This window comes from Centropristis striata, chromosome 1 (assembly GCF_030273125.1).
Source record: "Centropristis striata isolate RG_2023a ecotype Rhode Island chromosome 1, C.striata_1.0, whole genome shotgun sequence".
Lineage (NCBI taxonomy): Eukaryota > Metazoa > Chordata > Actinopteri > Perciformes > Serranidae > Centropristis > Centropristis striata.
Window position 1 is genome coordinate 17,395,787 of NC_081517.1, and position 67,145 is coordinate 17,462,931.

Below are 67,145 nucleotides of genomic sequence, written 5' to 3' on the forward strand. Positions count from 1 at the left end.
CGCTCAGTCAATGGACAGCGCCTGGACATCTTAGGCAAGTTAACGATTGGGATCAGACTTGGAAAGCAGGTATGGCAACAGGACTTTGAAGTTCTCAGAGGTGCGTACCAGCCAGTCATTCTTGGTTTTGATTTCCTGCTCAAACACCATTCCCTTCTTGACATCAAAAACAAAGTACTACAACTTTGGGACATGAAGATTCCTCTCCTGCCCAAAGGACATGAAGTGGCTGCCTGCTGTAATGTGTCTGTGTTAGCGCCCACTAAGATTCCAGCTATGAGTGAAACCCTCATTACAGCCTGTGTGTCAGCAGCTACACCTGCTTCCCCCATGCCAACTGACTACTGTGGTGTTCTCATGCCCAACCCATCCTGTGACGTTATAGTGGCACACTCTCTCAGTGAGGTTCAAAATGGCACAACTGTTATTCGAGTCTTAAATTCCTCCAGAGATGACATTGAGCTGCATTCTGGACAACACCTTGGTGAGTTTCATTCTGCTTCATCTGTTGACATCATGTCAGCTGAAGAGACGTGCTGTGCAACCTCACCTGTTCATGATATAGCTCCACCTGTACAGATAAATGAAAGCAAACTGTCACCTTCCCAAGTTCAGTTTCTGAAATCACTGCTTCAGAAATACTCAGCAGTATTCAGTAAACACTCAGAGGACAGAGGTCGCACAAGCATCATCAAGCATCGGATCCGCACTGGTGATGCCACTCCGAGTAAACAGAGAGCTTACAGAGTGACACCAGATCAGAGAGCTGAAATACAGACTCTATACAGAGTCTGAAATACAGACTTGAAGGCAGATGTCATTGAAGAAAGCTACAGTCCCTGGGCTGCGCCAGTTGTTTTGGTGCGCAAGAAAAATGGCACATGGCGTTTCTGCCTTGACTACAGAAAAATCAATGTGGTGACAATCAAAGATTCCCACCCTCTCCCAAGAGTCGACGACGCACTGGATGCTTTATCAGGCTCTGCCTGGTTCTCCACAATGGACCTGCAACATGGTTATTGGCAAGTTGAGCTGGATGAGAAAGATCGTGAAAAAACAGCATTCACAACAGGCAGTGGACTTTATCACTTCAAAGTTATGCCAATGGGTCTTACCAACGCTCCAGCCACATGCCAACGCTTGATGGAAATGGTACTTCGTGGCCTCCCATGGAAAACCTGCCTGGTGTATTTGGATGATGTCCTCATATACAGCCGCTCATTCAGTGAACATCTCCAGCACCTGGAAGAAATCCTCTCCAGATTCCAGTCAAGTGGCCTGAAGCTGAATCCATCAAAATGCTGTTTTGCCAGAGATCAGGTACAGTTTTTGGGCCATGTTGTATCCAAAGACGGCATTCAGCCAGACCCACGAAATGTGAAAAGTGTTCAAGACTGGCCCATTCCACGGTCAGCTACAGAAGTAAGAGCATTTCTTGGACTTTGTTCTTACTACCGCAAGTTCATCAGAAACTTTGCACATCACAGTGTCCCCCTGCATGCACTCACAGAGAAGAATGCACCTTTCCAATGGACTTTTCAATGTCAGGATGCATTCACTTACCTGAAACATGCACTCACAAACCCTCCAGTGGTTGCATTCCCTGACTTTACCTTGCCATTCTTCCTCTACACAGATGCTTCATGTTCGGCTATTGGTGCTGTGCTTGCACAGAGACAGGAACATCAGGAGAAAGTGATTGCTTATGCAAGCCATGTTCTCACGAAAGCAGAAAGGAAATGGTCAACATACGACAGAGAACCCTGGGCCATTGTCTGGGCCGTACGACATTTCCGCCACTACCTCTACAAACAGCCCTTTGTTATTGTCACCGACCACAAATCTCTCTTGGGTCTCAGAAAAATACCCATTGACAATGACAGAACTGGTCGTCGTGCTCGCTGGGCTCTTGAACTTGACCCATTTGAATGGACTGTGGTTCACAAAGATGGCCACCGCCACCTCAATGCAGATGCAATGTCACGTCGCCCGGCTGACATCAGACCAACAGAGCAGAGCGCCTCCTCCAGTGTTCCTGCTAATCTGCATTCAGGTGAGAGACATTCTAGTCCAAGTCCTGTCAGTCTATCTTGTCCTGTCAGTTCTGTACATCACAGCCCCTGCAGTACTGATCCAAAGCCAGCGTCCAGTAACCTGACGGGACAACAGCCCACTCCAGCCTCCTCACAGGGTGCTACACAGTCTGTCTCCTCCACATTTGTGCTTCAGCTCCCTGATGATGATTTCAAAAAGGAACAACAACAAGATGCCATACTGTCAGAAGTCAGTAGTTGGAAAGCTAAAGGTCAGAAGCCACCATATTGGCGCATGAAAAAACGCACACCTGCTGAGAAAGCACTATGGCACGAGTATCACAGACTCACCTTTCACAATGGAGTACTCTGTCGTAAAGTTTTTAACCCATCCACAAAATCAGTGTTCCATCAAGTGATTGTTCCTCACACTCTTAAAGACACTGTTCTGCAGATGTTGCATGGAAATCCAGTAACTGGTCATCTTTCTGCTGATAAAGTCCTGAAACGTGCTCAGCAAGTGTGCTACTGGCCCTTTATGTCACGTGATATCAAGATGTGGTGTAAGCAATGTATTCCATGTGATGCAAGACGAAGTCCCACACCTCATCACAGAGCTCCAATGAAAACAATTGTTGCTACTGATCCATTCCAAAAGGTTGCAGCTGACATCCTTGAGCTCCCCATCACGAGTCGTGGAAACAGGTATGTGCTTGTTGTCCAAGATTATTTTTCCAAGTATGTCAACCTTTATGCCATTCCAGACCAGCGCTCCACAACAGTTGCAAAATGCCTGTTTGACAACTTCATCTGTGAACATGGTATTCCAGAAATGCTTCACACTGATCAAGGAAGGCAGTTTGAGTCTGACCTGCTGAAACATCTGTGTGAGCTGCTGGGCATTCAGAAAACACGAACCAGCCCATATCATCCTCAGTGTGATGGCATGATTGAGAGATTCAACAGAACGCTGATTGATCAGTTAGCCAAGACACTTATTCAACACCCTGGTGAATGGGATGACTGCCTCAACCAAGTTGCTTTGGCTTACAATACCAGTCCTCACTCTACGACAGGTTTCACACCATTCTTCCTCACACATGGTCATGAAGCCAGGATGCCTGCCAACATGCTGTTACCTAACAACACACCATCTTCATCTACTCCAGGTTCTCCTGCTGACTATGTTGCACAGTTGACTCAGAAACTTCAGTCAGCCTTCGGTGCTGCTGCATGGAACAAGGAATGTGCCCACAATCAGCAGAAACGGCAGTACGACAAAAGTGTTACGCACACTCCCTATGCTCCTGGAGACCTTGTATGGTTAAATGACCCCACCACAGCAAGACAAAAACTCGCTCCTCACTGGAAAGGTCCCTTTGAAATATTAGAATGCCTTGGATCTGATGCAGAGTCTCCCGGAGTGACGTACAAGATTCACTACCTCCTGGATCAATCTGACAAGTCCCAGATTGTCCATTACAACCGTCTCAGACCCTACCATGCACCTGTGTCAGATCGTGGACATAAGACACCTGTGTGTGACTCGTTGCAGCTTCAACTCCCTCGTTTGACTGCATTGTCAGGTGCTTTGCCCTTTAAACCTTCAACGTCGACAGCTACGAAGAACTACGGCTTATCTAGCCACAGCAGTGCTCCCTCGCCGGCACCTCCTACTGGCCATTCACAACCCCGACCACAGCCCCAATCCCCCACTCCCCTGGCTGAGTCTTGGACTGCTCTCCCCACTGGCCAAATACCTCCAGACCTCCAGGCCTGTTCGACAGCCATTTCTGGCCAAGTGGAGGCCATTTACCATCAACAAAATGTCAGACTTTGTTCAACAGTTGTCCCTTTTCTGTTTTTAACCATTTTTTGTACTTTCATCTCAAATGTCCAGTAGAATTTATGGATCTTATTTTCTCTAGTTTTTCTTTTGCTTATTCTTCTTTTTCATTCTGCACCCTTTAGAAAAGTCACTGGAAAAAAAAGGCTGGTACTTTCATTTGATAAGAAGATGACTGTTTGACCACAGAAGCATTCAAATTCCTTTCTTTTCTGTCTTATTTCTGCTTTCTTCATCATTATATTTAATTTCTTCCATTAGAAACTAGAGATCACACGATGACAAGAATTCAACTTTCACATACTTTGGGAATTCATTTCTTGAACTGGATCGCTCAGAAACATCAGACTGGACTGCCTAAAGACTTACAGACTTATAAGCCAATGCATTCAAGTTAATCCTGAGACTTAAATCCTAAAGGAAAGGGCTGGTGATATTTGAGTTTGGCGTTTGGACGAGTACATCGCCAGTTTTGACTTTGAAAAACTGCCACAATCAGCCATGAAAACATAACTTTTTTTTCCAAGGCAAAAGAGTTCCCAAACCTTAGTGGAAAAACCTAATAATTCAAGCCAAACCACAATGTTTCCCTAAACCTAATCAAGCCTTAACCAAATCATTAGCATTAAATGGTTTTTGGTGAGAAAATTCTCCTCTGGCACGGACAACATATTCAGTTTTTAAATTTGGAAAACTTGTTGGAGGAGTTGGAGGATTCACAGGGAATGGGATCAAGATGAAATACCAGGACATAAAACTTGAGTCAAGAATCCCCTTTAAAGATTAGAAATGCATTCTGGAAAATACCATAGATCTGTGTTATGAATTAGTGCCAAAAGGTTTAGTGCATTCGTAAATGATCTTAAACACTATGAAGTATGCGGTTCCCTTTTATCGGAGACATCCAAACTCTCTGAGCCAGAATTTGCTCTTCAAAATGCATCAACGTCCAGAAAACATAAAGCATGCTTTTAGTGTACTCGCAGCTGTAGTAAACATTCTCTCTTTATCTCTCATTGGCCTATATATATATTACACAGGTATGTCAGCACTGATAGGAAGATATACTGCAGCACAAATGGGTTGCATGTGGAATTCATGGTTGTAATATGCTAAGTTAGGTACAGTGTATACACAGGAGTATGTATGCACACACACACTGAGCCAGGGGGGTTAAGAGGCTTGTTGGGTCCGTTTAAACCATTATCAAGTCCAACAATCTGTCTGCAGTTGGATTTCACCCCATTCACTCTTTCCTCCCCACTCTCTTCTCTGCACACTCCATCTATCCACCCCCAGCAAGCCCTGACTGCTTTCATTACAACCAGATTGTTCAAATAAATCAAGCCTCCCCAACAACTCCCCTGCTTTCTTTTTTCTCTCTCCGTCTCTTTCTTTTCTCTCAGCACCCTGCAGCAGTCCACCAAGGAGAGCCTTTAAATGAGAAGCACATTTTGGGGCTAATGAGGGTGATGGGCTGTGAAGTTGGGGTTTACTTTTAATTTAGGGACTTTTGTGGCTCCAGTGTATGCTGCATATGTAATGACTGTCTATGCTGACCAGCTTTGTTCGTAAATTCCAGTCAAAACCGTAGATTTTGACTGGAAAAGTCGTAGAGAAGTGAAAACAACTGTTGACCACACAGATGACCAGAAACACTTTGAAATTGTGAATGTGTCGCTAAGCCTTGCCCACGATACGCTGTTGCAATTTTCAGAAACTACAGTCTGGATATGAACGATTCTGGTTCTGCTTTTCAATTCTGATCCTTAACAGTTTGAGATTTTAATTATTTGAGGCAACAAAATAACTTTATTAAGGTTAGGGAAAAAAGCACATGGTGAGGTGTAACAAAAGATTGTTAAAAAATTAACATGAATATAATTATTTATGTGACATAAAGTGAGACGTACTCATGATATATAACTATGCACGGGTTATGCACCGAAGTTAAGTAAATTCAGATATCAATGTTCATTTTTGGTTTTACACAGCACGTCTTTTGGATCTAAGTCCTGTGTTTATTCGGTGGTCTTTGACATTCTTAATCCTCGGTATCCTCGATTCAGCCTTTTTCCTTTTTTCATGATTATTATGGCCACTAGAGTACATCACTGACTACAAACAAACACATGGCGTAACTGACTATATGCTGTTGCATTACCAGAAACTACAGTCTGGATATGAACAATTCCAGTTCTGCTTTTCAATTCTGATCCTAAACGGTTCCAGATTTGAGTCACACAGTCTCAGTCCTGTGTCTGACTGCCCTCGGTGGACTTTGTCATTCTTTATTCTCGGTATCCTTGCTTCAGCTTTTACTTTAACATTTAAGTACCGTTACTTCCTCCTTGACCTTCTTCATGATTATTATGGCCATTAGAGGGCGCCACTGACTACAAACAAACATACGGAGTAACCAACTATACACTGTTGCATTACCAGAAACTACGGTTTGTATACTAACGATTTCTGTTCTGCTTTTCGATTCTGATCTTTTACAGTTTTAGATTTTAATTACTTGATGCGTTTGGTCAACAGGTCACATCAATATTTCTCAGAAAAAACAAAACCTTTTGCACAATACATCTTCACAATTCACTTCCTACAATTTATGGAATGTGTACATTAACTATGTAGTTATAAAATGACACAATTTAATAATAATCTATGTTAATTTTTCTTGCTCTTACAAATAGGAATTAGGAATGGTCACCTGTCTCAACATAAATCAAACTTGTCATCTAAGTTTACCATGTTTAGCTTTAACTATTTTGTTTGGATGCTAATGGTGGAATTTTTATGAATAGGCTCTCAGTGATCCACATCCATCAAGTCTAAATGCTCACTTTGGTTCTTAAAATTTTGAATCCTCATCTTTCATGCAAGACATTGTTTTTTTCCACATTTCTGTGTCTGCAGTTCAGGGCCATAAAATAGCTAAAGCATAAACGTGACGCGGTAGCTGCTGCTTAGCTACCGACTGATCTCATTGGTTATCTCATTCCAAGATATTGCTTGTATCCATATCTTTGACGGATTAAGACAACATGGCAAGCGAGTGCTGCACTGATGAGTGTTATGTTTCTCTGGTAACACATTGTCACAGACACAGATTCCTCATTGGTAAAATATTTGTGGTCTGGACGGCTTTTCAAGCATCCCTCCATAAAATCTGAAATTTAACAGATGTAGTATTAAAATAACAGTATTACATTTCAGAAGAGATAGGCTATGTATACACATTCTTTCTTTTATTCTTTATGCCCGTAACCTCTCAATTTTAGACCATATATACCAGGAATAACTATGCTATAACCTGGGAGGCAGGTGTTTAATCTATGTTTTACCCAAGGTTTTTATTTGGGAGTAAGGAATGAATCATGGGGAAATAATTTCTCAAAAGTTTCTTTCACAAAGAAGCTGATCCAAGGAGATGACCAGGAATATTCCAGGCAGTCACAAACATGCTTTACATGACTCAGTTTCACTTCCCTCTTATACCATTCTGCACTATTTTTACATTTTATTAGGTTTAAGTTTACATTCGGTTGCACTACAAACTGTTTTGCCTAATCCTAAAAAAAGAAATCCTTTTTCCCAAGTTATACTAGAATGCCCTCCGAGGCCACACCCTTCAAAAGTGTTTCTTGTTTTAGTAAACGCACAAAACAACCAAACAAAAATGTTTACCCCCTTAGTAATTTTCTTTGGAATTTGCAATGATAATGTAAAAACCCTGCCCTCTGAGCCACAGTGGCTGCTGTCAGTCCTGCTGCTCTTTAAAAGAATCCCCTTCATTTTAATCTCCTTTTCATTAGAAACAGAAAGGGTGTAATCTGTTCTGTGAATATATAATTAGGTATTTGTGTTTTTGTATAGACTCTGCTGGTTTCCTGGGCATACTGATTCAGTCCTCAGTATAGAGTTGTGTTTAAGTCACATCCTCTGAATGCATTTATTCCCCATCTGTCTGATTGAAACCAGCTAAGACAACTTAAAATTTAAATCTAGTTATGTCAGAGAGGACTTCATAGAATAAGTTCTGCTCTTTTTAACTGTTTCCAAACCATATAGCCTACAAACACTATAGTAATGTTATTTTGGCAGTTGGTATACAATTTTTAATCTTACAATATAAAACACATGCACTCACATTTGTTCATTTACACAGTGAGCATTCTTTCTTCCCTGAAAACCATTCATTTCCATCATGCTTTGCATTGTGAGACAAAAGTGTCAATCAATATCCCTTTAAAAAAAATCAAGTGATTTTGATTTGCACGGGTGCTAAACTACATCCAATAAGAAAATTTAAGATTCTTAAAACAGTTGCATACTAGAATGGCATCCAATGGTGCATTCACATGCTCCTCAGATATTCCCATTTCACAAGTCTGACTTGTGTGTATTTGAGACTGGTTTCCCCTCAAAAACAACGAAATATAGGGCATTCGTATGGGCGGCAAAATACGACTCATATTTACCTGTTAGACTGTCCTCCATCGCTATCTTGCTGATGTAGAAGTAGTGATTGACGGCGATGAGGGGTTTAAATTAGGGACGTCACACTTGGAGTGGATGGGTCGAACAAATGGTGGACTTTCACCCAGGAGAACAGGGTTGGAACAAAAGTAATCAACTTTTACGTAACTTCCGTTTTTTTTTTACGTAACTTCCGTGGCTCATGTCGCCCCTGCCAGCTTACTGTTTAAACTGTCTTTTATAACACCTAACCAGGAAGTTTTCTGCCCTAAACCTAGGTCAGTGGTTTTGTAGCATAAATTCACAGAAACTGTAGCCTATTTTACAACCAGAACCGTACATGTATGTGTAATAATGTGTGTGCTATTTTTAGAACGATCCGCTCTGCTTTGTAACGTAAGCCGTGAAACGCTCATATGTGTGGTTATGATTGGTATTGACAAACTGTCTATTCTGTCGTTTAGGATGGAGATCTTGTTGGTGTGTTCATGAGCTTTAAGTCGTAATGTGGAAAACCCATCAGCTCTACAAAGAAGTTGTGCTGTAATTTATTGCTCAGTGTTTAGGAAACATGTTGATAGCTGTTTCCAGTATTTATGTTACAATGAAGAGCAAAGGAAACTGATTATGTGAGCTGTGAAATTAAATCTGATTTTTCATTTTTCTGACATCCCATAAATGCAACCAAGATGCAACGTGAACAAAAGTTTTATAAAAATTGTGTATCTGCTCCATCATTTGGATCTGCTTCAAAATTGAATTGGTTCTTCCACGTCTCATGGTTCAACCCTCCACAAAGTTTCATAAAAATGATAATCCTCCTGAAAACAAATTGAACTGAGATAAATACCTCTCTGGCAGAGGTAATTAGCATACATGGACTGTTTATACTTGAGAGGAAAGGTTCCACCCACTGAGATTTGTTCAACAGAAATTGCAGCAGATGTAATTAATAACCTTTCTGCATGCTGTTCAGGGTTCAGGTGTGTCATTCCAGGGCCTGGCAAGTTTAACATGCTGGCGCTGTGCCCTGGTTTACTGGGACACTTTAATTGCATGTAACCATAATTAATGTATTTAGTTAGGTTGTTCCTTTCCTGTTAAGACGAATCATAAGGCCCATTATATAAATGATCCATGGCAGTCACATCTGTCGGTCCAGTGTGGACTGCAGCTCCATCATTTTACGTCAGAGAAGACATACCTGAAAAGTGAAGTCACTATTGTATCTATTTGTGTTCAATTAGTGACATAATGCTAAACCAGGACCTTTGTGTAATAATTTCTAAATGCTGCATCAACAACTTACCAGCCAATAGCAAAATATAAAAGCAGCAGAGCTATGTAATGTCTGTTTTTTGGAAACTGTGTGTAATTTTGTAATCTTTTCCACTGGCAACTGTTCTTGGCTATTAGCAGAAAATACAGAAAATGACCTCCATCCACAAACCGGCATAACGTCACAAAGTAATCATGTTGTGGTTGAGGTTAGTGGGAATGTGTGAGTGCAAGAGTGTAATGAGGTATTGAGAGATACAGACTGTGTGTAATCAGCTTCTGTTGTTACTGGAAAACCTTTCTCTGTTTTTGTATTTAACGTTGCTCTATGACAACGTTCAGAACTGGCAAACAGCCTCAAATGGGCCCAAATTCCTCAAAGAGGAGGAAAATGCATGAACATGTTCATCACTGCACCATTAAAAAAACATGCAAAATTGTAAAAAAAAAAAAAAAAAAAAAAAAAAAACACTCACAGGCAGATTTAACATTAAATCCTTTTAATACTGTTCTCAGCATTGCTTTTCTGACAAACATCCGACATAATTGACAAACATAAAACAATACGGGGGGAAAAAAGGCAAGCCTTCCTAAATAAACAGGGAAGATTCTGTAACAAACAAGTTGAAAATATTTCAAACATTTCCTGCCCCTCTCACTGTCCAAAGCAATACAAAGAGTCTTCCAGTTGATATATTGGTTGGGGGGGTTGAGCAGATATATGAGCATCTGTGTCTGTGTTTATACTGGAATATTGACAGAATGAAGAAAGTGGAGAAGCCAGAGAATGGTAAGTTGATTTTGGACAGTGCTGGAGCGTAGTGCATGGACTCAATTATAAAACAGACAAGAAGTGGAAGCGAAAAACACACACACACCTGAACAAACTAACTGATAAAACCCAGTCATCCAAGCTTTTAGTCAGGCGGCTTACCAAAATAATGGGGACATGCTGGAAACAAAGAACCACATTTTTTCCACATGCTCTCCATGACCATAAGTTTTAATTTCTGATGGGGGCCACTTTATCACGATGGCGGATCAAATATGGCTGGCATGTGAAATCTATGAGAACCAATATATCTTCCAAGCCAATAAGAAGGTCAATCTTGGTGTCAAAATATACATTTTCTATAAATGTGAAGCTAATAAGGTTGAATTAAATGTATGCATGGTATTCATTTTTCAGTATACATGTACAGTCATGGAAAAAAATATTAGACCACCCTTGTTTTCTTCAATTTCTTGTTCATTTTAATGCCTGGCACATCTAAAGGTAAATTTCTTTGAACAAATATAATGATAACAATGAAAATTACTCAAAAACAGCTCATCTAGCCATTTTCCATGGTTTTCTTGATAATGATTTTGGTTATTATCAGGAAATGCATGGAAAATGTCTAGACATCAGCTATTAAATTAAACTCTTATGAGCTATTTTTGTCCAAACAAATGTACCTTTACTTGTACCAGGCATTAAAATAAACAAGAAATTGAAGAAGACAATGGTCTAATAACTTTTTCCATGACTGTATATGTTATACATGTATAAAATATATTAATGTATGTCCAACCACTTAGAACTGAGTTGCAAATTATATAAATACATGGCTCAAATGAACATATCTATTTGATCAAATAAACATCTTGTGATATTTTCAAAAGCTGTAAATGATTCCTTGACCCAGAAAATGTATATTTTGACACCAAGATTGACCTTCTAAGCGGCTTGGAAGATATATTGGTTCTTATAGACTTTACATGGCAGTCATCTTGGATCTGCCCTCTTGATGAAGTGGCTCCCATCAAAAATTGAAACTTATGGTGATGGTGAGCGTGTAAAAGAATTTGGTGCTTTTGTCCCAAATCTTCTCAGGACTATTTCTGCTGTTACTGTAGATAACCAAGAACCAAGGAAGGTCTTTTAAAAATTGATAACATTACATGACTTGTAATGCAATATAATGCAATGTCTTGTGAGGCAAAATAAAGGCCCTTTTGTTCTTGAGATACACATCAGCATGTAATATGACACTTTAAAATGTCAGTAAGGCTAGCACCACTGTTGTTAAGGCATGTTTCTGTAAACCTATTATACTTTGCAAGTTAAGATTCTTTCTCATGAAAGGAAAAAGACATCAAAAACACAACTAAAAAGCTTGTGACATTCCAAGCCCTAGACAGGAAAAAGAGAAGAAATACATCAGAACGGTGCACTTAGCCTGTGCATTTCACAGTCTGCTTGGCTGTAAACAAGCAAAACAGTCTTCAAACACACAAGCCGTGATGCTTAAAACACACTGGACTGTTGGGGCAGAGGCATAGAGCAAGCGAGAGGGTGTGTGAGAACAAACAGCTACAGGGGGACGCTGTCTAGACCATATCTCAGAAACGGTTCAGTCAGCAGCTCCGAGAGGAAACTAGGGCCTAAAGCTCGCTGACACTCACAGCAAATTTCCTTCGAGCTCTTTGAACTTGCTTTTCTTTTCTCTGCACGCGTGTGCTGCTTTATAGGGGTGGGTTCTGCGGCAAAACTGCCTTTGAACAAAATTTTGGGAGCTCTGGCTGTCAAAACCAGTCTGTGGCTTGTCCTGATGCAGCGCTGGCAAAGAAAATAAAGTGTCTGACACCTGATAGTTACATTCACTTGGTGAGTTTCTCAGACACATGTTGGTGAAACTCGTACAAAAGCATTCTGTGAGGTTTTAGATGCATGTAGGCTAAAATGCAAATGGAAAAATTTTGCGAATCCATGATGACTTAAGCAGGCTTTTTCAAGGAAGAAAAATAATGTTTTAATTTGCAATACTGACTGGACATTGACAGCAAAAAAAAAATGTTAAAAACATAAAAAGACACATGGCAAAATATCATGATATAACAGACAAAACAGCTTTCCCGTCACGGCACAGAACAATGCAGGCAAAGTCCATTCTCAATGGCTCTTCATTCAGTCCATTTATCTTTCACAGCAAATTCATCTCCCACTGAGCCGGAAGCTTCAGGATTTGTGGAGAGAATTATGGTAGATCTGTTGACACTGAAAAATCCAACTTCGCGTGTAATGTTTTGTTTCAGATTAGATCATTTCAACAGCAAAATATGAAGTTTAGACAGCTTCTACTGTCACCAATGCTTTGCAGCATTAAAAAAAACCCAAAATAAATGTTTTTGAATTATTGCCTTTCTTTATGTGGCCATCATAAGTCTTGTGACAATTCATGACACTGGAAAGGAAAAGAAATATAATTCTTTTCAGTGCAAGCTCTTGGAGTTGGTCAAAAAAACCATTTTGCACCAGGACGTGTGGTCCAGGCATCACTGTTTTCATTTAAACCACTGTCACTTCCTCCAGTTCTGTAGCCCAAACTGTGGGGCCAAACTGTGTCTCCCAAATCCAGCAGCAGGATTACAGCTCATTCACATATAAACAAAGATTTTTTTTTCTCCAAACGAGCCACTGGTTACAGTCGTGTCAATGCAAAAAGGCACTTCCGTTTTCAGTCTGCAACTAAGACCCTTCTAGTCGATTGCACTTAGTTTAATCACTTGGTTTCACCATCATCGAACTCTGCAAGATGATCATTGTCCCAAAGTGGTGTAGCACATTTCCAATATGCTGTAAATTTCAAATTCATCATTCAGTATCTCTAAAGTAAAGGATCCAGTCTGTAGTGTCATCATTTGCACAACAAAGGACAGTAAGTGCCACTATTTAAATTTGTGGATATCTGAAATCAGAATGGACTACACAGTGGTGTAGTGGTTAACCCTCACTGCAAGAGGGTCGCCGGTTCGCCTCCTGCCTACCGCTTTTCTGTGTGGAGTTTGCATCCGGCTCCCTCCCAGAATCCAAAAACATGCACTTAGGTTAAATTGGTGACTCTAAATTGCCCGTAGGTGTGAATGAATGAGAGTGTGATTGTCTGTCTCTATGTGATTGGCTCCAGCCCCCGCGACCCAAGTGCGGATAAGCGGTTGAGGATCATGAATGAATGAAATTGGAATGAAAATTTAATTTTTTAAGCATCCAAATCTTTCCAAATGTTCATATTCTATTGAATTTTAGAAATAAGATGGCTTTAAGGATGCTACATTGTTATTTGATGGGCAGTGGCCTTGCATCAAGGGTACTTCATAGTCCAAACCCCCGTTTTGTTGCAAGGATGGAGGCGGCTGTGGAGTGTGACAGCGGTCAATCTCAGGTTGCTTGTGGGGAAGTGTACCATTTCCCCCATTCTCCAGGCATGTCTTTATGCCCTCCAGTTCCATGGGATCAGGTTCTGCCGGGCCCAGCTCAAGCTCCATTCCCGCCTTGGCCTGCCTCCTCTTTCGAACACAGATGATTGTCCCGGCCACAACAGCCAACCCCAGCACTAGTGCCAGTGCAGCCAGGGCGGGGATGAGAGTGTACGTCAGTGGGCTCTGTGTCTCCACCCTGGACTCTGGGGATGTAAGTGGGACACCTTCAGTGCGAGCCTCTGTACACGACCCTGTTTCTGCAGAGCTGTTGGCCCTAGAGTTGATTCTTTCACCCAAGGGACTGGCACAGACGGAGTAGGTACAGTTGGGTCTCAAACCACGCAAAGTGTACTCAGGGTAGGATGCTGGTACACTCAGGAAATTGGGACGGCGGTCAGGCCCTGAGAGGTTACGGTAGGTCAACCTGATGCCACGGATGTGTGGTCGTGTCTCGATGAATCGGTGCAGGTCAAGAAGGATAGATGTGGAAGTGACCTGCCGTGAGCTGATGGCATCAAGCTCGGTAGGCGCCGGAGGGACAACTTCTGTTGCTGAAGGTGTTGTTGGCTCAGGAACCTCATCAACATTCTCACAGTAGAGGCCAGATGTTACTGACGGACACAGACAGCTGAGTTGACCCAATGAGTCAAAATTACAAGTGCCCCCATTGAGACAGATGTTTGCCGGGCAGATGTGCCCCACTAGATCGCCGCTGGTGGAGCTTGGGGAGACTGGAGGTTCTGGTGACAGAGGGCTGTCTGTTTTTGAGGAGATTGTTGTCTCACTTGGTGGTGGAGGAGGAGGAATAGCATTGGTATGGATGGTTTCTGGAGATGGGGTGGGCATTGGGGGAACAGGAGTACTTCCAATGGGGGAGCCAACCAGCACTGTTGTGGTAGGTGGACACCCAAAGTCTTTGTGCTCCAGTGCTATGAGCATCTTCCCAGCATTAACAAGAGGGAAGTGACATCTGGTTTCCTCAGGCCTCCCAAGATTCACATCCTTCTCTTTAAGCCAGACAGGGAACCAGGCCAATGGACACAAGCAGTTAAACGGGTTCTCAGCTGCTGTCAGGTGCATCAACTTTGGGAAGGTCTTGAAGAAACTCTTAGAAAATCCCTGGAGATTAAGACCACTGAGATCTAGTTCTTGAAGCCCACTTAGTCTCTGGAAGTCCTCCACCCTGAGCTCTCCCAGTGGGTTGGCAGCCAGGCTGAGCTTGATCAGCCCCTTGAGGGAGTCTTGCTTTAGGGCCTGAGGCACCTCAGTTAACTGGTTTGTAGAGATGTCCAGCTCATGAAGGTTCCTCAAAGAGGCTATGAGATCTTCATCCACAGAGGTAAGCCCCAGAGAGGCCATCTTAAGGGCCTCCAGGTGGGGAGTCTGGAGGTCTGATGGCCCCAGGGTTGGGATGTTGTTGTGGCTGAGGTCTAGAAGCAGAAGCTGGGGAAAATGAAGGGATGGCAAAGTGGTGAGCTGGTTCCCTTGGAGCTTGAGTTCCAGCAGCATCTCTAAACCTTCAAAAGCTTCCAAATGGATGCTTTGAATGCGGTTTGCATGGAGATACAGCCTCTCCAGCTGGACCAACCCAGAAAAACTGTCTTTGGAAATGTGGGTGATGTGGTTAGAGGACAGGTCCAAGTTCTTCAGCTTTGTCAGCATCTCAAAAACACCATCTGGAATCTCTGCCAGCTCGTTCTGGCTCAGATCGAGCATCTCCAACTCCCCCAGACCTTTGAAGTCATCTTGAGACAGAGTGTCGATGCCATTCTGGAATATGTACAGATTTTGGGTGCTGCTGGGGACACGGGGCACGGTAGTGGAGTGTCGATTAATGCAGAAGATGGAGGCCTGGGCCTGGCAGGTACAGTCTGCTGGGCAGTCAGATGATAACACCCGACCAGAGGAGAGGAAGATGAGCAGGAAGTAAGGTAGCATGGTGATGTCAGGTCTTAAACTCTGAAACACATAAGAGAGAGAGAAAGTGGTCACAAAAGGGAGGCTTTACGAAACCGAGACATAAAATAGACCTTTAATACAACACTGAAGCATGCATGCACTTCCACACACACACACACACACACACACATATGCATATAAACTGTCACACTGACTGTGCCATCATAGTGAATTTTGCTGTTTTATATCCTTGACGAGGAGACACCCCAGGGATCAGTACCCACAGCCCCAGGCGATGGGTTAACGCAGCCCACCCAGGGTGACCCTTCCTGGGCTAAGTGAGAAACCCATTCAGCCTCTTCTCTGTGTTTATGACATGGTCCTCAGCCCGTGAAACCACGTCTGCAGTAATGTAGCTCGACACTCGCAGCACCACACGGCTACTACATACAAACATATCCAAGGTAAATATGCTGTGAGTGCATTGGCACACATGCACTCAATTACATCTCTTACATATTTACGTAACATGAGCGCACATACAGGAATGCAGGAAATTGGGGGGGAATTTGTGTGTGTGTGTGTGTGTGTGTGTGTGTGTGTGTGTGTGTGTCTGTTCGTCTGTGCTAAACAGAGAGGAAAAAATTAAGTTGTGACTTGCAGTGACAATCTATCAATTAAAAAGAAACTTGAAGAGCATACATGTGTGCTAAAAACACAATCAAACTCTAAACCCCCCTCCTAAAACGAGTTTGTTTTGAATCGATTATACCACCTATGAATGCCACTACATGACTTAAAGGACTGAAAGTTACAGAAGTAACCTGTAATAAACTGTTTTTAATAACTTCTTTGAATTGAAAATCCACTTTTTGGTAAATTACTGAATTTAATATTTTAGCTTTTTTCTCATAACTGCCAGAGATTCTAGATTCTAATTGTTACTCTGTATGCTTTTACTATGTATTTAAATTGTGTCCTGTTTGAGGACCCCAGGAAGAATAGCCATTACTCCCACAACGGAGTGATTGCCAATGGGGATCCTAATAAATAAACACCCAATCAAATGTATTCTTAGCCTGACTTCTGCAGCATTTTTTCTTTTCTTTCTTTTTCTTGCCTTGTTTTGTCTGCAAACTGTCCATTTCTGTCGTATATACTGTATATTTACATGGAGAATTACTGTATTGACCAAGTATTGAACATCTGACTAATATTTGATTTAGGGAGGCATGGTTTTATCAGTAGTGATTAATTATCAGCCTGTAATGGGAATTTCATATGATTATGTATGTTTTACTTTATTAAATCTTTATCATATCATCATCTTCCTTAAGTTTATATGATAAATGATGCGTAATATACATACATTTAAAAATTTAAAATCTAAAGCATCAAACCAAGAAATAGCATTTTCATCTTCAGTCAGCGGTCAGGTGAACAATAATAAAAAATGGCACAGGACTTCCATGAAAAATGTCTGAACTGGTTGACCTAGTGTTTTCTATTTAATATGTAGCCTCAGGTGGAGTGGGATGTATGTTCACGCAAGCTACATAGAAATGAGTGAAAACAGTGTTGTGTGGTTGGCACATATGATTCAGAATTATGATGGGCTCAAGACTGGAGACTGTGACCTTTATTTCCAGACAAGTTGGAGCCTAAAACCACTTTTTTCCCCCCCAACTTGTTTGATTCCATCAGGGTTATTCTGGATGGATTATTGTGGTGTGAAGCGGTCCAAGAAGCACAAAGGCTGAAACTTGAGAGTGACCCTGGCAAAAGTCAAAGGGAGTTTAACTTGATGCGAAAAAGATAAAAACAAATGAAATGAAGGGACTTTTTAAATTTCATTTGGGAAATAAAATGATGGCATGAAATAAAATGGCAGAGTTTTCAAACACTTGGAAAAGAACTGGGAAACTGTTTTAAATGACCAAATAGTTTGTAGAGGATCATTTGTCTTCTTTGTTTGGCCTTTTGCCTGTTGCCAATATTTTCCTGACCACTTTTCATAAAAGTACATATCTATGCATCAGCCCCTTTTTCCTCTTTCCTCCAATTCAAATCAGGGGTGCACCTCCGGCCTCACGTCTGCCTCTGTCTCCTCCATTTATCCCCCGCTCCTCAGAACATATGAGGTCAGAGCCCGTCAGCTGGTAGGAATTTGCAATATTCTTTCAAAATCTGTCTTTATTAAGCACAAAAGGAAGAGAGGGAAAGTAAGTACGGCTAGAGCGAAACAGAGATTTAAGAAGTCACAGAAAAAGAACAGATTTCTTTGTGGCAAATAGAGGATTTAAAAAGTAAGTTATTTGGCATTTAAGAACTAAATTGGGACTTCAAGGGTTGCTAATTTAAACCAGAAGCTGCCAAATCTGCTGATCTTGTGGTTGGGCTTCAGTGGCACACTTGAGAAAGATCAAATCTCTAACCTGTTAGTCACATAACGGGCTAAACAACAAACTGAAGTGCTATGTTATAATTTGTTGGCCCTTGTTTATGATTATTGTCTGTGTTTTATGGAAAGTAACTGCTGATACTAACAAATGGGTGAAAAGAAGGCAAAGAATGAGGTGGAATGCAGTGTGTAGAATAAATCTTTCTCAATCTGCCTTGTCTTGTTGTAAACCACAGAGTGATGTCTGATCTCTGACACGCTTTTAACTTTTATTAATCAGCTTCCAAGTACAATTTGGTTTCCGTTGGTACTTGTTGGTGCAGTGTTTTTCTGTTTGGGCCAAAAGGTGAAAATGGTGGGAATTACTGTTTTGGTGGCCTGTATGTGTTGAACTGACATTCAGTGTAAGCACAGAGAATCTTTTAGTCAAACTCTGCACATCATTTTTAATCGTAAAGTTAAAGTAAAAATAAGTAAAACATATCTTTGAGTGTATGCTTACGAGGAAATTCACTGTGCAGAATCGGATAATGCATCTTTCTCACATATGCTACTAGTGGTGGAATGTACATTTAAGTACATTTACTCAAGTACTGTACTTAAGTACAATTTTGAGGGACTTGTACTTTACTTGAGTATTTCCATTTTATGTAACTTTATACTTCTACTCCATTTCTTTTTGAGGCAAATATTGTACTATTTACTCCACTACATTTAGCTGACAACTTTAGTTACTTTTCAGGTCGAGATTTACCATAAAAAAACATCATACATTTAAAATGATTAGACATTTTCTTAAAATTAAACCTCATAACAGTATATTAAGAAGTTAAAATGAGCCCTACCTTGAGAACATTTAAATACATCATTAATAATCCAATAATATATTTGGAATATGTAGCATATAATCATTTAAGTGGGTCCATTCTGCATTACAAGTACTTTAACTTTTGTTACTTTAAGTACATTTTGATGCTGATACTTTTGTACTTTCACTTAAGTCAGTTTTGAATGCAGGACTTTTACTTGTAGTGGAGTAATTTTGCAATGTGGTAATAGTACTTTTACTTAAGTAAGGGATCTTTTTCCACCACTGTATGCTACTAAAATTAATATGCAGCTGACTTTAATATGACCAAGACACTTAGCTGTTACTGCCTTCAAGTGTTGATATGGCAGCATTACTTTTATTCTGTGCAAAGTCATGCTAGAGACAGAAAAACAGCATGCACAACTTAAAAAAATGTCTGGTGGTACATTAAAGTCACCAAACCACTCTGTCACATCAGACAGAGGAAAAAGAGCTGCTATCATCGCCATTATTCTCAATAAGAATCGTGCAAACAACAATGCGCACCTTGATGCATGCACGCACACAATGAAGCCGTCTGCAGTCCGACAGCATGCTATACCGATGAGTATTAACTGTGATGACGAGGCATGTGACCGCTTTTGTTTAAGGTGCATGTCTCAGTTTAAAGACACGCTGCCTCGGCATCCGGATCTTTCTTTGTGTGCAGTCACTTACTGTTTATAGAATAGTAACAGGGTTATAATGAGAGCTGCCCGTCATTCCTTCAAGGGTGCTGCTGTTGGCACACTGGCTCAGTGAATAGTTTGATGACAGAGGAGGAGAGGAATGAAAGGAATATGAATGAAAGAATAATAATGTGCAGAGTCGAGAAAGAAAGGAAAGGCTTTGCTCAAGACAATCCACACAGTTTGCATATACATTTACTATCTTTTAACTCTGGATATGTTCTCCTATAAAACACTTGTCTGCAATGCAAAATCCAAAGTAAACAGTGTGTATATCTTAAGGCTTTGCTGTTCCATGAGGCCTGTGTCAGGACATGCGCTGTAGTAAAGCCTCCTGACAGCATGTGTCAGTTGCAGCCTCTCTGTGCTACATGCAGCTGGGTGGTAAAAACAGAAACACCTACAACCGCAGAGGATAATCAGATTCAAGCCTCCATTACAGCAAGCATCTGCCCTGCTGAAACATCCCTGTTTAAGAAACTGAATCCCTTCACGCTTCAGGGCTGCTGCTCTGCAGCTGAACCTGACCTCTGACCTCCCTGTGGGTCGAGGTGAGATAAAAGCCCTTCCGAGGTTAGAAAAAATCTTCACAATTAAGTGAATTTTAGTCATGTCTTGGCAGAAGTGAAAGCATCTTCCTGTGTTGATGTCATCAAAAGATCGAATGATGACCTGTGAGCTCCTCTTCCAGCTGTGGCTTTTGTTGATGTATCTTTATTGAAGTTTGCTTTATTCTATTTTCATATTTCTCTTCAAACAACACGTGGATGCATTGTAAATTGATTGCATTATTTTTGTTACTGTTCTTGATTAATCTTAATGAGTCTTGTGTTGTTTATGTAAATAACTAATTGATTGCATGTTGTATGACTAAGGTTTTTCTGGACTTGTTTTTGGAAGCTTTAATCTTTTACGAAGGTGATGATGATGAATAGTTGCAATAATTATAGGTCTTCGTAGAGTTGGAGGAAAAAATCGATACAGCATAGTATCATGATATTTTGCGTGGCGATATTATATCGATTCACAGCATCGGAAGTATTAATATTATAATATATAAGCAAGTATTAATATTGAACATTTTACTGGAAATACTGATATCATATGAAACTAGAAGATCTAAGGAATCAATAGGAAGCTGTTGAAATAATGCTTAAAGTTAGGCTTTTTTTAAGTTTCATTAAACAAAATTCAGAGCAGTGAATCTTGAAGTTGAGGAAAGTTTGATAAAATGCTGCAGTTGTTGTCGTCCATACATGTTTGATATCAGTTGAGTTCAGTTTGACTGAATACTTTGTTGGTCAGTCTGCGGTTTTGACTCTCATTGTACAGAAATAAAAAGACTGCGTGAGATGAATAGACTGAGAATTTTCTCTTATTTGACAAAATAATTCTTGATTGAATTTAATTTTGTGGACACAAAATGCAGTTAAACAGTTAAATCGCAATATATCGCAATACTCACCATATTGCAAAATTGCAATAATATTGTACCGTGACTCAAATATCGGGATAAAATCGCATTGTGTGGCATTTTCAGTGCTTTACTTAATCAAGGTCTGTGCAGAAGTTTGGCCAAGACCCTATCCCCTATACAATTATAATAACTTTACATTATTACAATGTAGCAGAGTTTTGGAAGAACTTGTATGTTATGCCTTGTTTGAGTTTTGATTGTCATGTTCAGTTCAGCCAGGCAATAAGCTCTTCAACCATGAATTAAACAACAAACTGGCAGGGCAGACAGCTCCTGAACACAATATTTTAAAAGAAGTTGCAGGAAAATGTATGTCAAAGCTGCTTGACATACACCTCCTCTATTTGGAAACTGCCTCAGCTTTTCAAAGGAATGACAGAATAATTTGGAGGGAAACAAGGATGCAGGATGCATGAGGTGAAGAATGAAAAGCTTACAGCTCAATCTGTGCAAGTATAAGTTCCTCCTTTTTTTTATCATCTCCTGTTGTTTGATAATAACCGGGTGCTCTCATCACAAAGCCAAGAATCTGCCATGCGCCATATTAACAACAGCAGCTCAAACATGGGGAACATTTTCTTCTTGCTTTCACATAACTCGGAGTTGCAAAACCAGTTTGTTTTGCTCTTTCATATATCCGTGATTAAATGTGACAGAGCATTCTGCTGCTAAGACTTCACGGCACACAGTAAATCCTCAGCTATTTGTATCAGCGCAGATAAGGCCGCGCGATGAAAGCGAAACACAGCCGTCAAAATGACACGAAACAGGTCAACACGCACCCGAGACCTGCAGAGCTGAGCAGAGCAGCACGCAGCCACGAACACACACACACACATGCATTCCTGCACATGTTCACACCAGCAGACACACACACACAAACAGAGCGTACAACACAGCTGGATTCTGTTATCCACAATACGCTGCAGCCATCTCTCACTGTGAGACAGAATGAAAGGCCCACATAAACCTTTGTCCTCCCCCGTGAGATTAGAAAGGTAGAGAGAGTGAAAAGAGAGAGGGAGACTAAAGCAATGAGTGTGAGAGGTAAACCGAGAGGCAACGGGACACGAGAGGGAAAGAGAAAGAGAGACATTTGGAGTCTAAATATCTGGTAGCTGACGACTGCCTCCATTCATCCAAAATCTGCTGTAAACAAATCCTGACTGCTAAACTTAAAGTGCATGACACAATCCAGATATGACAGTGTCTTATATTCTCTGAGACTGTAGTAGAGAGTCCAACAAAATCCTGTTCAACTACTGCTGCTAGACTGAGTATTAATAAAGAAGAATTAGGCATAATAAATCAGCTTAATTTGATATTATTTCAAACCCATTGTACTCAATAAAGTACAACTAATTCCCAATTTATTCAATCTACTTTGGATGAGAAAATGAACACAAACCATGAAAATGATAACCCCAAATGTCTGTTACAAACATCCATTCCAGTTTCCAAACTTACAAATTTGCAATTTGCGATCCTTTCTACAATCCGTCTAATCTTCTGACTGCTTGTGTTTTCCCCCAACAGACTTCTTTATAGCTACTTCAGCATGATCCCACAGTAATCAGAACTGACAGAAATGACAACCAAAGCTTGGAAAATTAGAATAAATTGTAATGAAATTGTTTAATTATGCAGTGTTGTGCATGAATGTGCTAAAAGATCAGCAGAACCTCCCTCCTGTTAAAATGAGTGATAGTGTTGAGAGCCCCTGTTGAGTTTTGTTGTAAACAAGCAAAAGTTACATGCAGTGTCATTCACTAAAATGCATTGTGTGAATTTGAGGCACTTTACTTAAGTATTCAATTTTATGTACCTTTATACTTTTACTCCACTACATTTAGCAGCTTTAGTTACCTTTCATGATATTTAACATAAAAACATGATACATTTAAAGTGATTGGACATTTGTTTTTATTAAACCACATAACAGTATATTAAGTATGTAAAATTAGCACTATCTTTACACAATTTAAACACTGCTTACATCAATAAATCAATAATAATAAACCAATAATATATTTAGAATATATAAAACAATCTGAGGTCCATTCTGCATGATGAGTACTTTTACTTTTGATACTTTAAGTACATTTTGATGCTGATACTTTTGTACTCTTACTTCGGTAAGTTCTGAATGCAGGACTTTTATTTTTAACTAAGTAAGAGATCTGAATACTTCTTCCACCACTGTGTGTATCCTCAAGGTCTCACATGCTAAATGCATCTTCTTCTCATTTTTTCCTTTTCTCATACAACATTTGCAAAGCTCGATTAAAACAGCATTGTTTTCGTCCATATTTTTACTTGCTGCTTGTCCTCTTCTACCCTGTATATGTATATGTACTTTGCTGCATTTCCTTATTGCCAGCTGTGGAATCAAACAACATCACTGCATAATGATCTTAATGTTTAAAACTCTGCAGAAGACCTTTAGATAACAAATCCAATTGTGCAATTCACCACAGGCTCTATCAGAACCCTGTGGCAGAAGGCTTTGTTCACACTAAATTAGTGGTGCTTCTACAGCATGAAATGATGTCCTTTATCATTGCATTGCATTGTTTTTCTTTTTCATTCCTGTCAGGGTGAGTACTGAGATATCAAAGGAAAGCAGCACAACCCCTGTGGTTAAGTCTTGCCAGGTGGTGAGGCTCCATATTCTTCATTTATTTACACTCGGCAGTGGTGAGCACTATGAAGATTAAAGAAGTCACCAAGGGAAACTGGAAATACTGATGGCAAAAACAAACACAGTGCCTGCACTGAAGAGCAACAAAGGGAACTGTTAGATCAGTATCAAAGGTATAGGTGTCACTTTTCCCCGGCTCCATCATTAGTTAGCTCTGATCTTCTGCTTTCTATTCAACATTTAATGAGTTGTCCTTTTCCAGTTTTATTAAAATAATAATAAATGGAGTTAGTATGAGCAGCAAAAAACACTCACAGAAAGTTTAACTATCAACAGAAGGGGATGCCCAGTGAAATGACCGCAACAATAACCTTTAATCACTAAAGCGGATGCTAAAAACAACCAAGATTTTCAGGATTGAATATTTAAAGAAAAAGAGTGAGGAAGAATTTGGAGGGATTGTGGGAGAGGTGAAAGAGGGAGGAGTGGGGACAGTAGAGCCAGGAAAGAAGGTACAAAGAAGGAAAGCGGGGATCATAAATTGAATAAGAATGTCGGTCTATGGGGAGATTACTTCATCCTCGTGGAGAAAAAAAGGGGACGTGAGTTAGTGGTACGAACCTCCCACACCCCCGAAACTCCCCAAAGTGGAATATCCTGTTACCTCGTACCAGTAAAATCAGTTTAACAGCTCCAGTCTTTCTAAAATCTTAGTCCCAAAAGCTGTTGCGTAAGCAGATAAAGTACATATATATGTGTAGTGTGGGTGGTGCACAGTGATATGTATGCACATGCAAAAACAAACCATATGTAAGGATAAAGTAACATTAATTGAGAACACAGACTAAAAGAATGCTAATTTCGTTTGGTGCAGGTCGAGCAAAGTGTCCATCACTTTGCTTGTTTTAACTATCTAAAATTATAGCACTGTGAAAAATTAACAGAAACAAATTACTTGAATTTTGCTTTGACCCTTTGACCCCTGTGCACTTCAGAAAATCTGCCCAATGAGACCTTTCCAGCATTTTTGCTGCACTGTTCTATTCAGTTTCACTTGCTTTTTTTTTTTGAGCAAAAGTTTTGGATAGTACCTGGTAATTTCTTTTGGCTACCTTGGTCCACTCTGATTTGGCAAAAAAATGGCAGCCCACAAAACTACACCGTACATTATACTGTACAACTGACAAATTGCAGACGTGCCTCTGTTTGGTTGCAGATGAAAGGATTCGACGAGAACCGCATTGAAGATGATTGCGCTGCAGCTGAGACTGCTGCAGGTACTATCTGCAGTGGAAAACAAAATAAAGAAAATAACCTGGTACCAAAAGTGAGCTGAGTCTTGCAGAGCCGCACTGTGCTGTAGAAACACAGCATAAGAGCCTCCAGCAGTGGTGGAATGTAACTAAGTACATTTACTCAAGAACTGTACTTAAGTACAAATTTGAGGTACTTGTAATTGAGTATTGCCATTTTATGAAAATGTATACTTCAACTTCACTACATTTTGAGGCAAATATTGTACTTTTTACTCCACTACATTAAGCTGACAGCTTTAGTTACGAGATTTAACATGAAAAACATTTTTTATTAATGAAAACCACATAAAAGTAGTTAAAATGATCCCTATCTTTACAAAATTAAAAAAAACTGCTTACATAAATGCATCAATAATAATAATCCAATTGTATATAATATATAAAACAATCTGAGTGGCTCCATTCTGCATAACTAGTACTTTTACTTTTGATACTTGAAGTACATTTTGATGCTGATGCTTTTGTACTTTTACTTCATTAAGTTTTGAATGCAGGACTATTTTGGTATAAGTACTATTACTGGAGTAGTAGTGAAGTATCTGAATACTGTTTCCACCACTGGCAGCTACTTAAGCACAAAGTTAATGATGTGATAATGCCTTTGTGTTGATGTTTAGCAGGTATAATATTTAGTTAATCATGTTAGCATGCTAACATTTGCTAGTTAGCTCTAAAAACAAAGTACAGCTGAGGCTGATGAGTGTCCGTTTGTAGGTATTTGGTCATAAACAAACCGACATGTTGACCTGATAATGGCACTAGATCAATAGTTTTGGGGTAAAAGTTTATACCAAAGATCACAAATGTCTGAACAGAATTTGGTGCTAACTTTTCACCGAATAAGGGACATTTTGACCTGATGGTGATGCTAGATGAAAAGTCTGAGTATGAGCAAAGTCATCAGAATTTATCCTCTCGGGACCATGAATGTGTGTAAAAAACATCTGCAATAGTTGTCAAATGCAGCGCAGACTGTGTCTTTCTATGCAGCGTTATTGTGATGACTCGGGATAAACCAAACTAGGGATGGGAATAATTAATCAAAAACCGATTAATGGTCGTTAAGAATTTGGTCGATCACGTGGAATTTTTAATCGATCTGTGTATTTTTAAATTTTATCTCTGACTGCGTATCAGTATCACTGAACTGAAACACAGCTGAGCATTCAGTTCTGCAGCCGAACGTCAATAAGCCAATGAGCTGATAATTAAGTTGGATAAAGCTACAGTTTGCAAACTGAAAGTTGCAATAATAATTATAAAACACACAGAAATACAAGAGTATTAAATTGAGCAAAACTAGCTAACTGTATCAAACCTTGCTAGCGTGAATTACTAGGTTTATTCTATCCAAAACTTATTTAAACATAAAACACATTTAAATACGCAAGATTACTGTGAAAACTAATCTCACGCCTCTTCGGGGGCTTCAAAATAAAAGCGTCTGTTATCAAAACAGGCTTTTCCATAGAACTGTTTATGTTTTATGTTTTTATGTTTTTATTAAAGGATCCCCATTAGCTTGTGCCGTGGCAGTTCGCTAGTCTTCCTGGGGTCCACATATATTATATATATATATATATTTTATTTTGCACATGTATGCATGCAATCATTAATCTTCCAAACACCCATCCCCAATGTAAACCCAGATGAATTGAAGGTACCTTCCCTGCAGCTGTTGCTAAACAGTTAGTATAATTAAATCAGTTTGGATCAAGTCAGTAAAAACTGGAGGAAATATAGTTCCTCTCTTGTGCCTCAATCTAATAATCCAAAGAGACATTTAGGAAACAGCTTTATAGTTTTATGATGTGAACTCAACAGAGACTGCTAGACATCCCAGCAACATATCCAGCTTCTACGCAGCAGTTAACACCTGAGTGGTGACAAGTGTTGTCTAGAGTGGGTAGTGGCAGCTGGGATTTGGTCTATATTAGGATGGAGACAGACTCATGAATCCTCTTACTGAAATTGATTTAAATAAGGCAGAAGGAGCCGTGCTCACAGCTTGTTGTGTTCTTTCAATGACAGTGAGCTGTGAGACAGACAAGCCAAACCACCTCCTGACTCACAAAAACAGAGCATAAACATGTCACACTGAACACAATGGACCAAGTGAGAGAGAGAACAAACACATACAGTACTAAGTATTAGCCAAAAGCTCAATTACATTCATAATCTCTCTCTCAAAAGCTTGTCTATTCTTATTTTAGCCTTAACGTCTTTCATAATCATTTTGGCAAAAAACCCACACTCAGCACACACATAGAGGAAGCACGATAAGTCACCTCTGGAACAAGTTAATAACAGTGTGTGACAGCCCATCTGCTTCTGCTATTTGAAACTGAACCTCCCTCTTCAGGCTTTCATCAGCTGCTCGATCGTGACCTGACTTGATCTTTCACATCTTTCCCTACCTGCTGGATTTGTCTTCTTCTCCCCTCGTCTTTATGGACCACTAACCTCTTTGTCAAAGCCAGAAGTAGCTTCACATACAGTATGAAGCTTCCTTAGCCTTCATGTGGAGTCAGGGTCAGGGGTGGGGACGTAATAAAACCCTCATGTTAAACCCTATTCTACACATTGTATTGGATGCTTACATTTGAAGTGAATTCCTCCTCTGGTTGGAGCCAAAGTGCACTCAGTGGGTATGAGTATAACAAAGAAAAAGATGTCTTCAAAAAGGAATTATGAAACCTCAGCAGTGTGCTTATAACCACTCCTTAACCTGGTTACCCACAGAAGTTTCGGTGTAGTTTAGTATCGTATAAAAAGGCACGATGGCACCGAACAAAGTGGATTACCAATGAATAATCCATCATCGTCTGACAGTCACTTTGGCCAGCTCAGTGGATGTTTTGTGGCGGCCTCAGCAATGCCAGGGTGTTGTGCTATCTGACTCAGGTATGGCAGAGATGCCAACTATGCTGCTGCTGCAATGATGAAAATGCAAAGTGACACTGAGGTGTGCTGCTACTGCTTGTCAGGCCTCAATTCTGTAAGTGGATCAACCCCTCTGCCAGTAGAATACCAGATCCTGCCTGTTTCCACAGCAGTATTTGTGTTTAGCTCGAGGAGTTTGTGGGCAAAAGCTAGCAGGTATATTTGTTTTTTTCTGCAGAAGTACAGTTCTACTGACAGTAGACGGTAGTGTGTGTTCTGGTACTTTATGTTTAGATTGAGCCAGTCTGTGTTGATGTGTAGATTGATTTACAATAGATGTGTATCTGCAGATGCAAGTGAGATGGCTGAAAAAAGTGTCTGTAATTCCCACTTTTTAGGGTTCAGTATAGGTTAAAAGGTGAGCAAATTCACTGTCATTGGGGTCCTCACAAGTAGAGAAGTATAACGTCATGCAGTGTACATGCATCCATTAAATAATACCAATAAATCATCTAGAAACTACAATATTATAAAAATGTATGGTATGAAAAAGGGACTGTGTGCATGTGTTGTGGCTGACTCTGCTAGACTTTTTATTCATATCTGATCTTAAAAGGAATACTTCACCCTTAAAATTACTGTTTGTTTATAAATTACTCACCGTGTGTATTCCTGAAGATAACATAGCTTTTCTAACATGCTTCCACGGTGAACTGAGAATCAGAAAAATGTCCAAAACATAGTAAATCCATTATAAATTTGCATCAAACTCTTACACAACTCATGCAGTATAATCCAAGTCTCATTTATCCAGTCATATGCTCAGTCCTTCCCAAACACTGGCATTTTTGCATACATATCAAAATTTAAACCACTTCTATCAGTGTGAATCTTATAGGCTTGGGCCAGTCCAGGCTGAGTGGTGTGTGAGCTAAAAATTAGATTTTTGAAACAGATTTTAGTTTTGTTTTGATATAGTTTTGCTGTTATTCAACCTGACCTCTCTTTACTTCTGTTCTATGCAGATTTGAGCCAACAAACAGTCATTTTGAAGCTAAAGTATTGCCTCTGATTCATCAACAGACCTTTCTCACAGCACACATTTTGGCTTATGAGATACAGGTGTAAGTTAGGTATTAAATGTAACTGAGACATCGTTAGGGTTATTACCTACGCCTGTGTTTAATAAGTCGAAACGTCCATGAATAGATGGTCAATATGACAACGTTTAGTCTCTTTTTTTGTGTTATACTTTTACAACTAAATAGTCCCAGCTGCATTAGTGGATTGACTTCAACTGCTTCATGCATTATCAACACTTTTCACTGTTACTCTGCTGATTTCTTCCATCGGTCCTTATGTGCTAAGATTTTTCGTGTGCTGTTTATTCAGCAACTAAATTAATTTCAACTGGCAAAAGAACTGTATTAGTTTATTAAGGTGGGGGTTAGCTTTTTAAGCATAGTCCCTGTTCCAGATATTCTATCCCTACATACAGGTGCATCTCAAGAAATTAGAATATCATAGAAAAGTATATTTATGTCAGTAATTCAATTAAAAAAGTGACATTTCACATCTTAATTTATTTAATTCCTTCTAATTATAATGAGTACAAAATAACTATTACTATTAATAACTAAAATTCAGTGCCTCAAAAAAATCTAATATTAGAAAAGACCAATCTTAAAAAGTATGTTTAATATGTGAATGTTGGCCTCTGAAAAGTATGTCCATCTATATGCACTCAATACTTGGTTGGAGCTATTTGACTTGAACTGCTGGAAATGGACTTTTCCATCATATTCTAATGTATTGAGATGCACCTGTATATCCATTGGCTACTTATTTGCTCAATTCTGTGAAATAATTGTCTTTGATTTGTTTAAATTCAATGCCTTTTCAACAAGAAACATTCTGTCTATCCTTAAAGCTTGGCAAATGTGCTGCATGCATCCCTCTTAAAACACTTTTAAACCTTCCTTGTTAGCATAGACTTGTGTTTTTTTCTTCTCTTCTTTTACTGGCATATTGCTTCCTTTTACTGCTAATTACCTCCACAAACTGCTTGCAGCCTCTGCAAAGTCACCACTATCTGTGCATACAGGGATATTTTTAAAGCTGTGTAAGTCCACTTTTTTGATAAGTTGCATAGAGGTGGCAAAGAATACAAAGAGAAGACAACAGTGGAAACACCCAAACTCATATGTACTAGAGGAGGAATTGAGCAAGCTGGTTGGGTATTTAGTGGCACAGTTGGACACACCCCCTAATACAGCAAGAATTTTGGTGACACCGGTTTTTCCACTGAGGTGATTAAAGTATGAATACCAGCGATGAGGCGCCACACGCACAGCAAGGCTTTCTGCAGAAACAACAACCACAGAGTCTCCTAAACAGGCGTGAATGTAGAGCTTGTGTGTGTGCGTGTTTGTGTGTCTTCATGCTTCACTGGCTCAGAGCCTGTCTGTCAGCAGTTGGAAATAAGCATGTCACCTGCACTGCTTCAGGTGTGCCAGCAGGCAACTGGCAGTAGAAACAACACTTTGAAACATGTCTCCTCATTTCTCGTCCTTCCCTTCGTACTGCTTGTACTAATTTGTTTAATCCTCCCACAAGGTAAGTTACAGTTCCTCCAGTTACTTTGACCTCACATTTTAAAGTCTGCACAGGAGAGTACAGACTTACACATTCTTGAAAATGGAGCAGTAAGAACACAAAGTGACATTTGCAGACTTTCACATGTTCATACTTACAACTGCAACAACCTAATTAACCTATTTAACATGCTAAAATATAGTTTTCTCTAATGTGCAATATCTGTAAACTGCAAAGTACTCTCAGGAAAATAAACAACAATATATATAAATAATAAATGCCAAATAGCAGCCATATAAGTTATCCATGTAAATAAGGTGTTTAGAATGTATGTATGTCTTTTTTTATATTCTTTATTGTGTTTTTTATAACAATGTGTCTGTATCTGTGTCTGAGCTGCTGTGATGACTACATTTCCTGAATGCAGGATAATTAAAGTAATTTCTTATCTTATCTTTTTTTGCAGTATTTCCAAAGCTACTATGGATAAAGACTATTTTTTGTACCAAATGAATGTCTCTACACGCTGTGAAAAACATCCAAAAAACAAAATGCAATTATTTACAAATCCTTTGCCACTTACATTTAATTATTTGTACAAAGACAAGAAAATTAAGATCGGGGAAATTTCTGAATTTGATGCATTCTGTTTTTGTTTAGTATCCCAACTTTTCTGGACTCAGAGCTGTGTTCCATCTCGGAGCCGTTCGGTGTATTATTAGCTCTCCCTCCACCCTCTTGGATCTGTCGATTCCTGCCCTGCCATTACTCTTCGCTCATCTCAATGAGATGTTTACATCTGGAAACAGCATCTAGCCTGAAGCTGAGATGCTGGCAGAAGCCACGGAAGCAGTAAATGTTTTAAAGCAAAGGCTTACAGAGGATTTAATTTGCCTTGTTTTCCCTGCACTAAACTTTCCCATAGTTGTTTTTCTTAATACATCCTACCATCATTGTACTGCTGCACAGTCAGGTGCACTCCACTTGTCGCTGTTCGGTCACCTCCTGGCTCTCTCCATCCATCTCTACTCCCACCTCCAGGCCTGATTACTGAGTGATGATCACCTGCGGGACTCTTACCCAGTAGGGGCCCCTTCATGCTTGTTAAGCCCAGCTGTCATTTACCAAGATCTGCCCTCTGGCAGGGAACAGGTTGTGTTGGACTGTGGGGATGAGTGGGGGTGGTGCACGCCTCCAGTGCGTACAAGTCTAGACACGTACTGTACCGTAACAGCTTATCAGTACTTTAACAAACATCAGACCCAGTTCTGGCTTTGAATGATATCCTTCTTGTTTTCCCTTCAGTATAACATCATGCATTACAGCTAGTCTGTAGCTGAAACTAGGGATTGTGAATTACGTTAAAAGATCTTATTTTGATCCTTATGTCAGTGGGTTTACTTCACAAATGAAAAAATAGCAAACGGCAAACCAAACTCAATGGGCACACACATTTTCTTTGGTTCAAGTGGCGCAATCAGTAAAGAATCATACAAATATTAAGCATGTGTAATGCAGACAGACCTAATACAGTCAAGTTTTCTTCTGATAATTGGAGCTCCATGTAAACCTAACTTGACTTGCACAACCCTGTTACCAGACAAGAACATCGATGGCAGACAGTTCATCAAAACCCTGGATTACATTCCACAATGGGGATTTTTCCCTGTTCAATGCCAACATTTTTTTAAATTATGACTTTCTACAATCCCTCCACTTGACACTTATTTGTTAACTGTAGCTGCTTCAGTTTCCACAGTAGCAGGTTATAAAACACAAAAGAGAACTGTGTGTTTTCTGCCCCAGGGTAAAAATTGTTGTGATCTTTTCGGGGTTAACTCTTTTGACTAATAGTCAGCGGGCTGCAATCAAATCACAAGGATTTGATTTGGGTCTCCAAGACTTGTAGCATTTATTTATTGACAAACTGCTTAAACTGTATATTCACTGCAATGTAACACTGTCACACTGTCATTCTCACTCGACTGCACAGTCAGTGTATAACTGAACTATTTTTTAAAGGAGCAAAAAGACACAAATTGGACACATTGCTACCAAGGTGTCTTGTGTCTGTGAGTCTCCGATGTAAATGGATTCCCATTCCTTTTCTATTGTCGTCTAAGTTTGGGGCAACTTTGTTAGAAATGCATGCAATCATGGTCATTTTGAACCTTTTGACTTTTAGGCATACATCCATTGTGATTTAATAAATATGCAAGAGTACTGCATACTTATACAGGTTATTGACTGAAGATTTTCAGCATATTGCATTTGATTATGTGAGGACCTGCAAAGTTTTCTGTCGATAAACACGAGCCTTCATAATAATTTCCAGGACAGTACTCAAAATTTGTGCAAAAAAATAAGTGCTTGGAACTTCTTTCACCTCAGCCTCAGCAGTAATCTAAATCTGCATGGCTTGGTCTCATCATGGGAATTCTGCCTTCACCAAAACCTTCAAAGTCACGCCTGGATTCCACTGGATGCGTAACGGCTGCAGATCCGTCGTCGGAGCCGTTACGCACCCATTATAATCAATGTGTGAGATTCCACCGACTGCAGATCCGCTGCGTAATGAGTCCGACAACGCAGGGCCATCCGACAGCCCTCGCAACACTTGCGCAGAGCTTCTATTTTTGTCGGACGACGGAGCACTACGCATAAATTCAGCACAGAGCAGATCGTTCGGGACAGGAAGTCTTGCACAGACACAAAATAAAACACCGGTATATTTTCAAAATAAAATACCTCGGGTTCGCTAACGAGGTGGGCCGGCTCGTTAACAAGCCGGCCCACCTCGTTAGCGCTCGTTAAGACGGAGTCGCTGGATTTGTCTCCAGTCATTAACGAGGAGATGTTGATTATCTTCCAGTTATATCAATTGATTAGGCGTGAATTCGCGAGATCTCGTGCGTCCTCGGGACTCTGCTGTCCGCAACAGCTCCGACACAGACGGATCCGGTGGGTGTTGATGGACTGCGTAGATACGCAGCCGTTGCGGACAGACCCCTGTCGGAGTCCTTACGCATCCAGTGGAATCCAGGCGTAATTTGTCCTGGAAATGTACAGGCATGGCAGACTCGCACCGGAAAATCAGCAACAATCAGTGCAGTTATTTACGATCACACATCTCCAGATCATATTTGTCTCGTGCAAACACACTTTTACACCACAAATGCTGCCTCCGCTTCAAAACCCTTAACCAGATGCACACACACACGCAAACAGGCCCAAAAACCTCTACCAACAGTCTCCTGCTGCTGGATCGCCTCATTAACCCAGTGTTAGGTCAGGGAGTGTGGACGGATTTACTGCTGAGAGGACTTCCATAGGGACTGCCAGTATGGGCACACACACACACACACACATACACACACACACACACACACACACACACACACACACACACACAGTCGTAATTGGATTATAATTGGCAAATAGGTTCACCTTGATAAAATCCTGAACACAGAACTGTGTATACATGTAAGGCACAAACTGTTAGTGTGTGTGTGTGTGTGTGTGTGTGTGTGTGTGTGTGTGTGTGTGTTTTTGTGTGTGTGTGCGTGTGTGTGTGTGCATGTGCGTGTGTGTGTGTGTGTGTGTGTGTGTGTGTGTAATGAAATCTATCCCTGAAGTAGGATGTTGTTCTGCCATGTGTGTGTGTGTGTGTGTGTGTGTGTGTGCGTGTGTGTGGGGGATTGGTGTTTACTTTGTCACTTATCTATTTGCTTAAACTCCTGACAGATCCTTTTAAAGTAAACACACACACACTGATGCTCGTCTCTGCTGGAAGAGGAATCAATTAGCGCAAACTGAACTGTGTGTGTGTTTGCTTGGCTCGGTTAAAGCCTGTGACCTCGGCCGGTTCATGACCCAGAAACAAAGACTGCATTTTACACAGGAACAGAAAATCTGATCTTTTTTTTAACTCTTTGTGGTGCCGTACAGAGCCACAGCAGCAGGCCGTCAAGTTTACAAGACCAGACCTGATGCTCGCCATTATTTTCACTGTGTGAAAGCAGCTACAGATGTAAAACGTGTCCTGGGAGGGCGACTCGGCTGAAAACCTTTTGTGTCTGCAAGAGGCGGAAATATGGAACTAATTTTAGTTTGGACAAAGTTCATCCTGTGCTATTTGAGCAACACATCAATGCCAGAAAATCAGGTTTCACACTGCATCCGTATAAAGATTGTACAGAAGTTTCTTCTTTTGGTAAAATAAATGGGAAAAAAGCTGATGTGTTGATGTTTATCTAAACTCACAAAGCAGCATGGGTTCAGACCACTAATGACATCACATACACAGACACATACACACACACACACACACACACACACACACCATATTTCTTATCTTTGCAGCAGACTGTTAATCAGGACAGAAACCAGGCTCTCTCTCTCTCTCTCTCTCTCTGTTTGCTCTCGCCTCACTATCAGCTGTTTCAAACACCAAACTTGTGAACATTCACCTCAAAATAAGGGACAGCTCACTCAAAGTCCTGAGTAACGTGACAATGAGTACTGTACTGTTGTTAGGCTGCAACTGTGCTGCTGCAGAAAAAGCAGCTCAAATTACCCTGAAAGTGATTTAGTGTAGGGTCTGAGGTCTAAGGTCACGTTGACACTCTGTCTTGCTCCTTCTGTTTGTTTTCTTTTAAGGTGGTGAGTTATTTTCTGCACCCACATTTTTTGAAACATCTCTCTTGTTTTAATACTTTATTGTTTCACGTGAGAAGGAACTAACTCAAACTTAATTTTAAGTTTGTGGAAACAGAGTAGGACAGACTTGTTGGATGTGACTGAATTTGTTTAACACACCTCCAGTACAGGTCAACGACAGCAAATTGCCTTGATTTTTTTCACTATACACAACTATGAAACTAGTGAAAAATGGTATTGCATAATAAATTAAATGACAGAGAAATCAGAAAACAATAAGATTGCAAAAAAAAAGGGACTGGCAGTAGTCGAAAATGACGTCGTAGAGCAACAACTGGTAGTAGATTGTGCTTCGTGTCAGGAGAAAAACAACTATCTTTGATGAAAGATCAAGATTAAGTTCCCATTGGAGTCACACCACTGTGATTAATCCAGTAAACATACAAATAAAAAGCACAAGCGTAACAGTCATTCACCAGTTACTTAAAATGATGCCTTAGCAAAAGGGTTGGGCCATCATCAGCCATTGCCAGTAGCTGACAGACAACGACCACTGGGCCAACATTGGGATTTAAAAGCTACTGCAGCATCGTGGCTTCCTTAGTCATTCTACTTCAACAGTCACACAGCTGTGATCACATTACCTACAGATACTTCTTTAACAAGAGCATCATGAGTAGATAGATAGATAAAAGACAAAATGTTGGATGTAACAATGTTAGAAACTAGAAAAACTTAAATTAAAACTAGAAACTACTACAGTAATATACCAGTGGTTGCTATGAGCTATCTAACAGATGGCGGTAACCTCTAGTTAATATATTCACCTGTCCATTGGCATGGCGTTCAGGTAACAACGAGAGAGAGGGTGAGACACTGGGAGGCCGTATTTTTTGTTGACCGCTGTTTATTACTTTGGATCGCTATGATTCATTTTTTCATACTTTAAGCATGTTATCAAAATTTGTTCTTCGTTAATAAAATACTTAAACTCATTTTTTTAACCCAGCACTTAACCTCTCAGCAACTGCTTTGATTTTAGTCGCTACAATGACCGTGAAAAAAGTCGTAGGTGCAGTTTGTATCAAATTCAAGGCTTCTTTCTGATTGCAAACATGTTATTTTTCTGGTGTGCAAGTATTCTGCAAGCCTCACTGCAGCGTAACTGGAGGAAGAGAAATGTGAAGGAATGGCAAACGACACGCTCCACTGCAAAATAGCCGCTGACACACGACTCTGGAAAAAAAACAAAAAAACCCTGAGGCTTGTAGGGATGTTTGGAGAGGGAGCAGGGAGAAAAATGAGGTTGTGTTTGTGTGTATGGATGGCGTGTACACACACACACACACACACACACACACACACACACACACACACATTAATGCAGAGACAGAAGCCACAACTGACCTTGTTTGATTTTGCACAGATCCCATAAATAATGGCTGCATTTATAAACACTTTGCTGTTTAGGGTATAAGATGTCCTTTTCTTGTGAACATTTGAGTCACTTTTCAATAAAATACATGAAATTTGACAGAAGGCAGAGTACTTAGTAGTTGCCAGGATGCCCACAAATAGTTTTTTAATTTTCATGGAAACAATGGGATTTAATATGTATGTTTGAAGTGTTTTCTGACTTTGAGTTTCAAGGGATCTGAAATGGGCCGGTGACAGCAATGCCATGCTCATTTCCGATTTCTTTAAAGATAATATCTGGTTGGTTTAATTTCATGGGAGGATATTTAAGTTTTAACTACTTGAAAAACAAACAGGACCAAACCAAACATGGGCTTAGTTTCTGAGCATGTACACTGTTAATCACAGAAAATATAATAAGAAATGGAAATCAAATGGATCTGAACCCCATTTCCTCACATTAGCTTTGACTTAAATAGCTGTAAGTGAACCCTTATGTATGCATGCACAAGCACAATTTTCTTGAGTCACATACATGTTTTTCCATAAACCAAACACAGCTCGACCACAGAAAAGAACCCAAATCACTGTGAAATAGTTTTTGTTATTCCACTTTCACAAAGAAAGCTAATTGATCGTAACGTGTTTCAGTTCAGCCTGTCATTGTAATTTTATTTTACTGGAGCACAGTAACTCCACAATGCCCTATAATTTCAGATCAGAGATACATCGACAATAAATTCAGTTTTTAGCTATAAAAAGTGGATTTCACAGTGGGTCTGCTTGAGTTCTTGTGGTTTCAACTTCATTCAACCTCTGCATAGGGTAGTGTTGCCTCTTTGAGGGTTTGCTAAGAGCATACATTTACTAAAAACACATTGTGCAAGAACAGAGTGAGCCACAGAGACGGTTAAACAAAGAAACGGCCCACATCTCTATAGGCTCAGCTGTTCTTCAAGCTGCCAATTTATAAAAAATACTGTTTGTTTGTTTCAACTGACGGGACATAACTGAGTGACCTCACAGTTTTTACCCAATGTGCGCTGATATTTGTTTACTCAGCTGTCCTGTGTGCTGTTACCCTCAGCTGACAGACACTTGACCTTCATCAAATGGAGAACTAAAGGAACTGCAACAAATTTTGAGAAAAACCTCTTTAACCTGCATACCTGCGCCTTTCCAGCCCTTTGAATAATTGCAGCAGTCAGATTTAAATGAGCAGGGAGTTTAGTGGAGGCTGCAAGTCTCTGAAGTGGCCAACTACCCAATCAAACCCAACACAGATATATTAAGGTCATTTTCTGCTATGAGGCTGTGAAATTGCTCCATCAATCTTTGCTACCTCAGTTTGTTTAATGCGTCCCATCTGTTCCAGTGAGTATAACAGTCTGGTGTGTTTTGGCCTCGTAAGATGTACATATCCATGTTTCTGCAGCTGACTGACCTGTTGACTGCTTGTCTTGGACTTGTATCGGTCTGTCTGTGTTTATAAAGTGTCTTGGTTTAACTAGCAGCCATCGCTAATGCACTGCTTCATTGCACATAATGGACAGAAAGAAATAAACACTGTCTGCTCTACAAAACTTTAATAAACGTCCTGCAGGTATGAGTCCAACTTTTTGCTACTGAGCCCTCAAGTTAATATTTTTTTTTACCATCTTTTTACTTGGTGTTTAAATTTAAAATAATGATTGATGCACACAAATACAAGGGCAGCCATTCCCTGAAGCATATGTATTTCTTAGTCTAAAATCATGATTAAGCTGTAGGCCTTATTAAACCTAAGTGGACCATTTAAATTGTTCATGAACCAGTGTTGCCAACTTAGCGACTTTGTCGCAATATTTAGTGACTTTTCAGACCCCACTAGTGGCTCTTTTTCAAAAAAGCTACTAGTGGCTGCTGGTGGCCCCTCCCTCGCCCCAAAGCACTGACAAGTGGCCCAGTCCTCCCGCAGAAGTCTCTCCCAACTGCAGTCAGAGCAGGAGCTGTTAACCCCTCGGCGTCCAGTTTGCAAATGAATCGAGCATGCGCAAAGTCGCCACTGGCTGGTTTACAGTCAGTGTGTCTTATTTTGGGTCACTATTGCCAGTCCCAAGGCCGGATAAAGGAGGAGGATTGGAATTGTGACAGGAGACTAAATGTTTGTTCTAAACAAATTTAGGGTGTTTTCTACTCTCTTTTTGTCTTCCCTACAACATTATTCTTCTCTCCCACAGCGTCCATTACAATTACAGACACATGGTCAATTATGCAAATTAGGCGATGACTATCGACTTTTAGGACAGCCAATAGCTACTTTCCTTACTGAGGAGTTGGCAACACTGTCACAGCAGCATGTGTGCAGCAAGCTGCTTGTTAGCAAAGAAGAGACAAAGAGCGCTAAACAATGTAAAGCAACAAATAAAAAAAGCTATCATCCAATGTAACAAGAAAACCATGTAGTAGAGAAACTTATTACTACTGAATTTACAGGATTTAACCAGTAATTTGAGGACAGCTGTAGCATGAAAAACAGGCACTAGCTTGTTGGTAACTTCTTGCTAGCAACAACTATTAATAATTTCAGGCTGAGGGCACAAAATCATCCAAAATGTCAGCCTCTATACCTGCCAGGCTCTTGCTTTATTCTCACTTTTGTGCATACTCTATGTTTTTGTCTTCACTATACAACACACACTACCATTCCCCCCCTTCTCCCTGCCAGTGTGCATCAAAAGCTGCTGCAGCAGAACTTTTGATCTGCTTGCCACCTCTTTGAAGTGGCTTTCGGTTCTCATCTGTGAACAAGATGTCCAAATTAAAAGTACCGCAGGCTCGCCCACAGCCACAGATTTCTACACTGGGTTCAGTGGGCAGAGGATGTGTAAAGTGCCGAGTCAAGTGCAAAGCAGTTTAGACTGATGCTTCATGTGAGACGGCAACAAGTCACAGTTGGTTAGATAGCCAGAGGGAGTGTTAATACATTTTAATGACCAGATAAACCTGATTAGTTTCTGCTGTTTGCACTTTTACCTAATGCTAGGAGCATGAATGCACTACCAGCTGTTTGTCTTCCTAAAAAAAAGCCAAGATTTTGCAAAAGAGAGTTGTTAACCCTGCAAACTTGCCAATGATGAGTAAATAATCTGCGCCTTGGCGACTCAAAAAAAACTTTAAAGTGTTCATATTGAGCATTCACAAGCATTTTAAGTTTTTGTGGATGTTCTTTGTGTAATTATCTTCAGCTTTGTGCATATTTTAATATTTGTTTTACAGCAAACCAAACATTGAAATGTCACCCGCAAACAGTAAAATACAATGCTTTGCCCTGCCTTTGCCCTTTTTTTCTCACTGCAGCGCCAGAAAAAGCTGTTTAATTTGCTGAAACGCTCTCACTTCCACAGTAGTTTTATTTGGATGCTTTGTATTATATGGATCATTTAGCCTGTCCCTTTGATCTTTTTTTCCCCCTCAAGATTTAATTTTTTTACTTTGCCATCAGTGGCCTCATTGTTGCAGCAGTGAAGACAGATGTTGTCAGGCTTGAGAAATAAATGTATGTTTTACAGTATAATGTGCAAGTTAGCTCTGCTTTTTTTCTTTAATGACACATAAACAAGTATATCCAATATTGTGTGACAGAAAAAGCTTTTGAATCTATGTTTACAAGAGGTGGGGGGAAAAATCGATACAGCATAGTATCACGATATTTTGCGTGGCAATATTATATCGATTGATGTTCGCTGAGTATCGATACTTAGCGTTTATTTAAAGTCAGTATTTTGCACTTTTTTTTCGGACCCCTTAGAGGGATCACTTTTAGGAATATACTAGTATCATATAAAACTATAAGATCTAAGGAATCTATAAGCACCATGTGAGTCAGGATATCATGTCGGAATAACGCAGTAAAGTTATGATGGTTTTAGCTTCATGCTAAAGACACTGGAACCCAGCTGTGTGTCTCCTTAGCTACATTATTTCACGAACACAGCCGTATCGAAGCTATACAGAGCAGTGAAGCTTAAAGTTGAGAAAAGTTTGATAAAATGCTGCAGTTGTTGTCGTCCATACATGTTTGATATCAGTTCAGTTCAGTTTGACTGAATACTTTGTTGGTCAGTCTTTGGGTTTGACTCTCATTGTGGAGAAATAAAAAGACTGCAGTCAGATGAATAGACTGAGAATTTTCTCTCATTTGACAAAACAATTCTTGATTGAATTTAATTTTGTGGTCACAAAATGCAGTTAAACAGTTAAATTGCTATATACTGTATCACAATACTCACCATATCGTAATTATCTTCAGCTTTGTGCATATTTTAATATTTGTTTTACAGCAAACCAAACATTGAAATGTCACCCGCAAAGAGTAAAAAACATTGCTTTGCCCTGACTTTGCCCTTTTTTTTCTCACTGCATAATATATCGTAAAATGCTTAAAATCGCAATAATATCGTGACTCAAGTATCGGGATAAAATCATTTCGTTGGGGCCTCTGGTTAATCCCACCGATAATGTTTATTGTATGAAACCTCTACCTTCATTAATAATAACTATGCTGGCACCCTTTACTGCAGATGACACCATCCTACTTTAAAAATGCCGGAAGCCTGAAACAATCTGACATGCACAGTAGAGCCAAGCCGACAAAAGGTTGAAATCGTGACCTCAACCTGCTCTCGTTGTGATAAACAAGTGAGTAACACTTCTTGCACAAGCCTGAACGTGCTGGTTTGATGGTTTGAATCGTATATCAATTCATGGTGGTCGAAGCACCATTAGACGGTCGGCTTGGGGCCAAATGTGAACCACAGAACGTACCCGCTCAGGAAGGCCAATCTCTTCTGATTTGAGTAATCTGGATTGTAACCGACTGATTCTACACTCTCCCTGTATGCCTCCCTCTCGTTGCCTGTGTTTCTTCTGCTTCGTCAGTTCCTTGTCTCGGTCTGTGAGTTGACTGGTCCCCCCTTTGACTCCTGACCTCTTAATCCTCTGCCAGCTGCAGTGAGGCCTCCAAGAAGGACTCTCTGTGAGTGTGTGTGCATGCATGTGTGAATGTATGTGTGTGATAGAGAGAAGAAAAACAGACCATGCAAAGAACTGTTGTAAGAGAGATTACAGTACGCACCTGAATTTGTGTTAAATCAGTCTAGCAGTTTGTTTTTGACATAAATAATCATAAATGTGTGTGAATCTTTTCATGTGTTCATTTGTGAGCCAGATCTTTTTCCGCATCGTTAAAGCTACAAGACTGAATGAATGACTGACTGTTAAATAAAGAGTAGTGTAGTATTACACCTTAATTGAGTAAAGCAAGACTGGGCATACACTCACACAGTATAGTTGCTGCGGGGTGTAATTCATAGTAAATTCTGCTGACAGTCTCCTGCCAGATTTCCACAATGCGTCTCTGTGTAAAATATGCAAACACATCAGCAGATCTGCAGTTTTATATAATAACAAATGAAGCTTTTGAACCAGGAGGGCGGCCTCACCCCGACACTCCTCACATACACCTCATATTTCCCCTCAATGTTTGAGCATAACTATGGGAAGAATGTACACTGAACTGTGTAATAACTCCCACAATGTTTATCCAGTCTCTCCTATTTTATAGTACAATCATACCACCCCTCTCTTTATTACATCATTCATCATTAGTATTCCCATTAGGGCAGCACAGTTTGGTAACAAATCTATACATTGTGGTTGTTTTGACTGATATTCTATTGGAAGTATTATTTTTTAATTATTTTCAATTTGATTGGAAAATGTTTTGAAATGATTATTTTTTCTCAAGCCTGGTTAGTCTTTAGTCTAGAATAACATTTATATGCCGTGCATCTCTGCAGCAAAAATATACATAATTGATAATGGGCATTTGACACATATTTTGCCTTTAACTAGTACATTTTTGAATAATTTTGCAACCCTTATTTTCATCATTCTATAGTAAAACATTCCAATACAGCACTGATTGTCTTGCAAATCACAAAATGTCTAGACAGCCAAGTCCCTACAGAGCAAAATTGGTTGAAAAATGATGTTTTTTCAACACATGTTGGAATGTAATCATATAAAACTTTTGACCTGACAGATAACCAAGAGGACTAAAAACAACAAAACAAAACTTTTCAAGCAAATTTAGCTCAGTTTAAGCTATAGTCCAAGATGACTTCATTAATTTGTTTTAATAAGTATCTAACTAAATTATCTTGTCACTTTTAGATATATGCATTAATAATGATACAAGAGTTAAATCAGGCACACAGACACAAAAGCAGGAATTACTGTACAACAAAAGGAGAGTGAGAGGAAACATGACACTACATGTGCACCTGGATGCAGACACAAATAAGCACTAAACACATTCCCCCAAACTTACACCTGAGGCATGTTTGGCTCACTCATCTTTCACACGTCCTGACACATATGACGTGCTACACACGAGCGCGGACTTCGGCGCACACGTCCATTGTAACCAACACTGGCGGTTACCTTCTGTTTGTCAAACGGCTTCTCTCTTCACCTGTTGTGCCTTCGAGTTCAGGACGCCACAGATCCAGACCTCCGCACTTTGAAGTGCTTTGTGAGGCCCTGCAGCCCCCGGGCCATGGTCTGCTTCCAGCCTGTGTGTGTGTGTGTGTGGGGAATGAGGGCTGTTCAATGAGGATGAAAGAGTGTGTGTGTACAGCTAGAATGTGTGCCCTCAGGGAAAAAAAGGGGGCTCAAAACAAGGGAGCTGGGAGGTGGGGTTCCCCTTATCTACCCCCCACCACACACACACACACACACACACACACACACACACAGATACTTCCCCTCACCCTCAGGTAGTGGTATGGCCCCTGTCAGACGAAGGAAGAAGGGGGAGGGATGTGTTATCTTAAAGACTTTGGACAGATTAGGTGTCAAGTCAGAATATAAAAGCTTTCTGTATATACAGGAAAAGCAAGAAAAATGTGTTTTAAAAAAAACTTTAAAACTTGATTTATACATTTGTTAAATTCATTTTCAGATTACAAATTATCTACATGATATGCTTTTGTTGATGGTAAAATGTGTTGGATTTCGAGATCTTGGACACAAAAAGGAAAATCTTGTTTCCAAACTGTAGAATAAAAAATGAGGTCTGTAGATTGAATGTCGGACTTGATGGATAATGGCATTAGATGGCATTCTTCAATTATTGAGCCAATACTTTAATTGTTTCTTTAAATATTTGACCCAAGACCTTAGCCCTACATCAATTTTAAATTTTGTTTTTGCACATTATTTTCAATCAAAAAGTAACATAGATTACAGCATCTACCATAAAGTCCCCCACCAGTCACGTTTTAAGTATGTAAAATATCCTGCTAAGACTTCACATGAACAGCTAAAAGAAATACTGCAAGCAGATTTACTCTTTCTCCATCACTTTCTCCTCCCCACCCACCACTGTTTGGATTAGGTTGACCAGTGGGAGGGCAGTGAAGCTCTGCACCGGGCTCGCAATCTGCAGACTGCAAAGGTGTTCTCTGTTATAGAAAACATCGGAGGGATTCTGATCTTATATGTTTGAGGAGGTTCCAGGTTTCTTAAACTGCTTTTGTTTGGCTGTTCAAGGTTGTGAGGTACCTCATCTAGATTGCTGTTTATTCACATCTCAGCTTTATAGGAAGTGCCAAGACATCTGTGTGGCACACCCGTATTTTGTCAATGTGCATGGGCAATATGTTATTGTTTACGATATATCGTCAAAAACATTCCCCATGGTAAGAATATTTCATCCCACAATAAAAAGGTAAATTAAATTCCCATTGATGACGTGCAAAAGTGTGCAACACACTCGCAGCCCAACACGTGAGATATAAACAACGAGGGAATCAAACCAGTTCCGTTATCTGGAACTGGTTTGGTTTTAAAAGGTCTGACGCAGAGCAGCAATTCACCACGTGCAAAGTTTACAAACAGTTTGCTGTCTACAGTGGAGTTTTTTGCTTCAACCATAGTAGCACTGGCTCAGTAGCCGAGCAACTGAGCCGTACCGTTCACCACATAACGAGTGATTGGAGTTTGAACAGCTGTTGCATTCAGACCACTTTCTTCCCAGATGACCACACGGGTGAAAATATTGAAAGCGGTTTGAAGCAATTTCTGCAGGAATGGAAACTGGACAAGGCCAAACAGGTGTGCCTGATACACGGACAGTGGAGCTAACGTGGTCAAAACAGTCGCCCTGAACCAGGGGACAAGGCTGTCCTGCAAGGCTGATAACCTGCACAGTGCTGTTGGTGAGTACTGATCTTACTGTACCTTTACTGTATTCATGTGCATTTAACACATTTCCTTAAAGGTGCTATATATATATATATATATATATATATATATATATATATATATATATAATATATATATATAATGTACTGGGAGCAGCAAAAAGTCTCATTTGACACACATATTTGTCATTATGGGTGGTATTGAAAAACGGTCTATTCTGTCGTTTAGGTTGCAGATCTTGTAAAATGTGAACTGTCCCCGAGCTTGAAAAAGATAACCATTATTTTAGGCCATATCTTCCAGCCTAAATCAAAAAGTTGGATTTTATTCTGCATTACATGTGATTTTCGAATCTCCTCTGATTACTTGCTCTATCGTCAGCACCTACTACACATAAATGCAACATACTGTAACTGGTCTAAATATACTGTGTATTCTGCACAAGATGCATACCTCTTTTAACACGCCATTAAGAGATATAAACTGCTGTCATCAGGTTATCAAAAGGTTAATCGGTCCATCTCAGACCTGCCGTTGGAGGCATCCTTCTGTCCCGGTGCCTCCTGGTACCACAGAGGAATGTTACACGCTCTTTACCTTCCTACTAAACCACCGTGTTTATAAAACACACTGCGAGGATGAGGGGGGAAGGTACTTAGAGACACGCTTCGTGGGTTAGTAAAGGAGTAGCAAACCCTAAACCCTCCCTGGGGGTAGAGGGGTGGAGGTGGGGGGTCGAGTTCTAGGAAAGTGGAGGTTCCCCTCTGGTGAGCATGTTAAGTCTGAGCCTGTTGTAGGTTTGAGTCTAGAATTCCTCTGGTGTCAAGGAACCTTGTAAAGATGTAATGTGAGTCTTTTTATGTCGCTGAAAACAGAAACCAAGTCTAGCACTATCCCAACTGCCATCATTTGAATAATAGTATAGTCAGCAGGTTCATGTTATGCAATGCAGAGGAGCTTCAGATACCAAAAACTTTAACTATAAGGTGCCAATATTCATTAATAATCAATTAACTAGTCATTGGAATCGTTTAAATGGCAAATGTTTTCAATTAGCGATGGGAATAATTAATCGATGATTGATTAATGGTCGTTAAGAATTTGGTTGATCACGTGGAATTTTTAATCGATCTGTGTATTTTTTTATTTTATCTATGACTGCGTATCAGCATCACTGAACTGAAACATGGCTGAGCGTTCAGTTCAGCTGAGAACAGCCTACGTGAATAAGCCAATGAGCTGAGAATTTAGTTGGATAAAGCTATAGTTTAAAAAGCTACAAGCTTTTAAAGCTACAGAAATACAGAAAGAGGGTTTCCAGTTCGATTCCGGCCTGTGGCTCTTCTGTGTGGAGTTTGCATGTTCTCCCCGTGTCAGCGTGGGTTCTCTCCGGGTACTCCGGCTTCCTCCCACAGTCCAAAAACATGCACTTAGGTTTAACTGGTGACTCTAAATTGCCCGTTGTCTGTATCTATATGTCAGCAAATGTCTGGCGACCTGTCCAAGTGTGCCCCGCCTCTCGCCCAATGTCAGCTGGGCTCCAGCCCCCCGCGACCCGAATGCGGATAAGCGGTTAAGGATAATGAATGAACAGAAATAGGGTATTAATTTGAGCAAAACTAGCTTACTGTATCAAACCTTGCTAGCATGAATTACTAGGTTTAATTTTATCCAAAACTTATTTAAACACAAAACACATTTAAATATGCAAGATTAATGTGAAAACTAACCTCATGCCTCTTCGGGGGCTAAAACATAAAACATTGAACTCCTTATCTTATCTTTACAGTTTAATCTCACCTGAGTTAGTATTATGATCGACAGGAAGTCTCTTTTTGTCCTTTCAAAATAAAAGCGTCTGTTATCAAAACAGGCTTTTGCATAGTACTGTAGATATATATATATATATATATATATATATATATATATATTCATTTTGCCCATGTATGCATGTTTTTATACATACTGGAGTATGTTTAAAAACATAGCAATTAATCGATGAATTGATCGTTAAGGTTACAGATGCTGGAGTTGGCAGGTTACTTCCAAACACCCATCCTTACTTTAAATCATGAGAGGCTTTTCTTTGTTGTATTTCAATGCAAATGGACTCTTTGAGTTAGGGGCTGTTGGTCCGATAAAACAAGTAAATCAAGAATGGCACCTTGAATTTTTTCACTTTTCAAGAGAGTAATCAATAATGAAAGTGGCCATAGTTGCACCTCTAGTCTAGTCTAGACTACTTGATCGTTTGGGGAAAATGCATTTGCTTGAGCAAAAATGGAGCAACCAGGAAAAACAACCCCATCGTCAGCATACATTATCAGAATAGCTTGTTACTGTAAATGGTTTCAGTATGGCCGCAGTGTTCCAGCCTGTTCATGAGGGGTTGGGGGGGGGATCAGCCCGAAGCAGAGCAGAGTAATGACCAAACAGAGCAGGATGATTTATCAGCAGTCAGAGGCTTGATGCTGGACCTCCGCTCCATCTGCGTGGTCCTCGCTTCCTTAAACGTTCCCAAATGAGCTGACAAGCAGCTCGGCCCACCCCGCCTATACATGTGCACCACGGCAAGAGGAAGGGAGAGATCCAGCTTTATTCCACCTGTTTTTATGTGCCCCTTGATTTTCAGCTCAGATGTTTAAAACACCAGAAATCAAAAAGCCTGAGGATGAAAGAATGGTGGACTAATAAGGAGAATCGTGATTGTGTAAATTATTTTTCTCTACTTTGCTTTTCCTTATGTTCTGTCATATAGTCTGATGTTCATATCAAACCTGGCCATAGTTGCAAATTATTAGTTAAATGTGTCAAAAAGTCGTGAGTGTGAGTAAAAAGCTCTGTTTTCTGACCGTTCTGAACAATGATTTCAACTGTTTTTTTTTTTAACTTTTCTTGACAAGATGACCTCAGTTCATGGCAGAATTCTTCTGAATTTGTATGAATTTGTATGATCTCCATTACATCCCAGTATATTCACACATGCAGATTCTACAGCACACGATTAATACCACACATAAACATATCTTATATCCATAACCTCTCCTTGAGTTTAACCAAACCATATTTTCCTTGCTCAAACACTGCAGCAGGAAATAACTCTAAAAATGTTGGCCCTGAATGTAATCCAGGGTTTTTTGCAGAATCTTCTATTATCAGTAAATTTGAGTGAGAGTAAGTGTGGCACTCTGTTCCACATTAAAGCGGAATCCTGAGAAAATGTTAAGCTTACAGCAGAAAACAAAGATGGAAAACAGATCGAAGAGAAACCAGAACAAGAGAGCAGAAGGGTGAGGCTGGAAACGAGCCTCTCTGCAGTGGTAAAAATGTCACATCTGCACATGTCAAACACAGTGGATGTGGAGAACAGGACAAAAACAGCAGGGAAACTTTTTTTTGTCCCTGTATGCCCAGATAAGCTTTGCAGAAAATTTACAGTAACATGGAAGCAGGAAGCAGCACTTCAATTACAAGTGTCAGAAAATAAAAACAGCCGGTTGTGTCATACATTTTATTTCCCTATAAACATCTACCCAACCAGTGGTACAGTGACCGAAATCTGACCTGAAGGGAGGCTGTGTGTGTGTGTGTGTGTGTGTGTGTGTGTGTGTGTGTGTGTGTGTGTGTGTAACATCACAGCACCACAGGGCACACTTAAACCCCAGTAAGAGGAGGGGCTTTAAGTTGGTGTGGCTGATAACAACTGAAATCTCATCCACACACACACACACACACACACACACACACACACACACTATCCTCTCCACGACTCCATCCTCTTCACCTTGTACCTCTTAACTTCCTTCATGGGGTTATTAACTCTCTGATTGGGGAGCTTTCCTTCGGGTTCGCCCCTATTTAGTTGTCATGGTGGCATGACCCGAACACTTATTAGCTGACCCTTGGGATTAGTCCAAGCTGGAAACGGGGGGGGGGGGGGGGGGGGAAGTGGGGTTAAGCCTTCACCTCAAGGTGCTCACTGCAGCATCTCACAAAAACCTTAATTAAATTGCTGAGACACCGAGTCAGGAATGTTTGCTTTGCTCTCCCTCTCTCCCGTACGCACTTCAGTCCATCCCTCTGTCTCCACCTTTCTTTGCTTTTCCCATACTCATACTCCATGCTGGGTTTATTTTTCTCCCCGCTCTCTCTTATTGTACCTGAAGGCAGCAAGTTGCAATGTATGGTAAAAGCAGCAGCTCATGGTCAGCATATCACTGTACATGTATTAGATTCTCCATACATTATAAACTCTCCCTCACTTATTGCTCATGCATTAGAAGTATAAACCACAAAGTGAAGGTGTATATATAGTCTGCACATGATTAAAGATCACTAAGATGTGTTTTTTTTATTCTTCTTTTCTGCTTGTAATATGACAAGAATGTTCAATGTTTTATTTTGTTGCCACTTTTTAAAAATTATCTTATGCTTTCTTGTAAGGTGACCTTGGGTGCTCTTATAGCTCAAAGTCTCAATTTCCTACAATGATTTAAAACAAGGACATTCCCTCACATTTTATATGCTTTAAGTGCTAAATGTCTGGCATTATATCATGCAATTGTCTAATAATGTCAGCTAATTTACAGTAAGCCTCGGTTGTAATATAGGTCCTTGAAGGAAATATTTAATCAATAATAGAATAGAACAGAAGATTAGGGCTGCAACAAACTCACCGTCTACTAACTCAACAAATATCTCCTCAATTAATTCATAGAAAATGTCAGGAAAAGGTGAAAAAAAGAAATCTAGAGAAAATGTGACATTTTTTAAATATTTAGCTTTATCCAAAAAGCAAAGATATTAATTTAATAATAATATAAATATAATATGTTCAACAATCGGGACCAGTCAATTTCTGACATTTCTGCTGAAATTTCTCTTAAAAAATTGAAATTGAAAAAATAAGAGTGCTTAAAAGATTATCAAAACAGTTAATGGCTAATGGTTATAACTCTATAATAATATGCCATACATAATATATTATTTGGATTGAGTTGAACATTATTGATTACCACATTATAAATAAATAAATATATAAATAACATTAACTGCAAATAAAAAACGCACACAGGACCAAGCTTGCACAGGACACACGTCCTAGTACATGCATTTTTTTTTGTTTGCCATAAAGTAGTAAAAGTAACGCTTTAAACCCAAAATACGGATTATATGTCCCACAGGGAACATCTCTGGGGATCAGCGGCCAATCACACAGATTAAAGTCTCCCATCTGAGGTAAAAACAAACAGCCAGAAGTGAGAGAAACCATGGAGGGGCTGATAACGACCTCTAATCCGCTACATTCGACACAAACATGGTCTGAAGCAACGACAACGATAAGAGCTAATCCTGTTTCCACATATCTCTGCAGGAAACACTCCTCTCAGTGTCTCTCCTGTCCGTGCCTCCCTCTGAGCGCGTCTGGCCGGCAGATCCTGACCCGAGATAGTGACCCGTGCGCCGGCAGAGGAATGCGAGAGGATACGCTGACAAAGTCACCGGCCACAAGGGAAGCTTTCACATGTGGAGCAGGGTGAGTAAAGGCACCGAGAGGCGCTGAGGCTGGATCAATTATCGGAGCTTCTCAGGGTGTCAAAGTTTACGGGATAACTGATTAACTCTGTGGTTTTAATCGATAACACAGCATCAGAAAGACTTCACACACGAGGAAGGTTTCTCTCATATAGAAAGCGGTTAAATCGTATTCATCTCAACACGGAGTTATTGTTTTACACAGTTATTCGCATTCTGCACAAAATGAACTTTGAATGCACTTTAAAATCACACTTAAAGTTGAGGAAAGCGCAGGGGAGCTTACCTTGGCAAAGTAATCCAAAGTCCGCGGGAATGCGCTCGAGCAGCTTCTACCCAAACTTTTTATCCACTTTGTCGGCGTGTCTGTCCCGTAGAAAACCCCCAAACTGTTTTAAAAAAAAACCTCTTCTCCTATTGTAAGGGGGCAGAGTTAGCGTCCACACGGAAAGCAGAAAGGTGTATCACTGCAGCGCACTCGCTCCGCTCCGTCTGTCAGAGCTGCAGAGAGAGAGAGAGAGAGAGAGAGACTCAGGTCTGCCAGCGTTCAGGGGCGCACAGACTTTTCAACAATAGCGCTCATTGAAGTGAAGGAGGCGAGCACTTAAACAAGCTGGGGGAAGTGGGAGGTACCGTATGAAGCGGGGGCGCGCGGCCGTGCGTGTGCCCGAGGCTGGCTGCACCTGCAAAAAAAAATCATGATTAAAGATCACTAAGATGTGTTTTTTTATTCTTCTTTTTTGCTTGTAATGTGACAAGAATGAGGAGTGCACATGCATATCACAGCAGAAGTTGTACCTATTGAAATATGTTATGATTAATCTCTCAATTATTTTTCACTTTCAGTGTTAGAAAATAGTGAAAATGGTCATATCAACCTCTTATAGCTCAAAGTGAGTCTTCAATTTCCTACAATGATTTAAAACAAGGACATTCCCTCACATTTTATATGCTTGAAGTGCCAAATGTCTGGCATCATATCATGCAATTACCTAATAATGTCAGCTAATTTACAGTAAGCCTCGGTTGCAATACAGGTCCTTGAAGGAAATATTTAATCAATAATAGAATAGAACAGAAGATAAGGGCTGCAACAAACTCACTGTCTACTAACTCAACAAATATCTCCTCAATTAATTCATAGAAAATGTCACGAAAAGGTGAAAAAAAAGAAATCTAGAGAAAATTTGACATTTTTTTTAATATTTAGCTTTATCCAAAAGCAAAGATATTAATAATAATATAAATATAATATAATATATTCAAAAGTCGGGACCAGCCAATGTCTGACATTTCTGCTGAAATTTTGCTTAAAAAATGGAAAAATTAAGAGGGCTTAAAATATTATCAAAACAGTTAATGGCTAATGGTTATAACTCTATAATAATATGCCATACATAATAGATTATTCTGCAAAACACAGCAGGAAAGATGGTTTATTGTGAAAGATGCACGTCTGCAGCCCATACAGAAGAATGAACCCAGACTCTTTTTTTATTATTATTTTGCATGTATTTAAATATAGATATGTCTATTTATAAATCATGTGGCAGTTTTGTACCAGTTTTGTATGACCTACAGATTTGATGTGATTTAGGGGTTCAGTGATGTGTTCAAGGACACCTGGGGAGTGTTTTTTTAACCTGCATTTTGGAATAGTTTATTAAAACTTGAGCTGATCTCCTTAAAGATACATTGGTTAAGTTGTTATTGTTGTTGTTTTTGGACACTTGAGGGCAGTATTGGCAGCATTGACATCTGTTGTAATTGTCAATATGACAGCTTTACTAATACCCTTCTAAAGTTGCTTATTTACAGTGACACAGGCATTTGCTTTTATTCAAAGTTTGAGGAGGAGTCCGGAGGCAAATATGTGATTCTTTTGGAGTTAAATGCTCCACTATGTTCACCAGGTAGTTGCTAACTTTGTCTTTCTTTCTAAAGTGTTGGGCATGTAGGTTACAGTGGGTTTATCAGAAGGTTTTTTTGTGTTTCTGTAGAGAGATGTGTTAGAAGTGAGAACATAATTCCTAATCAACAGCAGGAAATGACCTTATAACATCAGGGTTTACGGGTATAAGGAGACGGATGTTGAGGTCTGAAAGCCAACAGTTCCATTACACTTGGGAACCTTAGCAGACAAAAATGTTTTCCTGAAGTTTTCTTCATTTTGAAGCAACATGGACACCAAAGAAGGTCAATGAAAACACATTTCACAGACGTGTGTCATGTTTATCTTAAGTAACAAGGGAAAGGCTCTTTGTTTCAGTTACTGCTACCAAGGCCAACATTTCAAAGTGGATGATAGAGTACAAACAAATCCAATCCAAAAAAACAAACTGATTTCACTGATGAAATGTAATAAATTTATTCATAGAGCTCCACTGGATACCTATTGCAACCCACATCAAATTCAAACCTCTAATGCTCGCCTACCAAGGTGTCTCCGGTACTGCACCTACCTACCTGAACGCCCTGATTCAGGCATACGCAACCTCTCGACCGTTGCGCTCTTCCAATGAACGGCGCCTGGCTCTTCCAGTTGTTCGCCCAAGGCAATCCAAACTCTTTGCATTTGTTGTTCCCTGTTGGTGGAACCACTACCAGTTCCTACCAGAGCAGGGCATCCCTCTCTATACCTTTAAAAACCTCCTGAAGACCTTCAGCTCTTCAGAGAGCATCGTCTTTTCTAGCACCACACCACAACTCTACTCCTTAAAGAATCCTCCCTAGCACTTATTGCCGCACTAATGGCTCTTATTGCAGTATACCTTAATTGTTTCCCTTTTCTGTAAGTTGCTTTTTGGATCAAAGTATCTTCTAAATGACTAAATGTGAATGTAAATGGTATTATTATGTACTATGTACTGATCTTAAATTAACACTTTTAGCAGGCTCTTCTCTCAACACTCCTTAATTATTCTTATGAAAATGATGCACTGAATTTCGTAACTATCACACACATTTTTTCTCAGTTTATGTAGCATACAGACTGTGTACAGATCCAGGGCAGGCAGGAGGGCACAAAGCCAGAGTTTTGACCCAGAGACTGGTCTTTGTGTCTTGTTGAAAACCTCTTTAAAACAGAACTTGTTTAAAACGGAGACCATTACTTCATAAGAAATCATATGAACCTGCTCATGAGGATACATTGCTTTTGACTGTAACAAAGAAGTAAATCTGACAACAAATAACAATAACTATCACTTTTTATATCATGTCAATGTTATGTTGAAGTACTAAAAGCCACAGGTTCAATCCCCATAAAGTGTCTGCGTACTCATTGTGAGTCGTTCTAAAGTTACACAAATCTATGTGTGTATGTGTGATTATGAGGTTTAACTTTAAACAGGTCATGCATGATCAACAACATTCACAATAAAACTTTGCCATCTGAAAAATCTCCATGGCAACTGTGTTGCCAAAGTTCACCCAGCCCACTACATATTATTTTATTTACAGTTCAGTCACCAAGTTTGCATTTCCATTTTAAGCCCGTGTATTTATACCCACTCTTGGGAAAGTTACTCTAGGTGTAGCGCTAACCAAATACTTCCGCCCGTCACCTCAGCTGTAAATGAGCTGTGGACGGAGACACTAAATTCAACTGCAGGGTTGTGCTGTGTGTCCAGGAACACACTGAAACCTGAAACTTGTCGTCGTTTTCACCAGCCCTCGGCCCCGTAAAATAGGTTTAACAGCATCACTGTGGACTGACAGTGAAGACTTATCCACCGGTGTCAGTCAACATCTGAGTGTCTAAAATGAGACGGTCAGTTAGACAAGTCCGGACTTGCACGAGTGATGTCCACATGAAGTCCTGTTACCATCCACATGGTACACACGATAAAAACATAAAGGACTCACAGTGAGTCATGGCCCAGTTTACTGATATAATGTTTTTGTGGATAAAAGCTTGAATTGCATCTGTGTTTTTTTTCTCTCAAAATTTAAAACAAGCCAAGCGATATTGCTCATCCACTCCCAATGACTGCTGCATTACAAGTTGGCATTAACATACAGTTGCATCTTGTCCATTGTTAATTTATTAATGATGAAACCTATATATTACTGTCATAGTTCTTTAATGGTGTTGCTGGACTAGTTTTTGGTTAATTTTTATTTTGCTGCATTTGCATCAACTTAAGGCTCAAATATACTTGCTTTCAACTACGCGAACACATTACATCAGCATATTTTTTGACATTTTTCACACTTTATTGGATAGTGACAGATAAAATCTAAGGGGGACACAGAGGGGAAGACATGAGACAAAGGGACCTTGGGCCGGATCCAAACCAGGATTCGCTGTAGCAATTCACACCGGGTGCGGAACGACAGCGTAGCGAGCCAGCCGTATACACGCGAGATAACGAGAACACGCGATAATCCTGAACATACGGGAGACCGCGAGATCCCGTGACAAACTGTGTATATAAAGTAACCAACAACAACAAACAGCTTACTTTGCTTCTCCGATGCGGAAGATCTGTTGATCTTATCATCTGTCCTTATAAAAACAATGTGTTATGTCATAAATTATTGTATGCTGTTGATTGATTGATTGCTGATCTGGTGCCTCGGTCATAACATAATGTTGATGTGAAGTAGTTTAATAACACCATGCAAATTCAGAAGCTCTACTCTACTACAGTGATTTATTTGAACCCTGATTTATGTGGTGCTCCCTCTAGAGGAATCCTCCAGTAACAAGTATGTGAACATAAAGTTGAGCCATTAGTACAGCAGTAAAACTGGTATATTTAAGGTATTGTAGACTTTATAAGAGATGCATGACATTTTAACTAGTGGTAGTATAATGAGGTTTAATTTCAGCTGGAATAAAGCCAGCTTTATAGCCAATGCACAAGGGAGTCCTGCCATAGATACCTGCAAGAAGGCCCACCTTGTTTTATTACAGAATATTCGTACAGTCACCATGTTGACCTTCATTTATTCACTGTGCTACAGGGCAATGATTGTGCTGAGCGGCAGGTTTGCAGTGGAAATGTTTTGCTTTATATGTGACACTAAAAAGAAGAAGTTAACAGTAAGTTGTAAGGAAAAGGTACAGATCTGAGGTAACACTAGATCCTATAACAAAATGAAGTAGTGTACCTTTAAGGGAATTAGGTGCTTTAATATCAGATCATTTGACCTCCATTCTTCATCCACTGTATGTGGCCACTATCAGAGGTCTCAACTCCCTGCACAAGGCCAGCTGTGCTGTGGGATCAGTCCCATTAAAGAGCTGCTTTGTGTTGAACGTGTGTTTGTGTGCCTGCATGTGTTTGTGTGAGTGTACTTGCAAGGCTGAGAAAGAGGAACAGAGTTTGACAGGAGTGCGAGAAAACAAACACAACAACCCTGAGCCTTCACACTCGTGTTTGATCTGCTGCTCTACAATGAAACACTAAAGTGGGATTTTCTCATGGGAAGAAATCTATACACCAAGCAAAGTGATGGGTTGAGCACTGGTTTCAGATCAATCAAAAAGGGACATTAAAGGTAGCATAGGGTGTGTTTTAATCGTTTTAAGAGAACCAAACCCCACACAAAAATGTGATGATTAATGAAGAACAAAAGGGCTGTTGGTGATATTGTATAGCATTTAAACAGAAATCCTCTAGCTAAGTTAAAGAGGTATAAAGTCAGACTGAAATAGCTCAACAACGTTTTTATGGACTGCTATGAAACTTTGTACAGCCATTCATGGTCCCCAGAGAATGAATCTTACTGACTTCAATCATTCTCTATCATTTCAAATTGCATCACCAGCATTTCAAAATGTTTGACTGTCAGCGATGTCAGTTCCCAAATGTTAGTGTGCTAATACACTTTCCTATGAAATAATGTAAAAATGACACCTGCTTAAAATAAGTAGGTAAGCATTATTAAGTGAGCATGTAAATATTTAGCCTTCACATGGATTTTCCCAGTTGGGAACCAATTTTTATTTTAGATTATTCACAACACATGAATGCAACACAAATGTCCTATATCTCAGGTAAATCAAAGGGGGAAAAAATTAAAGTATCTGACCCATGATTCAGTTTCACTCCAAAATGAAGCTTGCTCAGGTTGGGACAGCAGTTCTTTTCAGCGCACTGAATCAGTAAAATCAGTTAAATAAAAAAGATGTGTCCAAAGGAATTGTTCACCGAGTCATTCACCAAATCGTTTAGTGCTTAACCTGAGCCATGACTGTGTATCAGGACTCACTGAGCTGAAACATGGCCAAGCATTTATTTCTGCTCGCTAAGTGAACCGAGAACAGCCGTTAAGTTGAGAATTAAGTTGGATAAAGCTACAGTTTGCAAATTGAAAGCTGCTATAATGATCATATACATTTCCCCAACACCTAATTATTACAATGTATTACGATATTACAATAGTTGGCACTATTTCCTACTTTGAGAATTCAAAACATGAGAGAGTAAGAAAGGGGAGAGGGGGAATGAATCATCAGTAGTTCTTCCTCGGCCCATGCTACACCTTCCAACAAGATTGATAAAAATCGGGCTGGTAGTTTTTCTGTAATTCTGCTGACAATGCTCACTCCCACCTCATCAGAGAGATGAGATGATGCAGACACACAAGGAACCCTGCATCAAACTATGGATGTGTCAGCATGTTAGTTCCCACTTTTACATGCATTGTGCTTTTTTTTTTTCAAAATAAACCTCTGTGTGTGCAGGAATCGGTTACATTTGGAAAACTAAACCACTTAAGTAAGGCCAGGAGCATTATACAATAGCATTTCCATACCAAAACACTACAGTACAAATTGGTGAGTGTCACTACTGCAATACGATCACTAGAGGAGGGCTGTAGTTGGGTACGGAGTGGGAGTGTTTCAGTCTGAGTGTTTATGTGATTCACACAGCCGGGGCTGGGGAAGGCTTGACCCTTCACAGACCTCCCGAACACAGCGGAAATGACTTCTGTCTATGTAAGACCCTCACTTCTCTCTTTCAGAACCTCCCAAACTCCCCAACTTGTTGCTTTAAAGGAATGTAAATAAGAGAGGAAAACAAAGAGGGATAAAGCAGAGGGAGTGTTAACATTTGTGCATGCTTGTATACTTTAGGCTGCATGCTTGTATGTGTTTATGTGTGCACATGCAGTCCTGTCTGCCTGCACTGAGCTGCTTATACTGTGTGTTTTACAACATTGCAAACACTGGCATTAGGATCTTTAAATGAGGGCTGGTAACAGACTGTGTTACAGGGAGAAATTTCAGCGGTTGAGAGGAAAACATGAAATAACAGAAAGGAATTCAGGCCTGGAGTTACTCTCCCAGGGGAGGCAGTCAGACTCGTTGTTTGGTCCTGAGCCAGGAACGCTTAAAGAAGACGAGAACCTCCATGTCTTTTTTTATTCCCCTTTCTGTGTCTCTAAACTGCTCTTTGTGTCTGATTCTCTCTGCCTTTAGGACACTGGTGTTATTATAGTGATACAGTTCTCTTTTTTCCCTCATTCTTTAATGCTGTTTTCTTTCCATTTCCATATATCTGTGTTATTGTGTGTGTGTGTGTGTGTGTGTGTGTGTGTGTGTGTGTGTGTGTGTGTGTGTGTGTGTGTGCTGGTCTCAGACTCTTATATTTATAGAACTTTTCTCCACTGATGATGAAGTTGCCACCTGTACCCTGTCACAGCCACAAGACACACACACACACACACACAAACGGCCAACAAGGTCACAGACCTATATATATTGTGTGTGTGTGTGTGTGTGTGTGTGTGTGTGTGTGTGTGTGTGTGTGTGTGTGATTTGGGAGTGGCAGTTCTCCAGTAATTTTACCTAAGTGTTATTGAAGGTAATTGCAAAGCAGTCAGTACTCATAGCAGGATAACACACTATTGTGTCTCCTTCCAAAAAAGTCAGATTCCCTCTGATTATTTCAACTATGAACATTTAAACTGATTGATAACTGTACTTATATGAAGCTTTTATCCAGGGTTCGTTCAATTTGCCTCTTTTTTTCTCTCACTTCACACACACACACACACACACACACACACACACACACACACACTAACGGCAGCTCAGCTAGTTGTTTAAGACAAGAGTTGGCTGAGATAAACTGTAAACTGCTATTTCATAGCTGCGATGTATATACGGTGCTATGTCCAAACAATATTACATTAGACAGCTTTATACTATACTATACTATAGAAATCCAAAATTTTTGACACAAATGGTTTTGGAACATGCAGAAACAATTTTACAAGTATGTTGCATCTTTGAATGATTTTGTTTTGTTTTTTACTGTGGTGAAAGAACAAACATTTGACAGTATTATTAATATTTTAAATTACAGAACTGTTACAGAACATGTTTTAAGTAAACTTATGCAAATCATATTGCAACACACTAAAGCCCTTAAAAAAACCTTTAAAAAAAAGTTATTGTGCAAATAAACTTTCAGCCTAATCTCTAATTGCAAGTACAAATTGCTTCAGCTCTGAGGCTGGCAATAATTTTCTCTCTTTTTTTTTCTTGCTGCCTTCTAAGAGCAGACTTCACCCTTAAGCCAGGCTCAGACTACTACAGTTTTAAAATCCAGAACGATTATGAAGTCATGTTGCATCACGCTCATGAAGAAAAACATCACAGCGAGATGGACGTTAGACTCAGCAACTCCATCAGCTGCTCCTGCACTGGCGCGTGGTCCGGCTCGAAAAGCACTGACGTAATTGTGCAGATTTTTAACTCCAACTAATTGAACATGTTCATTAAGCAAGGTGGCCATAATGAGTCTGCGAACAGCTCTGGAGGTTTAAGACTGGATCTGGTAACCTCTAGGGGGAGAATCTGGGATAAATCAGCCGTAAAACTTGTTGATGTTGAGGCCTGGACCCTAAAACTGATGGAGGCTTTTTACTCGCCACCTGACTGCTCAGTATCTTATCTCTGACTGAGAGAGAGGAGTGATGCTTTGGGAGAAGCGATGCGGGAGGAGGAGCAGGAAAGAAAAGAGGCAGAGGGAGGGAGAAAAAGTATAAAAAAACAAGAACAGAGGGTTAGAGAAGATAGAAAGCAAAGAGAAGGTGAAAAGAAAAAGAGAACGAGAAGGTGAGATTTAATTATGTATACTGTGTGAAGAAGGGAGGAAGAAAAACAACAGGGGGGGAGGGGGGATGACACAGCTATGGGAACCCATGTTTGGTCCACACTCCAGAGTCTGCAGTTGTTCGCCTCGTCAGTGTTGTTATTTTGTTTTCACATGGCCCTCAACCTCGCCGTGCAGACCGCAAACAGATGTTAATGACGTTTCTCACAAGAGTTCCAAATCCAAGTCATCAGCGCTGCTAATGAGCTGTGGCAAGACGCTTTGTGAGGATGGACGCCATCGCTGAAGTAACAAAAGCTGTGACAAAACTGCAGCAGCAGAAAAACTGACAAACACAGGCAGAAATAATATCATAGACAGCAGTGTTGAGGGAGTAATGATCAACTGATTTATTTTACCCACAGGTTCACAAAATAATCAAAACCCACATATGTCAATACAGCAGTAAAGCATTCACAGCAGCTCCAAACCACAATTTTAATTGAATGATTGTAATACTTTTGATCTTTGTCAGATCAGATACTTTTAAAATGGTTACCACACCCATGTAAAAGTCAAAGCTGATAGCCTGTGTGGTGACAGGTGGGGTTAAATTCCCGCCGAGACAACAATTATCGCAAAAAAAACATATAATTAATTGTCACATTCTTCAAGAGATTCTACCAGACTAGCTGAATTTCCCCTCAGGGATGAATAAAATAATTTTGATTTTGATTTGATTTGATTAAACACAAATAGCGCAGTACTATAATTATATATATATATATATATATATATATATATATATATATATATACTACAGTATAATGATCTTAGCCTGGATGCTCATCAGTCCCTGTCCCCCTTCAGCCACAGGTAGGTAGAGGGCAGATGCACGGACCCAGTGTTTTCCTGTCCAGAAGAAGTCCAGGATGGCTCTCTGAATGTCCTCCATCAGGCCTTTTGGTGGTGTCAGTGCTGTTAGTTTGTGCCAGAGGGTCGAGGCAACCAAATTATTGGCAACCAGAACTCTTCCCCTATATGAAACTGAGGTAGCAACCATTTCCATTTAGACAATCGAGCACACACTTTGTCCTTCACTCCCTCCCAATTCTTTTTCTTAAAACCGTCTGTGCCCAGAAAAACTTCCAATATTTTCAAACCCTCTTTCCCCCATTCAAAGCCACCAGGCAGACCTGGCAATATATAATTATTATCGTGTCCAAGCCACAAAGCTTCGCTTTTTGCCCAATTGACCCGTGCAGACGATGCCTTTTCATATAGTGACAGGGTGTCTTTCAAAGTCTGAATATCACCCTGGTGAGAAACAAAAATATTTACATCATCTGCATAGGCAGACAGGGTAGGAAAACCACGATTGGGCTTAAAAGTGCCAGTTAGTGAGAGACCACTGAGTCGATCTCTCAGTCTGCACAGCAAGGGTTCAATGGCCAAGCTGTAAAACTGGCCTGATATGGGACAACCCTGTCTGATCCCACGCTTTACCGGGATTGGCCGACTCAGCCCTGCCGCCACCTTCACCATACACTGTGCATCCCTATACAACAAATTAACCCAAGCCAAAAAACCATCACCAATGCCAAACGCCTTAAGTGCAGAAAACAAATAAGAGTGATCCACCCTGTAAAACTCCTGGTCCAAGGAGAGAATGCCAACGCTAGCATTGTCACATTTACAAATGTCAATTATGTCCCGAATGAGAAAAATATTATCCATGATTGTCCTGTTGGGTATACAGTACGTTTGGTCAGGATGTACAATTAGTTCCAGGTTGTCTTTCAGTCTGTTTGATAAGGCTCTGGAAAGCACCTTATAGTCGGTACAAAGGAGGGCCACTGGCCTCCAGTTTTTAAGTAAGGCCAGGTCTCCTTTCTTTGGCAGCAAGGAAAGCACTGCACGCTGACAGGAAACAAGGAGAGATCCTGTTCTGAAACTCTCTAGTAAAACACTGTGCAGATCAGGTCCAAGAATATTCCAGAAATGTTTAAAAAAGTCAGTGGAGAGACCATCAATCCCTGGTGCCCGTCCTGATGTCATCTGGTTGACAGCAACCGTCAGCTCCTCTAGGGTCAGGTCGAGATCCAGAGAAGCTTTCTCTCCCTCACCGAGCTGGGGAAGCCCCTCCAGGAGCTCCTCACGGCTTGCCATGCTGCACTGCTCTTCCCCAAAGAGATTGGTGTAGAACTCCATTGCATGGCTCCTTATCTCACTTGGGCTGGTGGTCACTCTACCTCCTGGCAGCTGAAGGCAGGTCATCTGTTTCCTTTGCGCCACCGACCTCTCCAGGTTAAAAAAGAAAGAGGTTGGGGCGTCCATGTCCTTCAGCTGAAGGAAACAAGACCTTACCAGAGCCCCCTTCACTCTCTCCTGCAGGAAGGAGCTCAAAGCCAACCTTTTCTCCTTCAGCAGATGACCTTTATTTGGATCTGAGTCTCCCTGTAACTCCTCCTCCATGCTCTTAATGCTCGCTTCAAGTTCCTGAACTGTTTCTTTGATTTTAGCAGTTGAATGGGAGGTGTATTGCTGGCAAAAGACACAAATCTGTGCCTTACCCACCTCCCACCACAGCTTCAGAGAACTGAAGTTTGCTTTCTGATGCTTCCATTTAAACCACAAACACTGAAAATGCTGGCAAAATGTGCTATCCTGCAGGAGCTTGTTATTAAATAGCCAGTGAGATTTAACTATTTCACCTGGCAAGATGTTTAAATGTAGGTTGACAAAATGGTGGTCCGTGAAACCAACTGGGTTTATGTGGCAGTGAACCAGTCTGGAGCTTAGGTTTTGAGAGATGTAGATCCTGTCCAGTCGTGCAGCACTGACCCTGTTGTTACTGACCCTCACCCATGTGTAATGTCTGGACTGTGAATGTTTTACCCTCCATGTGTCTAACAGATCCAGATGTGTGATGATGTTATTGAGGCTTTTAGCTGACTGAGGATGAGGTTCCTCACTTGTCCGGTCTAAAGTGAAATCTAATGTGCAATTAAAATCTCCACCAATGATGAGCTGATCCTGATAGTAGTGTCTCAGCTCATTTTTCATCAGGTTGAAAAAGCGTATTCTTTCTTCTCCATGATTTGGAGCATAAACATTGACAAAGCAGAAAACACTGTTTTGTATTTCTGCCTGAACAATGAGCTGACGGCCCTTCACCACTTCAGTGGAGGATAAAACTGTTGCACTAGCTGTTGTTCTAAACAAGACAGCTACTCCTGCACTGAAGTTAGTGCCGTGACTTAACACACATGGACCCTGCCACCATAAGCTCCAGTCTACTTCATCTGCCAAATCTGAATGAGTCTCCTGCAGGAACAGCACATCAGTATTTTTTAAAGTTGAAACTTCAGATATTAGAGCCCTCTTTTGTCTGTCTCTCCCCCCCATTTATGTTTAAAGACCCTATTTTGAGACTCTGCATGAAGAAGTTTGAAAGAAGAAGCAGACAGGAAGAAACTATCAGAGAACAGTGGACAGAGAAACCTAGCATGTGAGTTAAGCATGTCAAGCGAGTTTAGCATGTTAAGTGTTTTTTGAGGCGAAATCGCTTCTTCTCATCCAAAAGGTCAACACCAACCAATCTTTTTAGGACATCTACAGATCTTATGAATTTGTAAGTGTCACTGAAGTAATCACTGACTTTTACAGATTTTTTAAAAGTCTCATCCAGAAATTGATTTATTTCTTCCAGTGAGTAAAGATCTGTGGTCCTAGTAGATATTTCACCTACTGATATTGTGTCTGACTCAGAGTCATAGTCCATGTCATCCTCTTCCCCTGACACCTGGCTGCTGAATGCACCCTGTCCATCTCCAGTGACCTCACTGTTTTGTGTGTCTGCAACACTTTTAGATGTTTCCTCAACCTGTTCAACCTGAGCTTCAGCTGCACACTGAGGGCTGGTCAGATTTTCTGCAGCCACATCAGGCTGCTGCCTTTCAGGTTGGCTCTCTTCCTCCCTGTCTACATTGTTTTTGGACAGCTCACCAGTGGCGCCGCCCGCGCTACTGACCTCAGGTCTGCTGGGCCGTACCGCAGCACCCCCGGCCGCAACACCGCGCGCAGCACCATCACCGGCCGCAGAGCCCGCAGGATCGGTAGCTGTCGCCTCGGCCCGGTCTGTGCCACCCACGGCATCACTGCCGTGAGCTGCCGCCTGCTGTTTGTGCGGACAGGTGTAGCGCTTATGACCCACATCACCACATTCAAAACACTTCAACTGCCCTGAGCTGGCGTACACCATGTAGGAACCGTCACCATGTTTAACTCTAAAGGAAACCTCCAGTGTTTGTGTGGGCGAGTCTAAAAACACGAAGACCTGCCGCCTCAGAGACTGGACATGTTTCAGTTTGGGGTCCTTACACCCCAAACTCACCGTTCTGAAGCCGCTGGCGAACTTCCCAAACCTCCGCAGCTCATTCTCCGGCAGCTTGTTGGGAATGAACGGTGGGACACCGGATACGGTGATCCGCCTGGAGGGAGCAGACAGCGGGGACACCTGCACAAACAACTCCCTGACAAACACTCCACTTTGCACCAGCAGATGAACAAGAGGCTCGTCTTTAACAAACACCACCACAGCTTTGTTCATCCGTGATGCAAAGCAGAGGTTGTCATGTCCCACCTGCTCACCGGCAGCCAACAGAACCTCCTCCACACTAATGCTGCTATCCGGCGGGACTATCCGCACTCCCTGTCGGATAGACGGAGGTGGCGTCTCGGCGGACGCCATTCCTCCCAAAACCACCAGACAATCCACCGATTAGTCGGTCACTCAGTAAAAAAGTTAAATCAAAAAAGCTTACCTGATCATGCACATACAGGTGAAAATCTGATAACAAATCAAATCAAATCAAATCAATTTTATTTATATAGCCCAAAATCACAAATCACAGATTTGCCTCAAAGGGCTTCACAGACTGTACATGGTACGACACCCTCTGTCCTTAGACCCTCACATCGGCCAGGGAAAAACTCCTTTAAAAAACCCTTTTAGCAGGGGAAAAAGAAGAAGAAACCTCAGGGAGAGCGACAGAGGAGGGATGCATCTCCCAGGACGGACAGACGTGCAATAGATGTCGTTGTACAGGGCAGGTCAACAGAGTAGAGTAGAGTAGATAGAGGTTGGGGGGGGGGGGGGGGGGGGCAATAGAGAGAGAGGGAGAGAGAGAGAGAGAGAGGAGCAGGAGTTCTTGGGGGGGGGGGGTTGGGGGGGCACAGCAGCAGGTGATGATGCGCCACCATTGGCCAGTAGTGATGGTGAGTGGACCAGGAGAGGAACATTCCCATCTGGGGCCGAACCAGATCCACAGCAGTGAGACCAGCAGGAGTGATGGAGCAGGACCACAGCTCCACACCCTGTGAAGAGAGAGCAGAGAAAAGTGCGAGTATTCTGGGAAAATAAAAGCTTGTGTCATGTATTATTGGGACAGAGAGAAAGAGGGCCCCGGTGTATCGTGTCCCCCGACACATTGGGCCTATAGCGGCATAACTAGGGGCTGGTCCAAGGCAGGCCTCAGCCAGCCCTAACTATAGGCTTTGTCAAAGAGGAATGTTTTAAGTTTACTCTTGAATAAAGAGAGGGTGTCTGCCTCCCGAACTGAGACTGGGAGATGATTCCACAAGAGAGGAGCTTGATAACTGAAGGCTCTGGCTCCCAATCTAGTTTTAAGGACTTTAGGAACCACAAGTAACATAGAATTTTGGGAGCGTAGTGCTCTAGAAGGGTAATATGGCATTATGAGGTCTTTAAGATATGATGGTGCCTGACCATTTAGAGCTTTGTAAGTAAGAAGAAGGATTTTGAACTCAATTCTGGATTTTACAGGGAGCCAGTGCAGCGAAGCTAGAACAGGAGAAATATGATCTCTTTTCTTGATTCTTGTTAGTACACGAGCTGCAGCATTTTGGACTAACTGAAGAGTTTTAAGGGATTTATTGGAGCAGCCTGACAGTAAGGAATTACAGTAATCTAACCTTAAAGTAACAAAAGCATGAACTAATTTTTCTGCATCCTTTTGAGACAGGATGTGTCTAATTTTTGTAATATTATGTAGGTGAAAAAATGCAGTCCTTGAAGTTTGTTTTATATGGGAGTTAAATGACAGATCCTGATCAAAGATAACTCTGAGATTCCTTATGGTGGTATTGGAGGCCAGGGTAATGCCATCGATGCTAATTAAGTCTTTAGATAATAAGTTTCGGAGGTGTTCGGGTCCCAGTACAATCACTTCTGTTTTTTCCGAGTTTAACATTAGGAAGTTGTGGACCATCCAGGTTTTTATGTCTTTAAGGCATGCATTTAGTTTGGCTAGCTGATCAGTTTCACCTGGCTTGATTGATATATATAACTGAGTGTCATCAGCATAACAGTGAAAGTTAATTGAATGTTTTCTAATTATATTACCTAGAGGGAGCATATAAAGGGTGAATAAAATTGGTCCAAGCACAGAACCCTGTGGAACACCGTGGTTAACATCAGTGCGCATGGAGGATTCATTATTCACATGAACAAACTGGAAACGGTCTAATAAGTACGATTTAAACCAGCCCAGTGCCGTTCCTCTAATGCCAATTACATGTTCCAGTCTCTGTAATAGGATACGATGGTCAATTGTATCAAATGCAGCACTCAGATCTAGTAAGACAAGGACTGAGACAAGTCCATTATCAGAAGAAATTAAAAGGTCTTTTGTAATTTTTACCAATGCTGTTTCTGTGCTATGATGAGTTCTAAATCCTGACTGGAAGTCCTCATATAGACTATTGTGTTGAAGAAAATCACAAAGTTGATTTGCGACTGCTTTCTCCAGGATCTTAGAGATGAAGGGGAGGTTAGATATTGGTCTATAGTTTGCTAAAACGCCAGGATCTAAATTAACCTTTTTGAGAATAGGTTTAATTACAGCTACTTTAAATGATTGTGGTACGTAGCCTGTTAATAATGACAAGTTGATTGCATCTAAGAAAGAAGTACCCGTTAAAGGTAGAACCTCTTTAAGCAGCCTTGTTGGTATGGGGTCTAGGAGACAGGTTGACGGTTTAGATGAGGAAATCATTGAGGTTAGTTGTTGGAAAGTGATGGGAGCGAAGCGATCTAAATATTTATGAGGGTTTGTACCCGTTTCTAAGGCTCCAGGGTTTAAGGATGCCTCAGTACCAGTTAATGGCAGGAGGTAGTGAATTTAATTTCTAATAGTTATAATTTTCTCATTGAAAAAGCTCATAAAATCATTACTAGTGAGTGCAATAGGAATACATGGTTCAATAGAGCTGTGACTCTCTGTCAGCCTGGCTACAGTGCTGAAAAGGAATCTTGGGTTGTTCTTATTTTTCTCAATAAATGACGAATAATAGGCTGATCTGGCTTTACGGAGGATTTTCTTATATGTTTTAAGACTGTCCTGCCAGGTTAAAAGAAATTCATCCAGCTTAGTTGAACGCCATTTCCTTTCGAGCTTTCGTGAAATTTGCTTCAGTTCACGGGTTTGAGAATTGTACCATGGAGTTAACTTTTTCTGTTTTATTATTTTCTTTTTTAGTGGGGCAATAAAATCTAGCGTTGTTCGCAGTG

At 40.5% G+C, this 67,145-nt stretch overlaps 1 protein-coding gene across 1 annotated transcript; it reads right to left on the bottom strand.

Moving 5' to 3' along the window:
* Positions 1-11,657: 11,657 nt before the first annotated feature.
* On the bottom strand, positions 11,658-51,022 carry LOC131973337 (vasorin-like). Its single transcript, XM_059335318.1, has 2 exons — positions 50,782-51,022; positions 11,658-15,843 (listed from the first exon to the last, which is right to left on the bottom strand). The coding sequence occupies exon 2, from the start codon at positions 15,820-15,822 to the stop codon at positions 13,708-13,710; it is 2,115 nt and encodes a 704-aa protein (XP_059191301.1). The 5' UTR covers positions 15,823-15,843; positions 50,782-51,022; the 3' UTR covers positions 11,658-13,707.
* Positions 51,023-67,145: the final 16,123 nt, after the last annotated feature.

Bases quoted from the DNA above. Each gene is read 5' to 3' on its own strand.
- LOC131973337 (XM_059335318.1), bottom strand. From the start codon at position 15,822: ATGCTACCTTACTTCCTGCTCATCTTCCTCTCCTCTGGTCGGGTGTTA.